The 72,089-nt window shown below is 45.7% G+C and overlaps 1 protein-coding gene across 1 annotated transcript; it reads right to left on the reverse strand.

The window, feature by feature from the left end:
* Positions 1–18,085: 18,085 nt before the first annotated feature.
* On the reverse strand, positions 18,086–56,434 carry LOC146075452 (uncharacterized). Its single transcript, XM_083184715.1, has 4 exons — positions 56,197–56,434; positions 32,991–33,132; positions 31,050–31,134; positions 18,086–18,520 (listed from the first exon to the last, which is right to left on the reverse strand). The coding sequence occupies exons 1-4, from the start codon at positions 56,239–56,241 to the stop codon at positions 18,463–18,465; spliced, it is 330 nt and encodes a 109-aa protein (XP_083040841.1). The 5' UTR covers positions 56,242–56,434; the 3' UTR covers positions 18,086–18,462.
* Positions 56,435–72,089: the final 15,655 nt, after the last annotated feature.

The raw sequence follows: 72,089 nt of genomic DNA on the forward strand, positions 1-72,089 counted from the left end.
GGTACAGTGGGTCACTGGTAAGTGCACTTTACCGGTATTTGGGTGACCTTTTAGTTCCAGGAGAGTCCACTTTTGTGACAATCAGATGTTAATCCTCACTATTGATCACGGTATTTTGTAAGCCGTTTGGAGGTAGAGGTAAAACGTAGGCTTCCGCTGTTCTACTGGTAATCTAACCCGGTGGGCTATGTTGGGGTATAGCCACCAGGGTGGTCCAGGATGCGGTGTCCACCAGGAGATGGAATGTCACTGGAAGAGGGCTTCTGCTCACAAGGTCCTTCACACTTGGTTGGCTAGATGGTGTTTGCCAAAGAGGGACCTGTAGAGCAGTGTCCGCCACACGGAGGAAGTAGGATGGCAAAAGTGGTACTTTGTATCCAAATGGGTCCACACTGGGCAATGAAGTATGCTTTTGAATCCTGGGCGTGAAATAATAGGGGTGTCCACTCAACGCGTTTCACTGCCAACTGCAGCTTTATCAAGAGTCCAAGGGTCGCACAGCTATAGTACTTACCTAGATTGTAAAGCTCCTCCCCAGGAGATGCATCTGGGGGCTCGTCTGGGACATGTCACGGCAAAATGGTGCAATTCATGGAGAAAGGGTGTCATTTGGCTCTGTCCCCTCTACTTGGACTGCGATTCTATGAATTATCTCATTATTCTAGATGGTGGTGATCTTGTGTATCCCTGCGCACCCCCTTGCTGCCTGGGTCTACCTTCCTGGTGTTTTCCCAAAAAACACAGAGATAAACTGGATATAGGAGGATGGGTGGAGGTGACCTTTGGCGCACTGGGTGTGGAAGTTTCTCTAATCAACAATGGAATAGGTTGATTTTAATCCAAAATTTATTTCATGAACATGATACAATAATAAAGACAAAAAGTGACAAATGCAATATCATAAATCCTTCCTCACCCAGCTAGAGGGGTGGAGCCAGGATGGTATGAACAGAGTGTTCCGAATTGGGTACACCCTGTCGGATCCACAAACTTTAGACTGGGTAGTACTCAGCACAAACGTGGTGTTAGAGGCACAAAAACATCAAATAGGTACAATGAATGGAATTTAAAAACCCTTCTCACCCAGCTGGAGAAGTGGAGCCAGGATGGTAAAAAAACAGTGTCCAGGAACAGGCTCACCCTGTCGGCTCCACAGACTTTTGGCTGGGCAGGGGTCCTCCGTGGTAGTCTGCAATCCTGTGGGGCCAACGCGTTTCAAGTCTTATAGACTCTTTTTCAAGGCTGTAGGATTGCTATACAGGTTTCCTATTTATGGGCAAAAAAGGCGGTAAAAGGTGGGGGCGGGGAGTGGGTGTATCTCCAAACATCCTCCCCGGAAATGAGATGTCCGTGTGTATTCTCGGCTCCCGGCGCCGACATCACTTCCGGTCCTGTTCCTGGAAGTGTGTGGCTCCGTACTCTAGTGATGATGTGATGACGGCGGCTTCCGCCGGAAGGGAGTGTTCCATCCATTCATGAAGGGAGTTCTTGAATAATAACCGCGGTCATCTTAGATGTAATGACGGTGGTTTCCGCCGGAAGTGGGGACTCCGTCCATTCATAGAGAAAGTTCATGGCTATGTCCGCGGCCATTTTTGAGGATGGATAGTTGCGGTATAAGGAATTCCCAAGGCGCCATCTTTAGACAAATTCCGGGCAAATGAACGGCCTGTTAGCTCACATTGCGGTGGCCATCTTTGATGTGGTCAGAATGTAGTATATCCAGAGTATTTATACCTCAAAGTAAACAAAAAGGACAAGGTTAAAAAGGCAATTGATTGATGATTAATATCCAATAAAATACTATTTCAGTGTCAAGAAATGTATATTAAGATAGATGGGATAAAAATGGTAGAAATGGTAAAAATTGATAGAAAGGTAAAAAGGTAAGTTTAGCAGCGATTCATAAGAACCATTTAAGTTCAAAGTCCTTATTACGGCCATGGGGGATCAATGTTTTCAACTTAAAGATCCACTCCATCTCTTTCTTAGCCAGCATGGTATCACAGTCCCTATGTTTCCATGTGGATTTAATGTTCTCTATCCCCATGAAATCTCGGATATGTTTGCTCGAGCAATCGTGTGTGCTGCTAAAATGTTCTGCCAAAGAGTGGATTTGCACCCCATTTTTTATATTTCGCAGACGTTCTGCCATTCTCGTTTTGAGAGCTCTGCTAGTCCGTCCAATGTATATCAAGCCACATGTGCATTCAATTAAATAAATGACGTTTGGTGTGTGGCAAGTTATAAATTGGGAAATCTTGTATTTTTTATTTTTGACTTCAAAGGAATCCCTTTTTGATTGTTTTGATTTTACAGCTTTGCACATTCCACATGCTCCACATCTGTGGAACCCTTGAGTGCGTATACGAGAAGTATCTGTCCCAGGTAGGACGCTCTGGACTAATTTCTTTTGGAGGTTATCAGATCTGCGGTAAATAAATTTGGGTTGGGGGGGGAGAAGACTGACTAATATGGGATCTTTCTTCAAAAGAGGCCAGTGTTTCTTAAAAATGGCTTCTAATTTCTTCTGATGAGGGCCATATTGAGTAATGAAGGCCAGATCCATAGTGCCATCTTTCTTCTTTTCTTCTTCCTCTCCTTCATTCGTTCCTCTTGAGATGAGAGCATCTCTGTTTATAGTGGAGACCTCTTGTCTGGCTTTATCTATTTGTTTGGTGTCATATCCCCGAGCTCTAAAATTTACTGACATTTCTTTAAACTGTTCCCTGCAGACCTCATCCTCAGTGCAATTTCTCTTTACGCGTAAGAATTGACTCTTAGGCACGCTGTTAAGCCATCTTGGAAGGTGCTTGCTTTCTTTGTGGATATATGAGTTGGTATCTGTTGGTTTTTTGAAAGTCTTTGTTTGAAGTTGATTGTCTTTTATGTAGATCATGAGATCAAGAAAATGGATCTCTTCTTGGCTCTTTGTGAAAGTGAAAAGAATGTTCAACTGGTTTGTATTAAGATGATTGCAAAAGGCATCAAGTTCTTCTTCGGACCCCCTCCAGAAGAAAAGCACATCATCTATGTACCGATGCCAGGATACCAGGTTTGCTCCCCCATCCATCACAAATGGATGGAACACTCCCTTCCGGCGGAAGCCGCCGTCATCACATCATCACTAGAGTACGGAGCCACACACTTCCGGGAACAGGACCGGAAGTGATGTCGGCGCCGGGAGCCGAGAATACACACGGACATCTCATTTCCGGGGAGGATGTTTGGAGATACACCCACTCCCCGCCCCCACCTTTTACCGCCTTTTTTGCCCATAAATAGGAAACCTGTATAGCAATCCTACAGCCTTGAAAAAGAGTCTATAAGACTTGAAACGCGTTGGCCCCACAGGATTGCAGACTACCACGGAGGACCCCTGCCCAGCCAAAAGTCTGTGGAGCCGACAGGGTGAGCCTGTTCCTGGACACTCTGTTTTTTTACCATCCTGGCTCCACTTCTCCAGCTGGGTGAGAAGGGTTTTTAAATTCCATTCATTGTACCCATTTGATGTTTTTGTGCCTCTAACACCACGTTTGTGCTGAGTACTACCCAGTCTAAAGTTTGTGGATCCGACAGGGTGTACCCAATTCGGAACACTCTGTTTATACCATCCTGGCTCCACCCCTCTAGCTGGGTGAGGAAGGATTTATGATATTGCATTTGTCACTTTTTGTCTTTATTATTGTATCATGTTCATGAAATAAATTTTGGATTAAAATCAACCTATTCCATTGTTGATTAGAGAAACTTCCACACCCAGTGCGCCAAAGGTCACCTCCACCCATCCTCCTATATCTCATTATTCTGCCTGCATCACTACACCAGTATGAAGAGTTGCATTCATATAGACTCATGCCCTGGGCCATCTTAACAGTATTGTAGGCACTGGGAAGAGCAATGCACCGGGGCCACTACCCACTGATTAATGGGAATTTTGTTTTAAAACAAATTATAACATGCCCCTTCTGCAGACATGCACCATCTCTCCACTTACTTCCATTCAATGAATGGCTGTCAGCACTCTGATTGGTAGATAGCTCCAGCCATCGACCAATCAGCTTGTTGACAGCCATTCACTGTTTGGCTTCAGGCTGGAAAGCAGGACGAGAATGTTACTGGCCACTCTGATATTCTCTACTGTCTACCAAGAAGCTCAGAAGGCAGATGCTCACAGCCCAATCTGCCCCTGCTCAAAGGCCCCTAGAATTGTGGTGGGGGGGGGGGGGGGGGGGCTTGGTCAGCTGCCCATTAAGACCTTACATTAAGAGGGCCCTGCTCCTGCCTGTATGATACTGGGGAGGCAAGGAGCAATCTATCATAGGCTGAGTACAGTAAGGGTGCACTTGTGTAACTGCGCACAGGTGAAGACAAGCACAGAAATAGAGCCGCATTGGTGCCTAAGGACTTAGATAAAATGCACTCATTATATAGGGCTGAATACACTATTTTCAGGGGTGGTAAATGAAGCATAGCATCGGATATAGTATTTAATTGGGTACTAGTGGACTACAATTAGGTAATGGAGCCACATGTATCTCTTAAGCTGCCCATACACAGTTCGTTTAATGGATCCGTTTGGGACTTAAACAGCACACATCGGATCAGATCGCATCCCTAGTGCATGCAGTGTGCATGCACTGCGATCCGATACGATGTGTACCTAGTACAAAAAGTATGTGCAGCACATACTTTTTGTACCGTACTATGTGATGCGCGGGAGCGCGCATCGCATAGTACAGAACGGATGCCGGCAAACGGCTCCGTGTATGGGCAGCTAAAGGGAGATATTCATCGATATGCTCCTTAAGTGGCCTGATATTTTGGCATCAAATACAATCATTACTGGAGCAATTGAAGACTGCTCTGGTGCGGAGGAAAGCCGCTATATAAAGATGTACTAAGGCTTGAAGAGTGATAAAGTGGAGAGAGATAAACAACCAACATACCAATCAATCAGCTCCTAACTTATTTTTCAGACACATCCTGTAATATGGCAGTTGGGAGCGGATTGGCTGGTACTTTATCTTTCCTTGGTCTCTTCATTGGTTTTATGCTAATAAATAATTGCACTCGCTCTGGTATTGAATATTTTGTGCTTTACTCACTTGTCCTATTTTGTGTGCCGGCAGCATTACTTTGCATGTGTTCATTTACTTAATATCTGCTCTTACTTCTCACGACTGTAGAGTTTCTCTCCTCTTTCTGGTAGTGTTCTGTATAATTCATAAATGACGATTTTTTTGTAGGTGACCGTTTATAATGAACCAAAGAACTTCATTATGGTCACAGTAGGTTGTGAAGTCTATGGTGCAGGGCATTATTTATAAATGTCTCCTCTCTGAGCGCAGTCCATGAAATCTGTTATAAGCTGTAGCCAATTTTCCCTAATACATGCATAAACAGAGTTTGTTTCACACACATAATAAAGGACCCCATACACTGCCTGCGATGTCTCGCAGCAGTGTACGGATACCTGACAGTGTGAGCCGCCGGGAAGGTCCCGGCGGCTCACACTCTGTCGGGTGTCCGTACACTGCTGGGAGACATTGCAGGCAGTGTATGGGCACCTTTATTATGTGTGTGATGGATCGCATGCGTCCCTGCTTCCCGCCCGCCTCACCGCCTGGAGGAACAGGTGGTCGGACGGCCTGCCGGTCCGACCACCTGGTCGGGTCCGATGCGCACGGGACCGCGCATCGGACCCGATGGCATGTTAGGGAGAGGCAATTTGGTCTGATTTAATGGACCGATTGGTAGCAATCGGCCGAAATCGAACCAAATCGCCTAGATGTATGGGGGCCTTAAGAGCTACTGTACAGTATTTCTCTCAATCAAGCCCTGCTGAACTTGGGGGAAATATACTGAGTCAAGGAAAAGTTCTGATGAACTTTGATCTCTTTAGCCTTTATGTAAGCGGTCAAGAGCAAAGCCCCAAAAAAGTAATCCATCCTTGGAAATGATCAGGGATTAACAAGGGTAAGTACCATGTTATGCTGCAGTGTTATCAAATATCCTACTGTAGGTCATTTGACCTGGGACCGGTTTACAGCAATAGGAGAACCCATATCTCCCAATGGCTGTGAACTGTGAGGTTGGGGGGAACAGGGCGCACACCCTCTCTGCTGCTGTCTGCCCTTCTATGCAGAGAAGGATGGTGCCGGGGTCCATTCAATGTACTGAGTTTGAGGCTGAGAGCCGCCCAGCAGCAGCTTTCCGGAGTGCTGGGTTTGCTCCCAGTCTTATGTAGGCGCTCAGAGGTCCCGATCAGTGAATTTCCAGGTGCTTGGAGATCATGTCACCTCCATGCACTGGCCTTGAAGACGCTGCACCCATTTGCAGTTTGAAAGGTGCCGACCTGGGAATATCCCCGGACAGCTTGCAGTGTAAATGGGATAATATCCCGGGTCGACACAGTGTTCCAAATACCAGGTTGGATCTGGGATTTGGTTGTAAAAAGGGGTATTATACCATCATCTACAATGGCACCAAATCATTGGGTTTGTTTGTCCTGCTGCTTATTTTGGTACTGTGAATACTAATGCAGTATTAGCTGAGTCCATGTCATGCAATGTTTTATATTGTACTTTTTTTACTATTTTTTTTGTTTATATTGTTTTTGCTTATGTAATTTATTAGGCACTGTGGACCCCTTGTGGCGCCATATAAATAAAAGATAATAATAAATCACTGACCTTTGCTTCAGCTCCGCAGCTAGTTTACGCAACTGTACATGCCTATCAACAACCTCACAGCTAGAATTGTTTCCCTCATTTACAATTTCCAGGCCCATATCATATCCCCAGTCTCGATAAAAAAAACAACAGTAATGTCAAATTGTGTCTATTCACTGTTCTCGTAGTGCACATTAACAAATATTTACCACAGTCAACCATGTGCTGCTACCCAAATACTTGTGTAATCTTCCTGGACTATGGAAACCATTTCTATCTGCTTCTAAACACAACGAGCATGGTTACATCACTGGATGTGTTCACCAAACCCCCCCCCCCCTTATATACAGACACATAGCTAAACAAAGAGATAGCAGCGGCTCAAACAGGAGGGGAGGGGGAAAGATGTATACTCCCCAAACACTATAAAGCACATCAATATTGTGATTCAATTGGATGTTGGTGGAACATGACAGCTTGATGGCACTTTATAAGTCTATTTTAAAAGATTACCAATACAATATGTGCTTCTACTTAAAATAAACAACACTATAAAAGCAGTACACAAAGACAAGACAATCACACCATGTCATAACACATATCCTTATACATGTTACACCACAGAGTAAGACTCTTTATACACATGATCAGGGGCGTAGCTAAGGGTTCATGGGCCCTGGTGCAAAAGGTCAGCTTGGGGCCCCCCTACATACAACAAAATCTACACGTCCCAGCATGCCCTGCCACAGATTTTAGATAATGGATTTCTAAAACTGTGACAGGGCATGCTGGGACATGTAGTTCCACTGTAACTGTGATTTTCCCCAAGCATCTTCAGCAAGGGGAATTGTATTTTGCCATATATTTGAGCGATAAACATCTTGCCTTCAGACATCTGCATCTGCCTGCAACCTGGATCTACCAGAGAAGCTCCAAATGCTAATTTATTTTCCAGAAATCTTAGAATCTGCGTGCACGACCACAGTGGCTGTCACTGATCCTCTCATAATAGACTCCTGGAGTAATTTTATGGTTGTGCAAAATGGCAGCAGGAACAGGGATGTGATCTAATGTTTTCTGCATATGAGATGCGCATTTACTGACACTCACCATTACCTCCTTAAAATGAACCTCAACTGTCAGTCCAATTGAGAATAAATTTATACTGCAAGTAGCATAAGTTAGGTACCTTGGTGCTTTTGCAGTGTGGCCATAATGCATACGCAGTGGGCTGATAATCGTTCAAAGGCGTAACTTTACGCGCCTACACCCGACCTTAATAGGCGTCAATTGCGTAATGAAATTCACCATTTGAATATTGCCCCGTGATCTCCTGTCACGGGGCAAGCGGTGATCTCCTGAGGCGCGGAAGCGGTGGGAGAGGGAGGGGGAGGTTGGAGCCCGCGCTCGCCGCTGCAGCCAATCACAGCTCAGATACGGCCACCGTGTCCCGTCCACAGCCGCAGGCATCCAATAGGAAGGGGACCCCTTGCCGCGTGACGTCAGCGCGACGCACGCGGGCCCGCAAAGCAGCACTGGGAACGGGTGCGTTCTGTTCCCTTCCCTCTTCCAGGACAGTGGCGGGGGTTGGGCCCCCTGGCTCAGGGGCCCGGTCGCATCTGCGACCGCTGCGACCCCTGTAGCTATGCCACTGCACATGATACCACAGTACTTTTACTCCTTATACATGGGATGCGATACAGTAAAACCATTTATACTAATTAAACCACAGAGTAGTACTCCTTATACACGTGATACCTCACAATAGTAGTACATGTTATGCAATACAGTTAAACCCCTTACACAAGTTACACCTCGCAGTATGCTCCACCACATGTCCGACGTACATCAGGGAGAGTGGTGCTTGCACCCTCGAGTCTTTCAGAAGCTGGTCCATCGCTGGGGTTGTCCCCAAGTGGACCTGATGGCGTCCATCCACAACTTTCAACTCCCCCGGTTCTTCGCAAGAACGCGAGATCCTCAAGCAGAAGGGGTAGACGCACTGGTGGCTCCTTGGCCCTTCCAGTATGTGTACCTCTTTCCACCATTTTTGTTGATACCCCGAGTGCTTCAACGGATCCGGAGAGAGAGGTTCACAGCTCTGTTGGTGGCACCAGACTGGCCACGTCAGTCTTGGTACACCAGTCTGACAGCTCTGCTAATAGACGAGCCGTGGCCCCTGCCTCTTCAGGACGACCTTCTCAGCCAGGGACCCTTCATCTACCCAGATTTAGGTCGTCTTCATTTGACGGCGTGGTTGATGAAAAGTCCATCCTGAGGAGGGCCGGTATACCCCGTGCGGTTATACCCACAATGCTACGTGCCAGGAAAGAGGTCACTTCAGCCCACTACCACCGTATATGGCGTTCATATGTGGTTTGGTGCGAGAGGCGCGGGGTTTCCACGTGCCTGTTCAAGAAGGCGAGACTCCTTTTTCTGCAGGAAGGTTTGACTGCGGGGCTGAGGCTGAATACCTTAAAGGTTCAGGTCTCAGCTCTCTCCATCATTTTTCAGAAGAAGTTAGCTTTTCTTCCAGAGGTGCAAACCTTTTTCCAGGGGTTGCTTCGTTTGCAGCCACCCATTCGCCCTCCAACGGCTCCCTGGGACCTGGACTTGGTGCTGCAGTACCTTCAGTCCTCGGTATTTGAGCCCTTGGAGGAGGTGGACCTTTGCTACCTCACGTGGAAGGTCGTACTGTTGCTGGCTCTGGCATCTGCCAGACGTGTATCGGAACTGGGGGCTCTTTCTTGTCGCTTCCCTTTTCTTCAATTTCATTCTGACAGAGCGGAGCTCCGTACTAGTCTGGCCTTCCTTCCTAAGGTAGTATCGGCTTTTCACTTGAACCAGCCCATTGTGGTTCCTGCTTTTCCAGAGGACTCACCTGAAGCGAGATCCTTGGATGTGGTTAGGGCTCTGCAGATTTATGTAGCTCGCACAGCCTCTATCAGAAAGTCTGATTCGCTTTTTGTTACCTACGACCCTTTGCGTTGTGGATGGCCAGCTTCAAAACAAATGCTGTCCAGGTGGATTCGGTTGACTATCCGTCAGGCCTATGTCACCTTTTTTCGGACTCCTCCTGTTTGCATAACGGCGCATTCAACCAAGTCGGTGGGATCCTCTTGGGCGGCTGCCCGAGGGTTTCTCTCCAGCAGCTCTGCCGAGCGGCTACCTGGTCTGGCTGTAGAACCTTTGTTAAGTTCTACAGGTTTGATACCTTTGCGGCTCCTGCTTCAGTGTTTGGCCGCAGGGTGTTAAGGGGTTCTCAGCGCTCACCCACCCGGGATTGAAGGCTCTGGGACGTCCCCAGTGTAACTCCAGTGACACCTAGTGGATGAAGGAGAAAGAGGGATTTTGTACTTACCGTAAATCCTTTTCTCCGAGTCCACAGGTGTCACTGGACGCCCACCACAGCGCTGTTCTCTTTTGCTGCCTTCGGGCTTATATCCTACAAGGACCATTACCTTGGAGTTTCCCTGCTAAAGTTACCTTGGTTATGTTAGTATGTTACGTTGTCTGTTGACTATGTATGTTTGAACTTTCAGTGTTTTTCTCACTGTTTTTCTTCTTTACTTCTTGTATTGAATGATGTATGTGGTATTAACATACCCTTCTGAAGTGTGTTTTATCTTCCTGCTCCCTTCCGGGCACAACCTTTATGACTGACCTGGAGGGGAAGTAGAAGGGGAGGAGTTAGCCACTCTAATCTTTTATTTAAAGTGCCCATGCCCCTGTGGTCGCCTTCTATTCCCCAGTGTAACTCCAGTGACACCTGTGGACTCGGAGAAAAGGATTTACGGTAAGTACAAAATCCCTCTATTTCACAGCCACTGATAAAGTGTTTCTAATTTTTCTGGGCTGACTGCCAAAAATTTGAAACACTGGATCAGTGACTGTGAAATATAAAAATGAAAGGAATTGATACAATTTACACAAATTTCAAACACTATAGATTTAAACAGCCACATTAAAAAAAAGTCACCCAACAAGTAGCCTATTTTTTAAAACCTACAGTATATACACACACTCTTTTTTCTTCCTATAAGTGCAAAAGCACTTCACAATATATGTATTTATGTAAATGTGTGTCTAAATAATTTTTAACCTCTGTAAACATTTCACTAGAAGGAGGAATATTCTTGTGAAATTATAAATTAAAAGGTACACAGAACACCTATTCCGCTCTCCTTTTTAAGGATTAATAAAGTAAAAATTTTAAATATACAGTATAGAAAAGAACCTATTTTCGTCTTTTCCTTGGAGTGCGTCCACAGTGCAAACCCCTTTCCTCTCTTTACAACTACGACAAGTCAGACTCGTCTGTTGGGACCTTTAAGATTCATCTACTGAATCTTGTGATCACCAAAATTGAGTGAAATGCTATTTTGTTCTCCAACTGTTGAGCCCAATGTTTCCACGCTCTGACCCTCTGCTAGCTGCTCAGTGCAGACTGGCCCAGTGTAAAGCTGGGTACACATCTATACAATCCCTATTTCTGGCAACCGTTCGGCCGACTGTACTCCCGTCGGACCATCCACAAACAACAGCCGACACACGCGTACACACCTGTACAATTTTACTTGAGACGTCTGATGTACTCCCGTCCAAACAGTCGCAAGAAAAAGATTGGACCGGACCCTGGGACCTACCTATGGGATCAAGATAGGTAAGTATCAGTGTGTTTGTGTAATGTATGTATTAAACTTTTATTTTTCTAAAGTGTCAGTGTGTATTTATTTAACTATTTTTTTTTACTGTGGAACTACAAGACCCAGCGGGCCCTTTAATGCCCCGCAGGCTGGGACTTGTGGTTCTCCAAGTCCCAGCTTGCGGGGAAGGCTTGCTGGGACTCAGTTCCCTGCTGGCTGGTTTGGCCTGGGGCTGGTTCTTAAAATACGGGGGATCCCTGGTCATTTTGTCCTCCATATTTTGGGAACCAGCCCCGGACCTGGAGCCTGGGGCTGGTTTTAAAAAAATCAGCGAAGCCCTATTTGTCGGGTTTCCTGATTTAATACCAGCCCGGCGCTTTCAGCCTGGTGCTGGTTACGGCTGTGGGGGGGACCCCACGCCGTTTTGTTTTTTTTGTCACCCTGCCAGAGATGCTGCAGCTATGGAACGCCCACATGGGCGTTCCAGCTTTGGCAGTATAGTCGCAAGGACCGCAGCATATCGGTCGGACGTGCGTACACACTGCACTTTTGTACCGATATGAGGCCGTCCTGTCGGATGAAAATTAAACAGCAAAGAACCGTCGACCGACCGAGTATGGACGGACAAGACAGTTTTTTGCCATTTATCGCTCGTACGGGACAGCGTACACACATATACAATTGAACGGCTGTCCGACCCAGACCGAAAGAACGGCTCGACAATTGTATATATGTGTACTCAGCTTTAGGCACCAGTGGGAATGGAACTATGGAATGTGTGGTCTGCACGATCCAAGAGGCCACCACTCTAGAATCCATCACAGAGACTTAAAGCCCCATACACACTAGGCGATATTGTGATGTGTAATATCACTCAGAAATGGCTTTCTGCACAATTGTTCACAATATTGCCTAGTGTATCATTAACAACGCATGCTCACGCGCATTGTTAATAACCCTCTCCCTCGTCCTGCATGTTCAGACAAGGTATGTCCTCGTTAACACAGATTTTGTTCAGAGCAAACGCTGCTGCTTTAATTAGCCTGCAGTTAATTACCATGGCTAATTTAATTAAAAGTGTAAGTGTATGTGTGTCCATACAAGGTCATATGTATTCTCTAGACTGACTAACCGGAGTTCTAACCCATCATTAAAACCCATTGGGCTCAGTATATTTCATCTGTGGATTCAATAGCAGGGGTGGCCAATCTGTGGCTCCCAACACTGACAGCCTACGAGTATCCTGCCTTGTGAGCAATGTACCGGGTAGTGGGGGTTATTCAGACTTGATCACACTTCTGCGAATTTGCAGGCCAGAGGATTACCAATGCACTGCACATGCGTACAGCGGGTTGGGATCATTTGGTCTACAGCATTATGGTCGACAGTCATTAGGTCGACACCATTAGGTCAACATGTGAAAAGATCAACATGGGTCTAGGTCAACATGGTTCTAGGTCGAAAGGTCATTAGTTCGATAGGTCGTTAGTTCGACATTGTCTAGGTCGACAGTCAAAAGGTCAACATGGGGTTTTTCACTGTTTTTTTGACCTGAATGTCAACACAGTGGACATGGACACAGTTCAAAGTGCACCACATCCCCTCGCATTACTCGCAATGCATGGGGCAAGGGGCACGGTGCCTCGCTACGCTCGACACACTATTTTATTCTCCCACCATGCCCTAGTGGATGGTAGGGCATGAAATACTGCCTGTCGGCACATGTTGGCTGGGAAAACAGTGAAAAACTCCATGTCGACCTTTTGACTGTCGACCTAGACAATGTCGAACTAACGACCTTTAGACCTAGAACCATGTCGACATTTTCCCATGTCGACCTAATGACTGTCGACCATAATGCTGTAGACCAAATGACCGCATCCTGCGTACAGCTTGCATGCGCGAGGCCATCCTGCGTTAAAATCCAGCATCTTTTATCTCTGGAAAGCAAACACTCTAGCGCTACGCTGATAACGTAGCTTACATATGGAAAGCAGCCATGCGCTACGTTGAGAACAGCTAGAGCGGCACGCGCACAGTTAAACAGAGCATCTGGCAAGCTGCCAAGTTTCTGAGACAGACAGGCGGCATCGTGAAACTACACAAGTACCAAAAATATTTTTTGGCTCTGACTGGTTGGCCACCCCTTCAGTACAGTATGTGAGCCTATAATTTTCAAGAAAGTAATTAGTTTTATTGTAAAAATACATAGGCATATCCGGATGTATACAAGGGTCATTTACAAAACTGTGAAGCAAGAACATCACTATATATATATATATATATATATATATATATATATATATATATATACACAGGACGAGGAGGCCGGCACTCAGGACTGGGTAGATGCCAAATATAACTTGCTCCGGTGCCCTCTAGCCAGAGGGTGAGCGTCCTCCAGAGGTATATAGCAGGAGTAAGCGGCACTCGGAGACAGTAGTAAATGGTGAAAGCCAGGTAGGAATGTTTATTCCATGTGCAGGAAACAAAACGTTTCGGAGCTCGCAGGCTCCGTCGTCAGTTGAGAGTAAGCACAAACATAATACAAAAAACAGTGTGATATATAGGAGACTTACCCGCCCCCTGTGCGTCCCGTCCATGTTCTCCATCAGCGGCTTCCGGGTTGGCGCCGTCTCCGTGACGTCACTGGCGCAGGTTCGATGGTCGCGATGGTCGCGATGTTGACCTGCGCATCGTCACTGATGCGCGCTCCCGGCGGCCGGCAGTGGAGTCACGTGGGGCGGCTGTGCCCTGCAAAATAGGAGCAAAGTGCAATGAATATAAGGTCATGGTGCATGGTAACATGAAGCATTGTACAACCAATGCTATATATACAGACTAAGTTTCCTGATAAACACAAAACCAAAAACTTAAGGGAAACTTAAAAAACGTGCAAAGCAAATGATAACTGTATATGAAGAACTGGGTACGTGAGACATAAGTGTAGTGAAGTGCTGCCACCTACTGGGCAGATAATGTATAAACCATATAGATCCAACATGACAAAACGAACATAATTAAAATAATGCGGACAGCATTAGGGGACTGTCCCTACCACCTGGATACACAGGTGGACATGTGCCCTAGCAGAGGGCTAACCTGTTGGCCCATATAGATCTGCCAAACAACAGTGGGGAATATACTAAAAGGTATATGCAATCCCCCGGTGTGGAGAGGGCACCATGTGTGGGTGCATACGAAGATGTCAATGTGTCAAAGGACATAAAGGAAAAATTTATATAAAACTACAGCATTATACCCACCATAAAGGTGGGATCCCCTGGAAAGGGCAGGGTGACAATACAGCGGGTGGGTATGGGCCACCTGTTAAGGGGAGAAGCCTGGGTCAGTTCTGGAGGGTGCCAGCAAAAAGCTACCCGTCAGGGCTGGGCCAAACTAGTGCGGCTGGGAGGAGAATTATAGAAAGTTATGGAGGCCATGATGCTCATTGAGCCCTCTAGGCTGTAAGGAGTCTAACTTAAAAATCCATTGGGATTCAAGCTGTAACAGCTTTCTGGATCTGTTACCCCCTCTAACAGAAAATGGTACATGGTCCACTATCTTGTATCGCAGGGTCGCCATGCCATGTTTAAAAGTGGCAAAGTGGCGAGCCACTGGCTGCTCACTTTTGCCTGAAATTAGGGCTGCGCGTATGGCACAACGGTGTTGGGCCATTCTGACCTTGAACGTACAGTCGGTTTTCCCCACGTAATACAGGCCACAAGGGCAGATGATAACATATACAATAAACTTAGATGTGCATGTCAAGGGCCAGCGTATCCCCACACTGGGCAAAAATTTAAAATACGCTGGCCCTTGACATGCACATCTAAGTTTATTGTATATGTTATCATCTGCCCTTGTGGCCTGTATTACGTGGGGAAAACCGACTGTACGTTCAAGGTCAGAATGGCCCAACACCGTTGTGCCATACGCGCAGCCCTAATTTCAGGCAAAAGTGAGCAGCCAGTGGCCTGCCACTTTGCCACTTTTAAACATGGCATGGCGACCCTGCGATACAAGATAGTGGACCATGTACCATTTTCTGTTAGAGGGGGTAACAGATCCAGAAAGCTGTTACAGCTTGAATCCCAATGGATTTTTAAGTTAGACTCCTTACAGCCTAGAGGGCTCAATGAGCATCATGGCCTCCATAACTTTCTATAATTCTCCTCCCAGCCGCACTAGTTTGGCCCAGCCCTGACGGGTAGCTTTTTGCTGGCACCCTCCAGAACTGACCCAGGCTTCTCCCCTTAACAGGTGGCCCATACCCACCCGCTGTATTGTCACCCTGCCCTTTCCAGGGGATCCCACCTTTATGGTGGGTATAATGCTGTAGTTTTATATAAATTTTTCCTTTATGTCCTTTGACACATTGACATCTTCGTATGCACCCACACATGGTGCCCTCTCCACACCGGGGGATTGCATATACCTTTTAGTATATTCCCCACTGTTGTTTGGCAGATCTATATGGGCCAACAGGTTAGCCCTCTGCTAGGGCACATGTCCACCTGTGTATCCAGGTGGTAGGGACAGTCCCCTAATGCTGTCCGCATTATTTTAATTATGTTCGTTTTGTCATGTTGGATCTATATGGTTTATACATTATCTGCCCAGTAGGTGGCAGCACTTCACTACACTTATGTCTCACGTACCCAGTTCTTCATATACAGTTATCATTTGCTTTGCACGTTTTTTAAGTTTCCCTTAAGTTTTTGGTTTTGTGTTTATCAGGAAACTTAGTCTGTATATATAGCATTGGTTGTACAATGCTTCATGTTACCATGCACCATGACCTTATATTCATTGCACTTTGCTCCTATTTTGCAGGGCACAGCCGCCCCACGTGACTCCACTGCCGGCCGCCGGGAGCGCGCATCAGTGACGATGCGCAGGTCAACATCGCGACCATCGAACCTGCGCCAGTGACGTCACGGAGACGGCGCCAACCCGGAAGCCGCTGATGGAGAACATGGACGGGACGCACAGGGGGCGGGTAAGTCTCCTATATATCACACTGTTTTTTGTATTATGTTTGTGCTTACTCTCAACTGACGACGGAGCCTGCGAGCTCCGAAACGTTTTGTTTTCTGCACATGGAATAAACATTCCTACCTGGCTTTCACCATTTACTACTGTCTCCGAGTGCCGCTTACTCCTGCTATATATATATATATATATATATATATATATATATATATATTATAAAGTGCCGTTTCGGAAGAAATCCTCCATCTAGGTACAAAATACAATAATTGAGTGGCAATCATTAGGACTGAGATTATGGGGGAAATTTACTAAAGGAAATTTGTAAAAAATAGGTGTATTTGTATTTAGAAATACATTTATTTTTGACATTTACTATCCCGAAAATACGGCAATTCGTATTCATATTGATAGCACATCAATACGAATACGAATTGCCGTATTTTTGGGATAGTAAATGTCAAAAAGAAGTATATTTCTTGATACAAATACACCTATTTTATACAAATTTCCCCCTATGGGTGTACAGTGTTACACAAAGGTCAGACTGACATTGTTGGGGGTCAGCAAAGATTCAAGTCCTATAGTTTCTCCGGTTGGGAGGGGCAGAGGAGAGAAATAAAGTTAAAAACAGATTACAAGAATGCAGAATGTAAGAATAGAGCATACAAAGCACCTGAAAAGAAAAATGATGGTTAAAAGTAATGTTTAGACTCTTAATAGAGTGGTTGTACTGTCCCGTGAGCTTGCACTTACCCTACCTCTGGTGATAGACACCGGGGTCAGGTGGGAGATGTTATGCGGCACAGCGTAGAGGAATAGCCGCTTCTTCCAGCGCCTCCAACCCGCCGGCGCCCGCTGTGATGTAGCGTCACTTGCAAGACGTATGCAGCGGTTTGCAGAGCGGGAGGTGGCCGGGATGGCAGGATCTCACGGTGGGCAGCTGGTAACAACGCGTTTCGTGCATAAAGCACTTTTTCAAGTTTAAAAAAATGGTGATGGTCTTTTTTCTTTTATTGCAGAAAAAAAAACTTTATTAAAAAAACTTTATTTATAAAAAGCAAATATGGTCACCAGAATTTTGGTGGGAAGCACATGCTCCATTCCAACTGTGGTTTGGGAAAAGGATTCTTTCATTGGGAGTTTGAGATAAAAATTGTACATTCCATAAAGATTTAGAAAGGGTCGGAGGCGCTAGAAGAAGAAGAAGCGGGTATTCATCCAGGCTGTGCCGCATAACATCTCCCGCCTGACCCCGGCGCCTATCACCAGAGGTAGGGAAAGTGCAGGCTCACGGGACAGTACAACCACTCTATTAACATTGTAAACATTACTTTTAACCGTAATTTTTCTTATCAGGTGCTTTGTATGCTCTGTATTCTTACATTCTGCATTCTTGTAATCTGTTTTTAACTTTATTTCTCTCCTCTGCCTCTCTCAACCAGCGCTCATTCATTACATTATTAACGGTTTATTTTTATTTGAGCTGCTATTCTATACAAATTAGCGCAGTGCCGCAATAATTATATCCTATAGTTTCTCCCCCATATCTCCTTGTGGTTCACACTGGCGGCGGTAACACTGGGCTTCGCAGTTTGAAAGCCGGAACCCTGCACCTCATTAGCCTACAGTGTGTAACTAGGACGGTGCCTCCTGCTATTAATGGTCACTGACGTAGGTCCCTGCAATCAGTAGTAGAGCAGCCACGTTCCTCATCCCCGGCAGGGGTGTTTCCTTGCCACATCTCCTCCAAAAGGAACCTTCAGCTCACAGTCTATGGCACAACTTAAGTCTTTATTTACAATAACCTAAGAAATGCTCCGCACAGAGCCATCCGCTCACAGCAGCACGGAACTAAGAAATAAATAATTACTAGGGCTAAAGAAATATATACAGAAATAGTCAGTCCTGCTCTGCAGGTAATACTACACAAATGTGCTGCAGAACTCAGGTTAGAGGAATGTTCAAGTGATTGCGATGGTCTGTAGACTTTTGCAAACCAGGGAGGAGCTAACAAATATCGGTCTTCAGTATTCTGCAATATACAGAGAAAAGGAAGTTATGGTCTGCAGCAAAGTCAAAGGCACTGTGAGTAATGGGTGTAAAGATCGGCAGGCATCTAAACGGCAGTCCAGTGGTGGCATTCCAGATTACACAACAAGCAGCTTCTGAGGGGCCAGCCTTCTGGGGTCAGATTTCCTTCGCTTCCTGGGGATGAAAGAAAGAAATTGTATTAAAAAAGGCATGAAATCATCATCATAATAATAATACATTACATTTAGAGTTGATTCAGTGCCAAGCACGGTAAGTACTTCCTAAATAAAGATGAACCCCACATGTATTTTTTATCTAACCTTGCTCAGTTATTTATACTGGGGTAACAATCATTGAAAGTTAAATCACCATAATGGTTTGTCTACTGTTTAGGCCTAATTAGCCACTATGGCAGCAGAAGTTCCCATCATGGTCCTTAAGGCTACCTAAAGGTCCAGGTTTTAAGTATATCCATGCTTGGGCGCAGGTTTACTTATATAGTTCCTCAGTCAATTTAATTTAACCATCTGTGCTGAGCCATGGATATACTTAAAACATGGACGGTTGGGGTACAAAAAAGTGGTAAGTGATCCCGCACAGGATATTAACCAGTGATACATTTATAAACCACAAAATGGTATTTTAGTGTGCATTGGTGGTGCCCCCACAAATTGATTAATCATTGCCATTCATTGGCAGGGGGTGGACTGCAGTCACCAAAAGGGGATTTCCTTGATGTATGGCACCATTGGGGTGCCTTGAGAACCGCATTTGGGAACCTCTGCACTATGGTATATGCCAGTGGCCCACAAAATGGGTTGGGATCATTTGGTCTACAGCATGATGGTCGACAGTCATTAGGTCGACATGGGAAGAGGTCATTAGTTCAACAATGTCTAGGTCGACATGGGGTTTTTCACTGTTTTTTACCTGAATGTCAACACAGTCGACATGGACACAGTTTAAAGTGCACCGCGATGCATCGGGCACGGTGCCTCGCTATGCTCGGCACACTATTTTATTCTCCCACCACGCCCGCCCTAGTGGATGGTAGGACATGAAATACTGCCTGTCGGCACAAAAAAACTGTGAAAAAGCCCATGTCAACCTTTTTACTGTTAACCTAGACAATGTCGAACTAACAACCTTTCAATCTAGAACCATCTCGACCTAATGACTGTCTACCATCATGCTGTAGACCAAATGACCGCATCCCCACAAAAGGTCTTAAATTATGGCACCCTAGTGTATGTTGGCATTTGTTTCAGGCACCTTGTAGTGAAAAAGCCAATTTCTTATCGTAATGAGCATATTAACAAATTGTATTGTAGGTTATATCATGTATATTCGGTGTGAAAATATGCTCTCATGCCAAATGAATAGCCTGTAATGAGCTACATTTGGTTACATGGAAGTGAATGTCTGCACTTCACAGCACAAGGTCCAGTGTAGGGGACTCATTTCTAAATGTGCTCTTCAGAGACAATTTTAAAGACACGCTAGGTGATCCTGCCCATTACCAATATAGTCAATATCATCTGTGAATGGACAATATTGGAGGGTACAATACATTATTTGGTTCAGTGACGTCACCGGAACCCATGGGTTGTTGGCTATATAGCCAAATTGACCGGAATGTTCAGCAGTCATCAATGGTCATTAACAACGTGCGGGAGCGTGCAATGTTAATGATATAAAGCGTATACATTAGAAGATATAGTAAAAGATATTGCTCAGAAACCGCTTTATGGGCAATTTCTTTTACTATATCCTCTAGTGTGTATGGGGCTTAAGGCTGTGCAGGGACTGTTCCAGACAAAAAAAAAAAAAAAATGCTGATAAGGGGTTCCTGCTATGGCTGGGATAAGCTTGTCATACATCACAGGCACTAATTGGTAAATCATAAATCTTAAAGTGCATACACATCTAACACCTGCAACTGCCAATCTCAGTGGCCAAAGTGCTGGTAAACACTTGCCAATGCTTGCGGGTGACAAAAAATGGTGGTGGTGGGGGGGGGGGGGGGGGGGGAAGCAGCATGGCCCTTGTTAACATTAACTACGATAGGGAAGGTGGCCCCTCTCAGCTCAGGGCCCCAAAGTGGATACACACACACACGTACGCAACTGACAGGGAAGGTGGCACCTCTCAGCTCTGGGCCCCATAGCAACTTCACTCCCTTCATCTATGGGAGTTTGTGGTTACAGAAATGTAAAGACTTCAGTCACTCCTTGGCACTATAAGCCATTGAAAGAAAAAAAAAAAAAAACACCAAAATAATTAATGACTCCATGCCAATGTGGAGGGCTATTTCATATGTAAATATTATTTAATGTAGGGGCTGTTCGGCGGGAAATAGGTTTTATTAATTATGCCAAAACAGATTAATGAATACATATCTGGTCTATTTTTAAGCTTTCTATATTTTGTGTACTGTCACAGCAACCTGCGCTGAAATATATGCCCATCTGACACACATGGGCGGTCATGACGTGGAATTTGCAGGAACTGCCACCATGAAGAGTAGTAGAATGGTGCGCTTGCATTGGCCAGATACTTAAATCACACTTGAAAATGTCAGTTATTACATATATGAAGCCTCTCAGACACAGGATATGGGCCTCTCAGACACAGGAATCCTTACAGCCAAAGAAAATGCGGAGAAAGGTTTTGATTTATTGAGAAAATACCTCCAGGGTTACTCCAAGTTACAGAGAAAAACAGGTAAACAAGACATACAATTATGATATGCACAAGTCAACTTCAAATAAATATAAAAGGATTAAAGCCATAAAACCTAAATAATCTTACTGTGAGCTTTAAGGCCTCATGGATTTCACTCACTTCTAGCATCATGCTTCTACCTTTGACAATGAATCCAGCAGAATAGGGATGGCAATCGATGATTTAAAATTAAATTGATGGTTTATGGCCAGTGTAGAATAGTTTTGCCATCAATTGGGGGAGAACCAGATGGTTTGCCTCCATCGATGTCAAAACACAACAGCATAGCTCAGGCCCTGACACCTGTAAAGCCCCGCCCCCAAGTTTTGATTGGCCCATGGTCCAGTCAGTCGAATAAAAGGGATAGCCATCAATAGTTAAAACGAGCACATAGTATGCTATCATCAATGGTCATTTGCACTATTGCCATCAATGGCAGCCATTGATGGCAATAGCATTGATGACCATCCCTACAGCAGCATCTCTTGCAGGGAGATACATAGTTTCTCCTTGCTGAGTAGCCCCCCTCCCTCCAGGCTGAGCAAATAATTCCTTTGTTTACCTAATGACACCCATACACTTGTGCAATTGGACAAGAAGCGATTTCCCATCGCATCTGAAGTGTTTTTTTCCCCCCAGCACCCGATGTCGGGTGCTGGCGGTGTAGCAAAGCTGGTGGCAGAATAAAAAAAAAAAAAAAAAAAAAAAACATTTCAAAGGACTTGGCGGCCCTCTAATTGGCTGAGAGAGCCCGGTCTTTTTAAATGTTTTTTTTTCTTCAAATTCTGCCGCCTGCCACCAACTCTGCTACACCCAGTCTGCTGACTACTGCCACTACAGATCGCATTGCGCACAGATGCAATGCGATCGATATTATGTGCAGCACATACTATCTGGAGGCGCAAGATTCACATCGGGTGACAGATGAGAAATAGCATGGATCTCATGCAAAATCTCACATGTGTATGGGCACCATAAGACTTGCTTAGCTAAAAATTAGGTGTCTCCATGGACCATGTCAGAAATCTTTTGGAAGAACTCTTGATCCCCTCAACCCAAATAGGTTTTATGGTATCCCGATATCTCCATAACTGTTGATAACGCGACAATCTACCCTACCCCACAAGCTCATTGCCTAGGGGTAATCCTCAACTCTGAACTGTCCTTTGTTTCCCACATTCAATCGGTCTTCAAATCATGTTACATACATCTAAAATACGACCCTATCTTACACAAGACACTAATAAATCTCTTATCCATTCACTCATTATATCCCGCATTGATTACTGCAATAGTCTCCTAACTGGTCTCCCCAAGAACAGACTCTCGCCACTACAATCCATTTTAAATGCTGCTGCTAGGCTGATCTTCCTATCAAGATGCTCATCGTCTGCTGATCTGCTCTGCCAGTCCCTCCATTGGTTGCCTGTATCTTACCGTATTCAATATAAAATACTTCTACCCGCATATAAAGCTATTAACCATACTGCACCAGCATGTATCTCTTTACTATCACAAAATCTCTCCCAACTTGACCACTCCCATTCACTTTTACAGGCTGCTCCTACCCTATGGAATCTATACTAGCCTCCAAACGTTCCCTGAAAACTCACCTCTTTAGGCAAGCCTATCATATTTAAAGTACCACACGCATAACCCTCTGAGGCACTTCTGTATTATATAGCTTCCCTTCTGCACTTGTAACTTGGTGGGACTGCTATGCTATTAATGGTGCCTGTCCTTGTGTTTCCCTATAGATTGTAAGCTTGCAGCAGGGCCCTCCTACCTCCAAGTCTGTCTGTTACCCAGTTTGTTTTATCACGGTCTACAATTGTAAAGCGCAATGGAATCTGCTGCCCTATATAAGACACTATAAATAAATAAATAAATAAATAAATAGCAGAACAGCAATCTGATAGTCTGTCTCTGGCCAGAGCAAGGGTCTTGTCCCATTGTGATAGCAAGGTCACATCTTACACAATGCAGACAGCTTTGAAAGTAGTAAAACCAACATGAATAAAATACAGTCTTATAATTCCCATAAGACAATGATTATAGTTACCTAGGACCTGCACATGCATGACCAGTGACTTTGGGGAGACGATGTAACCCTTGGCAATGGAACATGGAGGTGTTACGATTTTATTAGTCTAGGCAGCTGGAACATTTAAATCATTAGCAATTACCAAAATATAAGTTCCTAACGGATGATTGGAGTAAAAAAAAAAGCATGCGAAGGTTAGAGTTATAGTAGTGGAGCTTCCTAAGGATTTATTAACAGTTTCTTATATAGGGCACACATATTCCGCAGCGCTTTACAGCGAATAGTTGAACATTCACATCAGTCCCTGCCCCAGTGGAGCTTACAATCTATATTCCCTTCCAAATGTACACGCACACAGACATTCTAGGATTTATTTCATTGGAAGACAAATAACCTACCAGTATAGTTTTGGTTTGTGGGAGGAAACCGGAGTACCCGGAGGAAACACACGCAAGTTACCTGGAGAATATACAAACTCCGCACAGTTAGGGCCATGGTGGGGATCGAACCCATGACCTCAGGCAGTACAGGGGCAAACGCAGGATTTTCAGAAGGGGGTTTCCAGAGGGGCGGAGCAAGGCACGGAGATGGACACTTAGGTGACCCAGTATATGCCAGGTCAGTTAAAGTACTATAAATAGACCAAATGTATATAAATAAAAAAAAATATATATGTATACATATACACACACACACACACACACACACACACACACTTTCGCTGTTTGTTCGGCACTCTGGAGAAGAGAACAACTTGCCGGGGTGCCTTCCAAAGGTTAATAATACATCACGGTACCTCCTGGCCTGGCTGGGTCCAGGCAGGAAGAAGCGGCACTCCACGGACTCCAATAGAGTATAAACAAGTGTTTTAATCCATAAAAGGTATTAGGTACAGTACATCATGGTCGACGTTTCAAGACCTACAGATCTTTTCCTCAAGACTAGTACCATAAAGTGCAATTAGTGCTGGTCACCAGCACAGCACTAATTGCACTTTATGGTACTAGTCTTGAGGAAAAGACCTGTAGGTCTTGAAACGTCGACCATGATGTACTGTACCTAATACCTTTATGGATTAAAACACTTGTTTATACTCTATTGGAGTCCGTGGAGTGCCGCTTCTTCCTACCTGGACCCAGCCAGGCCAGGAGGTACAGTGAGGTATGTATGTATGTATGTATGTATGTATGTATATATATTTATTTTATACACACATACAGGGGCGTCCACAGCAGGGTAGACCCCTGGGCATAGCAACCTATTGGGGCCCCTACCGATCCCCCAGCGGTAGGGTGGGGGAAGCTTTGAAGTCCCGCGGGTGGTAGGGGGTATTATATCAACCGCTCCGCATGTAGGGCCTGGATCAGTAATTTCCACTAATTACCCCTTTACTGCACAGATTGTGGGAGATGGGGTGGGAGAAGGGGGCATTGGGCTGAATGAAGGGGCCCTGATACATAACTTCCAGGGTGGTAGAGGATGTTTAATACGCAGAGGAGGGGTGTATAGTGGAGTGGGCTTATTATTCATAGTTTTCTGGTGGAAGGACAGCTTGCTTGACTGCAGATATCTCCAGTTCCTGTAAATAGATTTCTTAGATTTTAATGGAATAAAAACTAGAGAATCCCACCTACCAAAATGGGGATTGGGGACTAGGGGATCAGACTTCAGGAGGCAGAGCAATCTGCCAACAAGAATATAAAACTACATACCAGGTGTGTAGAGCTGGAGCAGTAACCAGCTGCTAGAAGGCCGATATTTCTGGTTCTGGGAAAAGTAGAGACAAGCTACTAGTGTCCATCAAAGTGGGAGAGTCCCAGATTTTGGAATATACCCTCAGAAAAACTCTATGTCAGACAGAACCTGAAATATCAGACTGGGAATGGCAATTAATAGGCTTGGATGGGGACCACTGCTTTGAAGTCAGATATCTCTGATTCCCAAGGGCCGATTTTTTTAATTCTTATACCCATGAAAAGAGGGGACCCTCAGCTTTCAGCCTAGGGCCCTTAGACTCCTGGGGGGGGGGGGTTCTGGGTAATCAGAAACCCCCCCTGCGTGCGCTACATTTAGGAAATGTACAGGTTTGGTCTAGGAGCAGCGATACAGTATGATGGCAAGATGCAAAGATTCCCCTTGTGGGATAGATATACAGTAGGTTGAATAATCAGGAATCATGTGAGTTCGTACATACAGTAAAATGTGTGCCAGCCAATTGAGTCATTCCAACAGCAATGGCACAATATAAATGAACTATATTAGTTCCAATGCAGCCAGCATTCAATATATTCCAATCAACTTGCTCCGGGTGGCAGAATGAATATGATAAATAATAGTCCAAATCCCCACAGGGGAAGAAACGTCACTCAGGAGACTGTATACAAGTGAAAAATTGTATTAAGAGGTCATGCGGGAAACGTTTCGGGAGGTTAATCCCGTCTTCAGCCCAAACCGGTACTTGTGAATTATCCCGGCTGCCGATTTTTTAATCGCGCCCGAAAAATCGTGGGCATCGCGTCGGTCGCGGCCATTATAAGGGGCCGCGACCGACGCGATGCCCACGATTTCCCATAGACAGTAATGTTAAAAGACGCGATGGACCCGATTTCCCATAGACAGTAATGTTAAAAGACGCGATGGACCCGATTTCCCATAGACAGCAATGTTAAAATAAAATGACAATGTGAAATGGGCCAATATGGCCATTTCACATTGGATATGTTTTTAAAAAAAATGTTTCATGGCCCCGTTAACGCCACCCCGCTATTGACGCCAACCCGAAGCGTGGCGAGCGGCGGCGGTACGCGTCCTCCGACCTTTTCATACCCCTACTATCCACGTCGGCGTGGAGTTGAGAATAGAAAGTGTGGCGAGCGCAGCGAGCCCCGCGAGGGGACGCGGACACCTGTGAAGCCCGCGAGGGGACGCGGACACCTGTGAAGCCCGCGAGGGGACGCGGATACCTGTGAAGGTATCCGCGTGCGCTCGCCACGCTTCGGGCTCGGTGGCTCGCTGCGCTCGCCACACTTTCTATTCTCAACTCCACGCCGACGTGGATAGTAGGGGTATGAAAAGGTTGGAGGACGCGTACCGCCGCCCCTCGCGGGCTCGCTGCGCTTCGGGTTGGCGTCAATAGCGGGGTGGCGTTAACGGTGGTGGGGGCCATGAAACATTTTTTTTTTTTTAAACATATCCAATGTGAAATGGCCATATTGCCCAATTTCACATGGTCATTTTATTTTAACATTGCTGTCTATGGGAAATCGGGTCCATCACGTCTTTTAACATTACTGTCTATGGGAAATCGGGTCCATCGTGTCTTTTAACATTACTGTCTATGGGAAATCGCGGGCGTCGCAGCCCCTTATAACGGCCACGACCGACGCGATGCCCGCTATTTGGGGGTAAATCGCGGGCATCGCGTCGGTCGGGTGTCCTTAAGTTAACTAAACTTAAGGACAAAATCAGCAGCCCGGATAATTCACAAGTACCCCCCAACCTACGTATACATATAGACATATACACACACACACACACACACACAATTTTTTTTGTGGTGAAATAATCCAAATTAGCCACCAGAGGGAGTCAACGCTGTATTTATGGGTTGGTATCATTGGGTAGACAGCAAGTTGGTCGACAATCATTAGGTTGACATGCAGGAAGGCTGACACAAGCATTAGGTCAACAGACAGACAAAAGGTCGACATGGGGTTTTTCACATTTTTTGTCTGGAATTTCAACACAGTCGACATGGACACTGAAATGTAATCCTGTGGTCCCCTTGCAGGGCTCACTATTTTATTCTCCCACCATGCCTTAGTGCAGGGCTGGGCAACACCGGCCCTCCAGATGTTGATGAACTACACATCCCAGCATGCCTTGCATCAGTTTCAGCATGGCCACATAGCAAGTCTAATGCAAAGCATCCTGGGATGTGTAGTTCACTAACATCTGGAGGGCCGGTGCTGCCCAGCCCTGCCTTAGTGGATGGTAGGGCATGAAATACCGCCTGTCGGCACAAAAAAAAAAAAAAAATTGTGAAAAACCCCATGTTGACCTAATGGTGTTGACCCAATGCTTGTAGACCTAGTGACCATATCCCCTATGCATATATAATATATTTTCTGCTTATTAGCTCTGTATTAATAAGGCAAACAGCTGTACATAGTAATTGAGGGAAGATGAAGGAATTGTGTGAGAGACCTCTCTCTCTCTCCCTCAGTTCTAGGGAGTAATTAGCTCAGTGGGAACTAAAGCACTACTCTGTCACATGACACTCCTCCGGAAAAGAGATCCGCCAAGTCTGCTTTTTGTTAAAACCAATGTAATCCAGCCAAATGTTAATGAGAGGAGTTGGAGATGCACAGTATCTCCCATGTTATAGGTGGGGACAGAAGTCATACTGCACATATTGCTGTGACAGCACGGAACATAATGGTAGACTGCTAATTACAGATGTCTTACCAGATAAAGCTTCTATATTTTACAATTATAGGGTGAAATTTAATAGTATGAGAGAATCAGAAAGTGAGAGATTTGGTAAGAAATCTATAGTTTTTTTTAAAGCGGCTATCATTTATACTGCAAAATCAAACTGGAGATTTCTTACCAAATCTCTCACCTTCTGATTCTCTTATCCTATTAAAATTCCCCCATTGTGTTTACTTTGCAAAGCATATGATAAAGAAAACATTTTTTCTAGGAGGCGCAATATGAGGTTTTAGCAGCCCATACACGCTGCTATGAGGGTGTGCTTTCAGTGCTGTACTAGCACGGATCACATTGCATTGCATTGCCTGTGCATGCGTTGTGCATGCAATGTAATGCAATGTGATGAAACCTAACAGTGACGTGCGGTGAGGTAAGTGACAGGTGAGGCAGGAGCTTTTGCGAAATGAGAACAAGTCCCGCCAGTGCCGTAACTAGACATTTTGGTGCCCCCCTATACTGAAAAACAAGAATTCATTTGGCTTCATGGAAAAGGGGCATGGTCACATAATAGTACCAATAACACCATAATGCCCCTCATACATTATGCCGTACACTTTAATGCTCATATTACATTATGCCGCACACTGTAATGCCCATATCACATTATAATCGCACACCGTAATGCCCATGTCACATTTTACCACACACCGTAATGTCCATGTCACATTATACCGCACACCGTAATGCCCTGGTCACATTATACCGCACACCGTAATGCCCATGTCACATTATATTGCACACCGTAATGCCCATGTCACATTATACCGCACACCATAATGCCCATGTCACATTATATTGCACACCGTAATGTCCATGTCACATTATATTGCACACCGTAATGTCCATGTCACATTATATTGCACACCGTAATGTCCATGTCACATTATACCGCACACCGTAATGTCCATGTCACATTATACCGCACACCGTAATGCCCATGTCACATTATACCGCACACCGTAATGTCCATGTCACATTATAACGCACACCGTAATTTCCATGTCACATTATACCGCACACCGTAATGCCCATGTCACATTATACCGCACACCGTAATTTCCATGTCACATTATACCGCACACCGTAATGTCCATGTCACATTATATTGCACACTGTAATGCCCATATCACATTATAATCGCACACCGTAATGTCCATGTCACATTATAACGCACACCGTAATGTCCATGTCACATTATAATGCACATCGTAATGTCCATGTCACATTATACCGCACACCGTAATGTCCATGTCACATTATACCGCACACCGTAATGACATTATACCGCACACCGTAATGTCCATGTCACATTATATTGCACACCGTAATGTCCAGGTCACATTATATTGCACACCGTAATGTCCATGTCACATTATAACGCACACCGTAATGTCCATGTCACATTATATTGCACACCGTGATGTCCATGTCACATTATATTGCACACCGTAATGTCCATGTCACATTATACCGCACACCGTAATGCCCAGGTCACATTATATTGCACACCGTAATGCCCATGTCACATTATATTGCACACCGTAATGTCCATGTCACATTATACCGCACACCGTTATGCCCATGTCACATTATATTGCACACCGTAATGCCCATGTCACATTTTATTGCACACCGTAATTCCCATGTCACATTATGCAGAGGTGCTGTGGCTGGTGGATATTTCAAATATGGGAGCGCCAGGTCATGAGCAAATCGGAGCTCAGAGTCTGGCGGACAATCACTAACTGTGGCTACTGGTCTGCGAGCTCTGATAGGCTGCCTGCCTGCACCACATTTAAAATATATGCCACTTTCAGCATTGGAGCAAAGATTGGGGGTGGTGAGGCTGGCAGAGCAAGACATCCCATATGATGATATATACAGTATATATACTGTACACCCCAAAACACATACATTGTATTACAATTTTGTGCGCACCCCCCCCCCCATACATAAAAAAAACCTCACACACCTGATGCCTATCATTTATCATCCCCCCCCCCCCCAAAAAAAAAATCTTACAGTATATACATCACCCTACCCATGCCTATATATCTTTACCGTTTTTAGGTGTAGTGTAGAGAGGCAGGAGGCGGAGCTGGCCGTGGTTAGGCAGTCAGCGTGGGACAGCTGTGCGGGTCAGCTTCCTCACCTCCCTGCTAACATCCATGACAGGGGCTGCAGGCGTACGGAGGCCCGTCACCCTGGCTGCCGGTACTTGAAGATAGTGGGAGGAGCCAAAGCTCCGTAAGAGCAAAGTAATAGTCTGCATATAACTGGGAAGGAGGGCGAGGGTGGGCGCTGCAGGGTTCCCTGGCGCCGCTGTCTGACAGAGCTTGACCAGAGCAGCGGCGGCCGGCAGCACAGCATGCGGGGACAAATGGGGAAGGGTTGGCGCTGCTGGGATACCCAGCGCCGCTGTCTGACATAGAGCTTGATCAGAGCAGCGGCGGCCGCCAGCAGAGTATGAGGGGACACAAGGGGAAGGGTTGGCGCTGCATAGTTCACGGACAGCGCTGTCTGTAATATAGCAGATGCCAGCACGGTTGCACCACTTGTCCGTGCACTGCAGACTCAGTGACAGCGGATACAGGCTTTCAGTGTGTGACAGCCTGATCTGCTGTCCTATCACATCTGCCTCAGTGACAGGGGCGTGCTTTGATGTTGGCTGAAGGCACGTCCCTGTCACTGAAGCAAATGTGTAGGTGCCGCTTCCTCATTGCTTTTCAATGAGCTTCTCTGCCTCTTTTTGTCCCTGCAATTTAGCCCCGCCCCCCGCTGCTGACAGTTTGTAATTGTCAGCGGGAGGCACGGCTCCCACTGCCTCACCACATAGATTATAAAAAAAATGTCAAGAAGATATTTATTTCACAGTATATGTGATATAAATATCTTTGTATTTCTTTTTTATATAATCTATGACAGGGGAGGCTCTGCCTCCCCTGACTGCACGTCCCTGAAACCTAAGTACAAAAAGTATACTTTTTGTACTTAGGTTTCATCACATTGCATGCACAACGCATGCACAGGCAATGCAATGCAATGCAATTCGTGCTAGTACAGCATGGAAAGCACACCCTCATAGCAGCGTGTATGGGCTTACTTTTGAGCAATGAAGAACTGAATTATTTTTTGGTCTGGAGCCAATTTGGCATTACGTTTGCTGCACATACTTTATACAGTATATATAATTGTATATTCTATAGATACACACACTTTTACATTAGTGTATTATTTAAATAATGAATAAGGGACTTTTTTTTTGCTATTTTTGAGATTATACAGGTATATATTTAAGAAAAAAAATAAATAAAAGGACAGAATTTTAAGGAAAGCAGGGCACATAAGTGACCAATGGGTTCTCATTTTGCCATCACATTCTACCTATGCAGCAGTGTTAGGTTGTTAATGGCTGTCTAACAAGATTAGGGTGACACTCACTTGCGTGGTGGGGATACCATAAACTTCCAGAGAATAGCATACAGGCAGAGCAGGAACAATATGAAGATACCAGCAGCAATGAGGCCTGAAAAAAAAGAGCAATAATAAATCAGTGGGAAGAGAAGATACGGAACCGGGTATATAGAGGAAGTGTTGGGGATCCAGTCTTAATGTACTAAGACTTTTTCTAGGATACTGTACAAAGAAAACATAATGTCGCTATCCGTACTGCCACCAGCAACACTGATCTGTTACAGGGACGTCTACTCCATGACTGCAATCAGATATTTATAAATAGAGTGAGAATTAGCTCAGCCGGAGGCCCAGGTCTCCCAATCACACAGAAAACTGTACAAAATAAAAATAAAATCAGGATCATTCATAAAGAAGAAGCACAGGGATCTTTTCTATTATCAGATAGATCATCATACTTGGTGTCTGATTATGGTCTGCAGAATTAAAACACATAATATGGATGCCCATAGATAAGCAGAAAATCCACATCTTTTCCCCCTTTAAATATAAGTTAAGCACCTGAGCTAAGAACGGAAAGTCCTGGTTCTCTAGCTGCTCTCCTGCAGATCATTAACTCCTTCGCAATGCCTCTCTGGAGGAAAAACCATTATGGCTTCCGAAGGGTCACACAAGGGTATGAACACATGGTAGAGGAGGGGAAAGGGGTGGTGACATTTAGGGTCGTTAGATCCACACTATTAAAGGTAGACATACATGGAGTCTATCACTGAATGTCAACACATAAAAAGGGTAGACATGCCTAAGGCCGACAGCGTCAGAAGGTAGGCAAAAGCATTCGGTCGACAGTCAAAAGGTAGACATTGGGGTTCTCAGTTTTTTTGTTATATTTCATGCCCTATCATCAACAAGGGCGTGGAGGGAGAATATAATAGTGTGCTGAGTGTAGCACTCTTTTGGTGTCCATGTCGACATTCGGGACAAAAACGTGAAAAACCCATGTCTACCACTTCGACCTTCCCAATGTTGACCTAATGCTTATGTCGACCCAAGCCCAGTCGGCCTTCAGTGGTTGAGCCAAAGTAGGTCAACCAAATGACCCATAATAACCAGGTAATGGTCAAATAAATGTAATACACACAAACCCACTCATTGTTTAATGCAGGGGTCAGCGAACCTTGTTTTACCTTTTACACCAAAATATATTTAGATACGCCGACGTTACCACCTTAATTTGAAAGGAAGGAAATCATATAATTGCGATACACTCTGTACCCTCAGAAATTGATGATGTATCCTGCTAGTACAGTACACAGCATGGCATGCTGTGTGTGGTATAGCCATTGATAATGTGACGTCCTGGTAGCGGCAGTACAGACGCGCGTTGCCGTGATGGTGCAGCAACTAGTCAACTCTACTGAAGTGGGCGGACTTAGAGGCGGGGCCCAGGGCATCACGCAGGGAAGCGTGTTATACAGAATGGCCTGATGCACTGCATTGTGTCAGGTCCTTATACACTACAGTACTGTAACACACAGCCCAGCATGCATATAGATTCTATATGCAATGAAATGAAATTCCTGTGGGTAATGGACGGTCGTGCTGCCAAGATACAGCCCGGCATGCATATAGATTCATATGCATGCCCGGCTTCGGCAACACGACCGTCCATTACCCACAGGAATTTCATTTTTACCCCATTTGGGGTAAAATAGAGATGTGCAGGTTCTGATTTACTCTGATTTCAAAGTAGGATCTTATTGGCTATCCCAAATCACATGACAGTTGTTGACAGTTGATAGCCAATAAGATCCTGCTTTGAAATCAGAGTAAATCAGAGCCTGCACATCTCTAGTTTAAAAGGGATACAGCTTTACCAAAGATTCAATTGTGTGAGGTCTTTTTCACAAGAGGACAAATTCATCCCCCATCATTGTTAGCAATCTAAGATGGCCAGGCTGTTATTACCAGGTACTAGACCACTTGGGGGTTCAGGCTCAATATTGCTGCTGTTGGTGAAGTGAGGGGACGATCTCCAGGTCCAATTTGATGAAGTTGAAACCACATGGGAAGATCCAACATCTTGGTTCGTACCGTTTAGGACACCCACCTGTGGAACAAGACAGATACAAGATTTACGCAGACTACTAAAACAATCCGAGAAACAGCTCATGTAATCGCTCAGAAAGTGGCTGACTGTGTGTGTGTAGCCCACACAACGATACGAATGTTCAGCCCCATGATCCAGAACCATCCTGCTAGTTATGATCGCTCAGAAGGCCCACACATCTCGGCATGTGTGGTGGCCCTTGAGCGATCACTGCAGCCACCGTGATGTTGCTCAGGAGCCGCCGGATCTGCTTGCGGGAGAACTGGCTTCTCCTTCCCGTTCTCTGGCTGGCGGGACCTTATATAATAAGTGTCCCCCGGCTGTGGCATTACCCTGATGGCTGTTTGAGCCCGGTGCTGGTTTCCAAAATACAGGGGGAACCCTACTCCTTTTGGGAACCAGGAACAGTCCAAGAAAAAATTCTGTGTGGGATTTTATATCTCTCATGCTGAATCTCTGGCACAAATCTCTATTTGTGTGAGGACCTTAAGACCTGCCTACTGTATCCTGTCCACTCCGGCAGTTAAGAGAACAGGACATTGATAATGGGATTCTCTCACTCCCTGCCCCATTGTGTGACAGCACAGATCACATCAAGTCAAAGTGACAAGTTTCAGGTCATTGTGACCCCACAAGTGTAGATTATGATGAACAAAGTTTATGATCTAACCAAAGGGATTTGATGCATGAAACAAAAGTTAATTCTTTACTAATATGGAAGATTTTGCCCTGAGTAATGATGCACACACACAACACCACGATGTGCCAGTGATGTGTGCTGAGCGATCTGTCAGGGCCAGTGTTCTCCGGTGACTCCTGTCCCTGACCGATTACTATCCAGCGTGCTGGTTATTAATCACCGGGAGATAGCAACGCGCAGGGCCACGCATCACTATGGCCCCTACACACACAGATGTAGGGGCATTTTCTGAGGGATAACGGAGCATGCAAGATTGTGGACACACATCAGAAAGATTTGATGAATGACTGAACAATCACTGTGCTATAGTTCATTAATATGCACAATGACGCAATATCTTCCAGTTGGCGGAGCAGAGTGGCTGTATATAAGTACAGGTTGAATATCCCTTATCCAGAGCGCATTTTTTTTTCTTTTAGATAAAAAAAAAAAAAAAACACCCACAACACTACCGAGGACATAGAAACATAGAATTTGACGGCAGATCAGAACCATTTGGCCCATCTAGTCTGCCCCTTTTTTTACCCTTCAGGTAAACTCAACCCTTTTTAATCCTTATTTCTTTGTAAGGATATTCATATGCCTATCCCAAGCATGTTTAAATTGTTCTACTGTCTTAGCCTCTACCACCTCTGATGGGAGGCTATTCCACTTATCCACTACCCTTTCTGTGAAGTAATTCTTTCTAATATTTCCCCTGAACCTACCTCCCTCCAGTTTCAGTGCATGTCCTCGTGTTTTATTACTTGTTTTCCTTTGAAGAAAATTTCCCACCTGTACTATGTTAAAACCCTTGATAGATTTGAAGATTTCTATCATGTCCCCCCTTTCCCTTCTCTGCTCCAAACTATACATGTTAAGATCTTTTAGTCTATCCAGGTAAGTTTTGTGATGAAGGCCATGAACCATTTTAGTTGCCCTTCTTTGATATGTAACTGGCACTAAATATGTGAAGGAAATGATTACTTGGCATTCAAATTCAGTGCCTGTGATAGGACATAAACTTTGATTCATGCACTAATAAAATTTGCGTATTTCATGTGTATATACACAACATAAATGCAAGATACCTCAAAATACCTCTTTAAAATCTTCTGAAATACGGAATATTCCATTATCCAAAATTCTTCTTGTCACAAGCATTTTGGAAAGGGATACGCAACCTGTATATATAAATTAGTAAAATTTCTAAGTATTTTTTCCCGTTTCCTGTTCTTGGTTTAATTTTGTTGTCTTGGCTAATGTATAGGAGTCGATTCAAACAGGTGAGTGCCGGGCTATGTTAACTTAACGCAGTGTCATTTTTACAAACCGACAAAAAGTTTTTATACATGATAAAGTGAAGAAATCAAAAAAGAGTGACAGAGATACCAGGACAGTAAAAAAAAAAAAAAAAAAAAAAGGCTACGGTCCGCAAGCATTAGGTCGAACACTGAAGGTCGTCATGGAATTTTTCACTTTTGAGACAGGCGGAATTTCATGCTCTACCACCCAATAGGGTGTGGTGGTAAACTAGAATAGTGTGCCCGAAGCATGGCGAGTGTAGTGAGCCATGCGAAGGGACACTGCACTTTTTTAGTGTCCATGTCTACTGTGTCAACATTCAAAAAAAAATAAAAAACAAGCGAAAAATACCCCATGTCGACCGAATGCTGGTGTCGACATAATGACCTGTCGACCTTTATGCATGTCAATTCAATGATCCCATTCCTTAAAAAATGGGACAAGAGTATTTTCAGCTATTTTAAGTTGTTAAATGGTTTTTTATTTTATTTTTTTACATGTTTATTATTATTTTGGGATACATTCAAATGCCTGTAATGTTATTTCTTAAGTGTTTTTATGTAATTGTAAAAAATATTGGGGGAAAAAAAACACTCAGAAATTTCATTTGCGAGTTTAAAAACCATTTTCCCCAATAACACAATTTCACATGCATATCCTCCGAATCCATCACCTGAAATATGAATGTGCATGGTGGTTGGTTGGGAGGGGTGTACCAGAGGTATTGCACTATGGGCCAGATTCTGGTTTGCAAGTAAAGCAAAAAGTACCTAGGAAAAACCATGCTGCACTGCAGGTGGGGCAGATGTAACACGTGCAGAGAGATTAGATTTGGGTGGAGTGTGTTCAAGCAGAAATGTAAATTGCAGTAATTACACATGCAAACTATATAGTTATATAGAAAACCTGTCGGTACGGTTTCCTAGCACGGCCACAATCGCGGGCATCGTGTGCCTTAGGCACACGATGCCCGCGATTTCCCCATAGGCTTCAATGTTAAAATATTTTAACATTGAAGCCTATGCGCGTCCGACGCGATGCCCCCGATTTCTCCATAGGCTTCAATGTTAAAATATTTTAACATTGAAAATGAGTGCATTTAACATAGGTAAAAATGGGAAATGGCCCAATATGGGCCATTTCTCATTGGGTATGGCCCCGGCATGTGTGTAAAAAATAATGGCCCCCCATTGTGACCGCGCACCCCCACGATTGATGCGAACCCGTAGCGTGGCGAGCACAGCGAGCCCGCGAGGGGCGGCGGTGCGCGTCCTCCGACCTTTTCATTCCCCTACTATCCACGTCGGCGTGGAGTTGAGAATATATAGTGTGGCGAGCGTAGCGAGCCACCGAGCCCAAAGCGTGGCGAGCGAAGCGAGCCCCGCGGATACCTGTCAAGCCCACGAGGGGCGTCCCTCGCGGGCTTCACAGGTATCCGCGTCCCCTCGCCACGCTTCGAGCTCGGTGGCTCGCTACACTATATATTCTCAACTCCACGCCGACGTGGATAGTAGGGGAATGAAAAGGTCGGAGGACGCGCACCGCCACCCCTCGCGAGCTCGCTGCGCTCGCCACGCTTCGGGTTCGTGTCAATCGTGGGGGTGGCGGCCACAATGGGGGGGCCATTATTTTTTTACACACATGCCGGGGCCATAGCCAATGAGAAATGGCCCATTTACCTTTTTTTTCTATGTTAAATGTACTCAGTTTCAATGTTAAAATAATTTAACATTGAAGCCTATGGAGACGCGATGGACCCGATTTCTCCATAGGCTTCAATGTTAAAGAATTTTAACATTGAAGCCTATGGAGAAATCGGGTACATCGCGTCGTGTGCGTTTTGGTATGCACCCGACGCGACCGACGCGATTTTTTCCGACACGACCACCACGATAGAAATCATGGTGGCCGTGCTAGGAAACAAGTACCAACCTGTCTAAAAGGGCCCTACACACAGGCCGACGAGCGTTCTGAGCAGAGCTACTTCCCTCAGAACGCTTGGTCTCTCACTGCACACAGTGCTGCAGAGCGCTGTGTGCTAAGCGAGGTGTCAGGGTCAGTGTTATCCGTTGAGAACACTGGCCCCAAACCGATTAATAACCAGCGTGCAGGTTATTAATCGCTGCAGGATTCAGAGCAGCGGGACCACACATTTAAATAGCTGTGTGGTCCACACACACACACACACACACACACACACACACACACACACACACACACACACACACACACACACACACACACACACACACACACACACACACACACATAAAAATTAAAAACATTTTTGCTCTCCCTGGACGCAGTTTGGTGGCAGCACACATGTCTCTTGCAGTAGACTATTGGGGGTATGCAATCCTCCACTGCTATGTCCGAAGTGGGAAATAGTGGCGGGCCCTATTCAATGCTGTCTTTACCGACAGCATTGACAGTCTAAAAGGTAGACAGGTTTTTTTTTTGCAATTTTGTCCCGAATGTCGACATGGACACCGTATTGTTACACCGCTGCGCCCGCCATGCATCGGCCACGGTGCCTTGCTATTGTGCCTGCTTGGCACAATATTTTATTCTCCCTCCACGCCCTAGTGGATGGTAAGGCATGAAATATCGCCTGTCGGCACATGTCGGCTCCAAAAAAAAAAAAAAGTGAAAAATCCATGTCGACCTTATGCTTGTATCAACCTTCAGTGGTCAACCTAATGCGTGTCAAACTTTCATATGTCGACCTAGTGACCGTATCCCTATTGTTTATAGGCAAAACTCAATTTAGCAGAAGTGACAGACATTGCATTCACTGTGTATCTCAGTCTGCGATATCTACGCGCGGGACCGCACCGGTGCCATACACCCTGAGGGATCAGTGCTCCATTTCTAAGTGATACAGGGCCAGATGTACTAAGCTTCAAAAGTGATAAAATGGAGAGTGATAAGCAGCCAGCCAATCAGCTCCTACCTGTCATGTCACAGGCTGTGTTTGAAAAATGTCAGGCAGGAACTGATTGGATGGTTGTTTATCACTCTCCATTTTATCACTTTTGAAGCTTAGTACATCTGGCCCCTAGTTCCATCGCTTAGAAAATTGGGTAAAATACGGCATATATACTTTGGAATGCCAGGGTGAGAAAAGAGCCTATAAAACATTATCGCTCAGCCGATTGTTGCTGACATTTTCAGGTGTTTGTTAGCCTGTAGAAAGTGCACGATCAGCAGATAGGACTGAACCAGCCCCAGGGATCAACGTGCAGAAGTTCAGACTTGTTATTTCACAGAGCAGAGTCTGAGGTTTGATTACAACATGAAAGGAAAGTATGTCCTGGAGTCTGCATATTTCCATACCCGTCATACTGGACAAGCTGCATTGTCTTTTATTGGACAAAAACAGAAATAAACCCTGGGAATGTTACATATGAAACACACTAAACTCGGCATCACCAAAATAGCTACAGCGGCGGAAGACAGAACGTATACTGCAGGAAGGGGCTCAGCCCCAATAAATACACAGCGCTGCCAAACAATACATTCACATTATTCCTTGCCACATTGGGAAGTGGCCGACCGGGAGTCACATGACGCAATTCAAAGTGGGTCCTACCATTTCACTCGGGCAGCACCAGAAGACTTCCCGCTCTACTCACAGGTGCTCGGGAGCAGGGTTTCCATCGGAAATCGTTGGGCACAGGATTGACACTAATAGACATCGACATGAACATTCACATCAGTCTCTGCCCCAGTGGAGCTTACAATCTATATTCCCTGCCACATGTATACGCACACACAGACATTCTAGGGTTAATTTGTTAGGAGACAATTAACCTACCAGTATATTTATGGATTGTGGGAGGAAACCAGAAAGGCTCCAATTATACTTACGATAATTGCTTTTCTTCCTAGAGATCCCATGGCAGCCAGGACCTTGGGATTTCATCCCTCTCCCTTCAGATAGACAGGTTGTTTTTTTTCCAGGACCTCCCCCTTCCTGTATAAAGCCTCTCTCCTCCCCTTCCTCCTTGTCTTTTTGAGTGTCTCTTCAACTTCGGTCCTAAGAAAAAAACACACAAGGGGAGGGCAACTAATGGCTGCCATGGGATCTCTAGGAAGAAAAGCAATTATCGTAAGTATAATTGGAGCCTTTCTTCTACGATCCCCATGGCAGCCAGGACCTTGGGATTATACCAAAGCAGAAAGAGGGAGGGACACCATAATGTCAAGTAAAGTAATTTAATCAGTAAGGACACTGTGGAGGACTTGTTCCCCAAAACATGGCTTTGAGACGTTAAGGGCGTAATGTCTTGAGAAAGTATGCACGGACTTCCAGGTAGCTGCGCCGCAGATGTCTTTGATCAACGCTTGAGCCTTCCTTGCCCATGACGTCGCCATGGCCCTAGTGGAGTGTGCCTTTATGATGCTTGGGACTTCTTGACCCTCTTGCTTGTAGCTGAATGTGAGGAGATCACGAATCCATCTTGCCATAGTCTGTCTAGATGGGGACAATCCTCTTCTTGCCCCTTCCATGACTATAAATAGATTCTTTGAAATCCTGCTCTCTTTCACTCTGTCCAGGTAAATAGTGATACCTCTCACTAGATCCAATGTGTGCCAGATTTTTTCAGCCTCATCCTTGGGTTCAGGAAAAAAGGCTGGGAGCGTGATCTCTTGGTTTATGTGAAAGGAGCTCACGACTTTTGGAAGGAAGTCGGGATGCGTTCTCAGGACTACTTTGTCTGGGAACAGTATTAGATAGGGTTCCTCTATATGCAGGGCCTGCAGCTCGCTGATCCTCCTCGCCGACGTGACTGCGACCAGAAACAGGATCTTCCAGTTCAGGTATTTCCAGGCTGCCTCCTGCAGTGGCTCAAAGGGCTCCCTTGTGAGAGCATTCAGGACTAGGTTCAGGTCCCAGGGCGCCACCAGTGATCTGAACGGTGGTCGGGTTCTTTTAACCGCATTACTGAACCTCTTGATGAGGTCTTCTTCTGCCAGCTTCCTTCCCAGTAACACGCTAAGGGCTTAAACCTGGACTTTCAGGGTTGATCCGGCCAACCCCCCTTCATACCCCAAGTACAGAAACTGTAAGACTTGCGAAATAGTGGTCTGGTGTATATCTTCCGCTGAACCCCGCCAGCGGATGAAGGCTTTCCATACTCGATAGTACACTAGGGAAGAGACTTCTTTCCTCGCTTTAAGCAGCAAGTTGACCACTTGATCCGATAGGCCACGATTTTTCAAGATCTTCCTCTCAATTTCCATGCCCTCAATGATAGTGTCTCTAGATTTTGATGAGCCACTGGGCCCTGGTGTAGCAGACCGGGAACTAGAGGTAGAGTCATGGGGCTCTGGACTGCCAGCTTCAGGACCGTGGAGAACCATGATCTCCTCGGCCAGAAAGGGAGAATTATGATCACTGTGACCTCGTCCTCTATGATTTTCTTTAATACTCTGTGTATCAGAGGGAATGGGGGAAACACGTACCCCAGTTGGAAACTCCATTTTATCGAAAAAGCATCTACTGCCGCTGTCTGGTAAAGATAGAACCTGGAGAAGAATTTTCCGACCTTCCTGTTCGCCGTCGTCGCCATAAGGTCCACCTCCGGCCTTCCGAACCTTCGGACTATCTGATTGAATACATCTGAGTCCAGCTCCCATTCCCCCGGAAGGATCTTGCTTCTGCTCAGGAAGTCTGCCAGGATATTTTCTTCTCCTGGGACAAACACGGCTGTCAGTGAAATGATGTTCTCTGTTGCCCAGCTCATAATCTTTGAGACAACCAACATTAGATCTTTGCTTCTTGTCCCGCCCTGATGATTCAGGTGTGAGACCACTGTCGTGTTGTCCGAAAAGACTCAGGTGCCTTCCGATCAGTCTTTCCGCAAAATAATTTATCGCCCGCCAGACTGCCTCTGCTTCTCTCCAGTTGGACGATTTTCGGCTCTCTTCTGCCGACCATTCTCCTTGGATTGACAGGTCCTCTAGATGGGCCCCCCATCCAGTCGAGCTGGCGTCCGTCGTGACTACCTGAAAAGAAGGGAGAGCCAATGATGTTGCCCTTTCTTCCATCTCCATGCTTTTCCACCAGGTCAGAGATTCTATCACATGTGGTGACATTCTGATGCTGGTCTCTAGAGCTACCCCTCCTTTTATATACGGCAGAATTGACCATTGGAGCCTCCTCAGCTTCCAGTGAGCCCATGGGACTGTTCCAATAGTTGACATCATCATGCCTAGCAGTTTTACCAGCTCCTTTAGTTGGATCGATTTTGGCTTTACTATGGCCTTGATTGCTGATCTTATTCTCTGGCACCTTTCTTTTGAAAGACTTACTTCGAAACTTTCGGAGTTTATCACAACGCCCAGAAACTGTACTTTTCTTGACGGCTTCAGCTGACTTTTTTGGAAGTTTATTATCCAGCCGTGGGCCTGAAGAAATTCTATCACCGTCTCCACGTCCCTTTGGACCCTTCTCTCCGACGAGGCCGCAACCAGCAGATCGTCTAGGTACGGCCAGATCCGAATGTGCCTTAGCCTCAGTACCGCTATTAAAGTAACCAGGAGTTTTGTGAATACTCGGGGGGATGTGGCCAAGCCGAAGGGAAGACATCTGAATTGGTAGTGCTTGCCCAGCACACAGAACCTCAGGAACTTTCTGTCCTGGACCTTGATTGGGACATGGTAATATGCGTCCTTGAGGTCGAGAGAGACCATAAAGTCGCCTACTTCTATGCCCGCCAATATTGACTTTTGGGTTTCCATCCTGAATTTTCTCGTGTTCACGTATCTGTTCAGCTTCTTTAGATTTAGTATCATGCGGTAGCTCCCTGAACTCTTCTTTACTAGAAAGATGTCTGAGTAGAAACCCTTTCTCTGCTCTTGGTTTGGTACTAATTCTATTGCTTTTATAACTTGCAATTGGGTTACAATATTTTTCATCTCCGTACGCTCCACCCCTTTCTTGGGAGTTCTTGATACCCAGAATCGGTCTCTTCTTGGTATCTCTGTAAATTCTATAGAATATCCTTCTCTTATGATTCTTATTGCCCATCTGTCCTGGACCGTGTTTTCCCAGATTTTTGAAAACTGCAACAGACGGGCTCCCACACATGGGCTGTAGTTGTCATTGTCTGGGCCCTCTTCTAAAGTTCTGGCGAAAGGACTGTTTCGACGCCTGAAACATTCCTCTCTGGTAATAGGGCCTTCCAGGTCTATATCCCCTTGCCGCTCTGTATTGCTGCCTCGCTGAGGATGTAAACGGAAATTTAGGCTTTTTGTCTTGTGGCAGCTTGAGGGATTTTCCTCCCGTAATTCTGTGGATCAGTGCATCCAATTTTGAGCCGAAAAGCTGCTCACCTTCGAATGGAAGGGACACCAGTCTATTCTTTGAGTGGGAGTCTGCTGCCCAGGCTCTGAGCCAGAGTGCTCTCCTCGTCGATACACCTGCCGCCATGGATCTTGCCGAGAAGGATACCATGTCTATTGAGGCCTCACAGACAAACTCAATTGCCTTCTGCATCATTTCCAGGTTCTTTAGGAGATATTGTCTGGATATCTTTTCGTTGATATCCGTGTGTAATGACGTGCTCCAGAGTCTCAGCGCCCTGACCACTGAAGCAATAGATACCCCAGATTTTAGTGCTACAGCTGACGAAAAATGCAGTTTCCGCAAAGACCCCTCCATTTTTCTGTCCATGGGATCTTTAAAGGATGCCCCGTCTTCTAGGGGGATCGTGGTCTTGGAGGTTAGCTCCGCCACTGCGGCGTCCACTTTTGGCAATGTGCACCACTTTAAAAACAGTTCGTCTTTAACTGGGTACATGTGGTCTATCCTTGACAGTTTCCCCTGCCTCTTGTCCAGGTTCGACCACTCTTTTAGGATTATATCCTTCATGACTTTATGGACTGGGAAGTGTCTACCCTTCTTTGACCTATCTTCGTACAGTATATCCTCCCCTTCGGTAGGAGTGACTGTCTCCTTGATATTCATGGTCTTGTAGATGGCCTTCAGTATGCTTTCTACATCATCAAAATTAAACACTCTGAGGTCTTCCTTGATTTCTCCTTCCTCAGAAGAAGTGTCATCCTTGTCCTCTATCTGACCCTCTGAGGAGGCGTCTCCATCACTGAGGTCTGCCTGGTCCCTAGATCTCTTGTTCGCTTGGGAACTTTGGAACTCATGTTTTGATACAAACGAATTTTTCATCCAATCCATTAGATCAAGTAGAATTTTAGATTGGTCTGGGACTGGTATAGGGTTAACCTCGCATCTGTCACACAGAGATTTCTCCTGAGGCCCTGAAAATGCGGCGTCGCATTCCATACACTTCCTATCAATATTCTTCTTTTTTGCGGCTTTCTTTTTTGGGACTGTGTCTGCTTCTTTAGAAGGCACACTAGCAAAAAAGACAAAAAAATAAAAATAAAAAATAAAAATAAAAATAGAGGCCTGTCACTTATCTAAACTACTGAGAAAAAACTATTTCCTGGAAAAATTACTGTAGAGCTTACCTCACAAGGGCACTATCAGACCTATTGGGGGAGGGCAGATCCATTTTCTTTCCAGCGGTATAGATAGACCTGCACAACCAAATCATGCAGGTTTAGTATATCCCCACACAGGTACACTGTCTACCAGAGAAGGGTACAGAAAGAATAAACCACAGCTCTCTTACCTTACTCGGAAGCACAGCTATCTCTATGTCAGTGCATGAAAGAAGGAGGACGCCCAAAATGATCCACCTGTGCTGGGTTTAAATAGCCCGCAACCACGTGCATCCTGGGACTTCCCCCAGTGTTCTGTGGGACATGTAGTTCCCAGTACCAATAAACAGAAGGCTGGGAAAAAACGCTGCCTCCGCTGTCACAGACTTGCCGCCGCACTGCCTTGTGGGGGCTGTAGTCTGCCAGCGCCTTTGCCGCCCGCCGGAAGCCATCCGCCCACTGCCTTGTGGGACTTGTAGCCTCCCGGCGGCAGTTACTTGCGGCAGAACCTAGCCGCTCGCTGCCGCCCGCCGGAAGCTATCCGCCCACTGCCTTGTGGGACTTGTAGTCTCCCGGCGGCAGATACATGCGGCAGAACTTAGCCGCTCGCTGCCGCCCGCCGGAAGTCTCTTACCCTGGTGCATTCTGGCACCTGTAGTCTTCCGGCGGCTTCTCCTGCTACCACGAGCTCCGGACTCCTGCCTCCGAACGGGCGCCGCACGAGGACGGCCTTACCCCTCAGCAGAATTTCATCGGGCATGTAAGTGCAGGATAATTTACTTACAATCTTTCGCCTGGGTGCACAAAAAAAAACCGCCACGCAGTGACACCTCCAGGCTAGCCTGTACGGGCAGGAACCCTAATGGGTCACGCTCCCATATGCCCTTAACCCCCAGAGTGACCCTTGCTTTAGGGAGGTAGCTCTAGTAAGAAAAACAACAAAACCTATTCCCTAGTCTAACTGAACTAGGAGACAGGAAAAAAAGACAAGGAGGAAGGGGAGGAGAGAGGCTTTATACAGGAAGGGGGAGGTCCTGGAAAAAAAACAACCTGTCTATCTGAAGGGAGAGGGATGAAATCCCAAGGTCCTGGCTGCCATGGGGATCGTAGAAGAAACACACGCAAGTACGGGGACAATATACAAACTCCACACAGTTAGGGCCATGGTGGGAATTGAACCCATGACATCAGTGCCATGTGGCAGTAATTACACCATCCGTAGTGTATTACAGCCATCACTGCTTACGCAAGCCTACTGCTCTCTTATTTAACTTGACAAGATCAGGATGGATCAATGTTTTGCTATGGATGTAAAATAAAACACAGGAATATTGTTAGATCATTTTGAGTTTTAGAAAAAAAAAAAAAAAAAAAACCTGTGTAGCCAGAACATGGGTTTCACCCTCTCTGAGTTATTACATATCTTGCTGTGATTTAGGGGTAGATGTATGAAGCAGGGATAAGGGAAGAGAAGTGATAAAGTGCCTGGTACTTTATCACCAGCCAATCAGATCCTAAATGTGAAGTTAAAGGCTTGCTTTGAACAATGACAGGTATGAGCTGATTGGCCGGTGATAAAAACCAGACACTTTATCACTTCACCAAGCTTAATGAATATGCCCCTCAGTCACTACAAAGTCACAGTAAAGATGCCCAGAAAATGTCATTGGAGGATGTGACCACAGCGATATTCCCTTGTCATTTGCTGACACTTGCTACAACAGCAGTTTGGCCCAGCAGATAACACACTATTGAGAGGAGCTCTAGTGGAATCGGCACTGTCTGACAGTCACATGACACAGAGGTTATTCACTGCTAGGAAACCGGAATCTGTAGCTGCTTGCATGCATGGGAAACAGACACTACCAGAAAACACTCATGGGTAAATGTACTGTACTAAAGCTTCTAAAAATGAAAAGGGGTGATGTAGCCTATAGCAACCAATCATGAAAACAAATCTGGTGACTTAGGTCTTGTATAAATCACATCATTTTCTATTTAAAGTACAGCACCTTTCCAGCATGAACTGTTGCAAACCATCTACATTCTATTATCTCCATTTCAAAATCTGTCTGGAGGGCAGAGCAGTATGGCTTCCATTGACAGAACATATTAGACTGAGCATGTTATGTTAAAGCAGAGGAAGATTTTACAGTGCAGCCAGAACATAGAGGGGCATAGCAAAAGTCACTCAATGGTAGATGCACACCCCAAAAATATGGAGGATAATTGGTGTCAGCTCCAAAGGTGGGACTGCAGAACAGTTCAGACTTCAAATAGGACCACACCCACCACCACCAGCAACGGCCATTCTATACTGAGTGAGTGACTCACTGGCTACCCTATCTGAATGCTGAACTGTGCTGCAGCCCCTCCCCTGGGGCCACCACTGGTATGAGCGCATGCTATGTCCACTCTGGCAAACAAGATAGGAATACATCTTGTCAATAGGGCTTTCTGCTTCACCTCGGTATAGGAAGCAAAGCATGAAGTAAATACCAGCACGATCTACCCCTCTGGTCTCAAAGGGTGGTAGCCAATTCAACATAAAAACAATGCCATATATCGCAGGTCATTCTTTGCACCTACCATGCAAAAAGCGTCAGACATGTATTCTCAAATATGTCACACCCTATCCTATTCAAAAATTGTACAGATGGCATTTGTGCGATAATTCTTGCTATCAAAACCAGTAATAACTCTAGGTGAAAATATGCAATTTTACACTAAAAAATGTAAAGTAACCTAGTATTATAGGTTACTTTCAATTTTTCAGGGTAAAATTGCCTATTTTCACCTAGAGTTGTACATGATAGAGCAGTGATGGCTAACCTTGACACTCCAGATGTTGTTGAACTACACATCCCAGCATGCACTGCTATTTGGCCATGCTAAAACTGATGCAGGGCATGCTGGGATGTGTAGTTCAACAACAGCTGGAGTGTCAAGGTTAGCCATCGCTGCTATAAAAGTACAGCATATTAGAGGGCATGATAATAATAAAAAAACATTTAAACATTGTTTGAGTAGAGAGATTTGCACTAAACCCTATGGATAATTATTGCATGTGAGCAATTAGATAACTGCAATATTCGGTCACGGAAAAAGTATTTTGTGCCATGAAAACAGGTTATCTTGGCTAATGGGATTCCACCCATAGAATTTGCTAGCAGATACGAACCACTTGGCATACCTGTAGTCTGCAAATATACAAAAACACATACACATGTGAGGGTTACAGTGGCGGATTCAGGGGGGGGCACCTGGGCACGTGCCCCCCCTGTCATTTATTTTGTAGCTGAGGACCAGGGCTTTCCAACGAGTCTAGCCCTGTGTCTCTAGCCCCCCGGGAACCGGAGATATCACCTGGCAAACCTGTAACGTTTTTTCCCCATAGGATAATATGGGACCCGTCAATTCCGACCCCCACCCGGTTCCGACAGCTGCCAGTTCCCGCCCTAGCATCACAGAAGCTTTTGGTTGATTTCAATCTCACTCTGGAACCAAACGTTCCAGTTTCACTGGACCAAAATCATTCAAATCCCACTCAAAAGTTCTTCAATATAATACTTGTCTCATGTAAATGGGTCAGTTGGTTCCGATATAGCCGGTTAAATGAGATAACTGGTTAAAGGGGGGAGTGGTGGTTTTCTCTCCCCCTCACACCAGAAAATGCAGGGACTAGGCTGGTGTAAAAGGGGCCAACCTGGGAATGCATTTTCTGGTGTGAAAGGGGTATTATTTCAAATAGCCGGGACCTGCAGTGCTCTGAATACAGCCAGGCTCTGACACTGTCAGTGGCTATCACTTCTGCCTGGCGGCGGCTGTCCCCCATTTACCATGAGCATGTATTCCCCCTTGGCAATGAGCATGTAATCCCACATGGCAACGAGCATGGAACCTCTGGCAATGAGCATGGAACCCTTGGCAATGAGCATGTAGAGAAGCAGCACTTATGTAGCATAATTTTTAATAGGCATTATGGTGTTTGGCATAACACATAATGGACATAATGGCGTGTAACTTAACGTGTAATGGACATTATGGTGTAAATGTTTAATGCGCGCCTTTGGTGGACAATGTCCCTGTTTATGAAGTGTATTGTGAATTTTGGCTTAATCTGTGTGGCATTTTGTGAATTCTGGCTCAATCCATGTGGCATTATGTGAATTTTGTCTCAATCCGTGTGGCATTATGTGAATTTTGGCTCAATCCATGTGGCATTATGGGAATTTTGGCTTAATCCGTGTGGCATTATGTGAATTTTTTCCCAATCCGTGTGGCATTATGTGAATTTTGGCTCAATCCGTGTGGCATTATGTGAATTTTGGCTCAATCCGTGTGGCATTATGTGAATTTTGGCTCAATCAGTATGGCATTTTATGCATTTGGCTCAATCCGTGTGGCATTATGTGAATTTTGACACAATCCATTTGGCATTATGTGAATTTTGGCTCAATCCGTGTGTGTTATTATGTAAATTGTGGCTCAATCCATGTGGCATTATGTGAATTTTGACACAATCCATGTTTCATTATTTGAATTTTGGCTCAATTCATGTGGCATTATGTCAATTTTGGCTCATTCCATTTGGCATCATGTGTAAGGGGCAAGTATAATGGGGTCTAGTATTTTGTTGCATAATGTGTAGAAGTTGTATATGGTGTTGACACACCCCCTGTTGAGTGGCCACACACCCTTTTCTGGAGCACGCCTTTGGCGCGCGCACAACTACATCCTTCACTTTTGTCGCCATGGTGGGACTGCGTACTTTAAATGCCAGGGCCTATTTTTAATTCCATTCCCACCCTCTCCTGCCGCTCTCTTAGCATGTACACTGGCACCACTAACACCGCCCCTCCCCCACCCAAACCCTTTTTTATCATGGTGCCCCCCCTGTAATTTTATCCTGGATCCGCCCCTGGAGGGTTACATTGTGTTGGGAGACAATTGGCCTAGCAGATTTTGGGAGTAAGTCTTTGTACCTGGAGGAAACCCACGCAAACAAAGTAAGACTATACAAACTCCACACAGTTAGGGCAATGGTAGGAATCAAACCCATGACCTTAGTTCTATGAGGCAGTAATACTAATCATCTGTACTGCCCACTAGTGATCCTAATGGGCAAACACTTACCAGGCCCTGTTGGGATTCCCTCCTGCAGGATACCGACATCAGTATTCTCATTGCCGGCATCCCCACTGCTGGTCATCGGTATGTATTCCCGTGCAACAACATGTTTAAGTACTAGATAGTTTACATCACAGCCAAGACTGAACTTGCCCCTCAGTCTCAGTTTTAACCCCTTGAGTGACAAGTAAATTTGTCAAAAGAGGTGTAAAAATTGTCCAAGCAAATATTTTTATTATGACCTTTAATGTTTACCTTATATAGGAAATGGAATCTATATGATTTATTTTATTTATTTTTACACAACATATGCTATTTTAAGTTATATAACAAAATGTGAGCGACAATGGAATTTTTACCATCTCTCAGAGGTTGGCACTGAAAGGGTTAAGGGTTTATTAAAACAAGTATATACCTATGGTTGTTGACTTTTAGGCTGCCCTAAAAGGAATGTAGTTACAGTTTGATTGCACCTAACCTTCCATTACACTTCCCAAATGAACCATTCACTGACAAGACAGGGGTAGATGGAAAGGGCTGCAGTGTCTAGGTTGGCACTGTTTTTAAACTTTTTTTTTGTGTCAATGTCAACACCAATTAGTGCTTTGGGCACGCACGGTGTCTCGCTGGGCTTGACACACTTTACTGTTGCCCATCGGAATCCGCGTGAATGTTAAAGAATGAAAAAAAAAACTATATATCGACCTTTTGTCACTATCGACGCATTGACTGTAACCCTAGCCACTGTACACACCATTCAACAGGCCAACAGCTCAACAATGCACATTGGATATCTTAGCCCACCTGACAATTGAAGATAACCGGCACTCCATCAGGAACAGGAAATTAAAGTATAATGCCGACCATTCAAAAAAAGTAGTGCAAATTATATTATTTGTTTTTAAGAAAAAAGTTTTACCTTCATATTATTCATAAGTTTCAGATTCATGTCCCTTGCTATAGAGCTCCTCCTTAAAAAGGATACATTAAAAAGTGCTATTACTCCATTAAGACAAAATTGTCACAAGCTCACAATCTAACATCTGCTTATTTCATGACATATCCGGTTACTGCAGCACTATTTGGAAGCTGACCTACAGGAAGTAGATAGATAGATGAGGATATTATTAATCAGGCGTCACACCGCACTAGAAGCAGGAAGTTATTACAGTAGGGGGGGGGGGGATTGGCCAACTCCCGGGGCAGGTTGTGACCTTACATCTCAGAACATCAAGGTAACAATGTAACAGCAATATGGCTGCATCAATCAGATTCTCTTTCCAGAATCCTGACTGCTGGTATCTTACTTCCAAACTATGTGGTAATTCTGGTTTTCCTCAAACATTTGTTTGAGGCGAACAGGAATTTCAGAGGAGGTGGGACAGAGAATTTCCCCAGCTTGTCTCAACCGGTTCTCTCAATCCCAACTCTCACCTTAACCCTGTGTAAGTCTAGGAGCTGTACTGCGTGAAAATGGCTGCGTATGACAAAGAGAACCAAAACTGCTCTATTATAGATATACTGTACAGTAGGATGATATACACAACCATGATCACCAAGTACACTTGCGTGACTCGTCAGGATTCCCTCCTTTGGGATGCCGGCATTCTGACCACTGGTCATCTGTAGGTTCCCCCGATGTTGCATACCATTTCTACAGGATATGGTCATTCGGTTGACACGCATTGCGTTGACAGGCCTTCGATCTACACCTGAAATAAGTCAACATGGCTAAGATTGACAGGGTTGGAAAGTCAACACAAGTCGACAGTCAATAGATCAACATGAGTTTCACGGTTTTTATCTTGAGCCGACATGCGGTATTTCATGCCCTACCATCCACTAGGGCGTGGAGGGAGAATAAAATAGTGTCCTGAGCACAGAAAGGCACCATGCACACAGGGAGGGGATGCAGTACACTTTCACTTTCGACATTTGGGACAAAATAATAAAATACGTGATGTAAATGCTTGTGTCAACCTTCCAACACTGTTAACCTTAGCCATTCTGACCTATTTCTGGTGTCGACACAATGAATGTATACCCAATGACCCATAAATACCATATTGCCTATGTATGGATTTAAGAGGTTATGTAATATATATAACACCATAGACATATGCCTAGGGTAGGCATACGGAGTGTAATTCAGGGTCACAAAGCTTTTGGGGCATATTCAGACTAATGTGAGAATTCGCATGGACTGCGAGGAGAAAGCTGCAGCACAAACAGAGTAAGAAACCCACTGGTTAATTGCGTGACAATGGCGAAGGTACGCATGGGTAGTCGTTTGTAAATTGCTCAAATTACACATTCACTAATTAGTGGTCAATTAGGCCCTTAATGTGAATGGATTGTACATGGAAGTGTAATGTGACGATAGACGCTCTCCTCAGAAGACATAGCAAGCCAGAGATTTTACTGCAAGAGTTATGACCAAAACTGGCTTCTCCTTGGTATATGAATGACTGAGAATATGGTGCCAATCTGGCTACATGTCATACATTGACTATACACACACACGACTATGTACTTTTTGTACTATTATATATTCATGGAGATATTTGGGCTTATAGTGTATGGGTTCTACATGCCTACAAGGCATTGGAACACAACAATCAATCCTAAGCCACCAGCTCGCTCTACTCCTTTTCCATTTCCACTATTTTCTATTCGATTTGCTATTGGATCAACACTGGCTTCAGGCAGGAGATGGACATCGAATTGAATGCTGCAGAGAACACATTAGATTTGCACTATCTACATTAGATTTCCATTCTATAGTCTTGGCTGCAAAGACTATTTTTCTATTCAATTTACACTAGACGGGAGCATGCATTGGGATCGAATCTGCATCGAATATAGAAAAACCATTCGATTTGGTTTCTATAAGCAAAATCGAATAGAAAAATTTGTTAATATATGGGGATATAGTTAATCCCCATTTTTAAGATATCTGACCTAGATCACTTAGAAATGAAGCACAGATCCCTCCATGTGTGTGGCCCCAAGCGACAGCGATGCGCAGTCCCTCTGAGTGATCTGTGCTTAGCATGTCTCGCAGCATTGAGGCCATTGTCAATCTGTCAGAGTGTCTATGCTCTATAAGAAAAAGAAAAAAAAAAAAAGACTCTCCACACCAATCAATTTTGAATGCAGCTGCGAGGCTGATCTTCCTGGCTAGATGTTCAACATGTCTGCTGATCCGAATCTGCCAGTCCCTCCATTGGTTGCCTGTATTCTACCATATTCAATACAAAATACTTCTCACATTCAAGGCCATTAACCTGACTACACCAACATATACACCCTTTGCTTTGTCTCTCATCCACACTCATTACGAGATCCCATTCACAATTGCAGGACTTTCTTCGGGTAGCACCCACCTTATGGAATGCCCTCCCATGCACATTAAGACTCTCCTCTAGCCTCCAAACTTTCATGCATTCCCTGAAAACTCACCTCTTCAGGCAAGCGTATCATTTTCCTGTACCCCACATAACCTCCAGTAGCATTCATATTTAATTGCATCCCATCAGGATGGTCTTGTAATCTGGTGGGACTGCCATGCTATGGCGTCCTATCCTTATGTATCCCTCCTATTATCCCTATAGATTGTAAGCCCTCCTACCTCTATGTTGGGTTGTTATTACCCAGTTTGCTTTAGCACTGCTATTTCCCATTGTAAAGCACAATGGAATATGCTGTGCTATATAAGAAACTAAATGAATTAATAAACTTGGCCTCATCTCCTCTACTTCTTATAATAGGCTCTTGAACATTTTTAACTCCGAGCCCATGAGGCCCTTAATCCGGCCTTGGTTAAGCCCCATACAAATAGATTGACAATGGCCTCAATGCTGCGAGACATGCTAAGCACAGATCACTCAGAGGGACTGCGCAACGCTGTCGCTTGGGGCCATACACACAGAGGGATCTGTGCTTCATTTCTAAGTGATCTACGTCAGATATTTTAAAAATGGGGTAACTATTGCCCCATGTGTAAAACAACAACAATCCCCTCCTGGAGCCACACAAATGCCCTTATTCTGGCTCACTCGCAAAGGCAAATTCCTTCTCAAATGGACAAAACCATGGCTTCTATAGGGTATTGCCAGAAGAAGCTGGCGATTGCCTCCAAAGCAGTGCCCTGGCGGAGGGGCTTTAGTGCATAGAAAAATGCGTTAAAAAAACAAATAACAAGGTTTTGACCACATTTTCAATTTAGAACAGCCAACGCTCAGTGCCTGCAGTGGGAGCTCTCCTGTCCCCTATTACAGGTGTTAGCAGGGCTCCTTGAATAGAGCCAAATAACTGTACCGCAGAGTTCCGTTGGAATAGCAGGGATCACAGCTGGATCCCGCTGTGAACCACACAGGTGCTGCTGTACATGCAGGTGCCCCTTCAGGGCTTGGAGCCCGGAAGCAGGCGACTCCATTGCCTCTGGAAGTTACGCCCCTGGTTGGGAGGCCCTTAGAGCAGTGGTTCTCAAACTCAGTCAAAGATAAAAGGAGCCGAAGGTCACGTGGTGTGGGGGTGGAGGGAATGAGGAGTTATGGCATGTGTATGTTAGGGATTGCCATTGGAAGTAGAATGTGTAATAAGAATAGAGGATTGTGGGGCTTATGTGGGATGAACAGGGGGACTAGGGTGTATATTGGAGTATTATAAGGCGGAATAGGGTGTCTGTGGCTGGGATAGAGGGTTATGGGGTGTATGTTGGGGGACAGGAACTGTAGTGCAGGATGTGTTGGGGTAGCGGTATATAGCGTGTTTGTAGAAGATAGGGATAGCAGTAGTGGTAGTAGTGTGTTGGTCAACAGTGGGAGTAGTGTGTGTGGGTATAGGGGTATGGGGATAGCTGTTAGGGGGTGTATGTGGGCTGTACAGTGGTTACAAAGGGGGCAGAGAAGTGCAGGGGTAACGGGCATAGAGGTGCAGTGCAGTGGGATGCAGTGTGCCGTAATTGGCATTACAGTGTGCAACAATATGTAATAGGCATAATGGTGTGCAGCGTAATAGGTACTGCAGGGTCACAACGTGTAATGGGCATAATTCTGGCGCAGTGTGTCTAAGTGGATCTTTCAGATTGCTATCCCCGGTCGGACCCAGTAATTTGATCCCAGATCCGACCTTTTCACATTATATGTAGAACGACCCAGATCACCGGGGTTGAAATGCTGGAATGGTCGACCCTGGTTATTCAGTTTGGTCCCTTTACATCGGACCTCAACCTGGCAATAACCCCGGTTACGTAAAAGTATGAGGGGCTCTACCTGGCACGTTGTGTACAGGTGGGACTACTATGTGGTGTAATGTGAATAACGGACACTACTATGACACTATTATGTGGCCACGCCACTTTCCCACATATTTTTGCACCTGGGCCCACAGCTTGCTAGTTCCACCTCTGGTGCAGGTTACGCAGCATGGGTCGCCATGGATCCCAAGGCCTGCATGAATCACATACGCTGCACTCATAGTTAGACACACAAAAAGCGTTCATAAGTTTAAGATACATCTAAACAAACTATTGGAATCAATTGTGTTCAAAGGCTTCATTATTGGTTAAAGAGTGCAATTAAGGAGTTTGAAATTAATTTTAAAAAATTAAACCTGCCTATGAGTAATACCACAGCTACTGCACTTAGTGCTATTCTAAAATAAAGCTTCATCAGGAAGATCGGAACACAGTCAGAAAATGATTAATAAAGAATCCTAATCAGGAGGCTTTAGGAAATTTTCAAAACCTCATTATACCCCAGAGCACTGTCAAGTATCTCACAAAGAATCGGAAAGAATAAAACAGGCTATCCTCCAAAATGGAGGTTGTGTGAGAGATGGACACTTAAAAAGACCAAGAAGCCTTAAACAGCACTGCGTCTTTAAGAACAATAGCAGTTTGGACCTCACTATAGGATATAAATGTAATGGGCCAAGTTGTTGTGCAGATCATGACCCCCTTTAACTGAGGATTTAATGAAAGCTGGAATGGTCTGGACTTCAGAAAGCTTTCGCTGATAGGTCGAGAAAATGGGGAGCAGCAAGCCTGGAACGGCCCAGTCTTGGGAACATCGTACCGGTTCCCCCCAACAAGATTTTCCCTTACATGACATCTGTCGCACAGCAAACGGTGCTCCACGGTGGTCGAGAACACTGCAGTTAGCTGGTCCAGCCTGGGGTTCCCGGAGTCTGGACCATTCCTGCTTTCACCTAATCCCCTTTACCTGTCCAAGGTTTCTCACCATTCCTTGGCACTAGCACACGTACAGACCAGCACTCAGATACTGAAAAAGGTACAATGGTAATAGTTTAAATTGTCTACTGCAGTTTATTATCAAATTATGTATTATCCCATACCCAGACTATAAATTCCCAGACTTGCAGGGGTGCCTGGGTTCCTGGTCCAAGTGAAGATATTTATAGGGATTGAAATATGCAAAACCAGTGTTTGTGTAGCTTCCATACAAAATGTTGGCAAACAGAAGCAAGTGCTGTCCTCACCACATACCAGAGCCCAATAATGACAAATATAACAGAACATTTACTTCAATGTATGTTTTTTGGCATTTCACAATAAGAATCTCTAGGCCCAGGGGTATCCTGAGAACGTGATGCAAAACTTTGGGAAACCACTGACCGAGGAGGTGACTCCCAGCAGCTGATCGCTCCTGCTCTTCCCTGACAGAGCACCTTGTACACCCGGCGCAGCAGAGCACTTCACCCCGGGGAAGCAGCAGGTGACAGCCCTGCAGAGCATTATGTACACCAGGCGCAGAGTAACCTGCAGAGCAACAGCCCTGCAGAGCACTGTGTACACTAGGCGCAGAGTAACCTGCAGAGCGACAGCTCTGCAGAGCACTGTGTACACCAGGCGCAGAGTAACATGCAGAGCACTTCACCCCGGGGAAGCAGCAGGAGACAGCCCTGCAGAGCACTGTGTACACCAGGCGCAGAGTAACCTGTAGAGCACTTTACCCCGGGGAAGCAGCAGGAGACAACCCTGCAGAGCACTGTGTACACCAGGCGCAGAGTAACCTGCAGAGCACTTTACCCCGGGGAAGCAGCAGGAGACAGCCCTGCAGAGCACTGTGTACACCAGGCGCAGAGTAACCTGTAGAGCACTTTACCCCGGGGAAGCAGCAGGAGACAGCCCTGCAGAGCACTGTGTACACCAGGCGCAGAGTAACATGCAGAGCACTTCACCCCGGGGAAGCAGCAGGAGACAGCCCTGCAGAGCACTGTGTACACCAGGCGCAGAGTAACCTGTAGAGCACTTTACCCCGGGGAAGCAGCAGGAGACAGCCCTGCAGAGCACTGTGTACACCAGGCGCTCCTGCAGAGCACTTTATCCCTGACGAAGCAGCAGCTGGGTCTGCAGGAGTTGGGGAAGCGACGGGACATGAGCAGACAGACCGCTGTCAGCTCGCGGGTGAGGAAGGGGGCGTCCCGTCTCTCCCACCCTTCCCCGGTCTCCTCACCTGGTGGGATTCCGAACTCCGGCTCCATGCGCGACCCCCGGACATGGCGGCAGTCCCGTTATACCGCTGTCATAATACACCTGGGAAAGCCCTGGTAAGCCGATGTTCTTTTGGCCGGGAGCTGGGGTCTGTCACTCCGGGCGCTCTGCCTCTTCCCTAGTCTGAGGGGGTTCCCCTCTACCTGATTTTTTGGGGTAACAGCGCTCTACAAACTTGTAATGTCACTTGTGTCAGTCCCCTCCCTCCCCCGGGCTTATATTGGTGTCACACTCCCCCCTCCCCTGTGCTCTCCCACACACACCCTCTGGTAACACCCAACGCATTACCTCCTCCAAGGGAGTGACCCGGCTGCATAAGCAGATCATTAATAGCGACAGTATATACATCACTGTGCCTTATATATTACTCCCCAGCTACAGCCCCGATTACTACGGGTGAGCAGTACACTGTGTGCTGTACTCTTGTTTTTGTGGGGCGTGTGCTCCCGGGAAGCTGTTGCAATAGGGAGGGTATTTTTACCATTCGATGGCGGCATTCCGATGTTTGCCGCCATCGAATGATAAACATTTGATGTTCCGATGGAATAATTTGGTCTGTTGAGTGCTCTCTAGTGGTCAGCGGCGATACTTCACCTCATAGAGGTGAGGATTAGTTATTATTTATTATTATTTACAGTTTCTTATATAGTTAGCTTTTAATACGTGTGTATATATAGATATGCATTTTGCTGTATGTGCTTATTACAGATATATGGTTCACCTTGTATCCATGCTTGGGCATAGCCAGAACTTCGTGGGCTCAATAGCAACATTTTGAAGAGAACCCTGTTCCAATGCTTTCTAGAGAGACTGTAGTTGCAAAATCCTAGTAGTCTGATAACCATTCATTTGACTCGCGATGCCAGGGGTGGAGTAAGGTAAGTGGCCTGGCACTGTCACTATCCACATCAATATCTATTTCCTTTAGTAACCAGGTGGAGAGTGAAGCAACCGTGCCCAAAGTGTGGCAAGGGAAGCAAGGCCATAAGGGCACATTTAGGTTCCCATGTTCGGTCTAGGCTCCACCTACTATTGTGTTGTGTCACATGCTTATGACATCAGGGGTCCTTTAGCCCATAATAATATAGTTAGCCATTTAACTTGGATCGCATATACAAAATATGTGTGAAGTAGACCATAAGCTACAATGGGCTACCGCCATCCCAGAATGGCGGTAGCCCCGGGAACTGATGCAATGCTGTACATGGAGGCAGTACTTAATATTTGTGGCTAACCCCCTAAAACGGGTGTTTTTTGGAGAATTAGCTGAAAATATTCAATGGTAAATAGGCTCCTTAGACCTCAACAGCAGTTGTTAATTTTAAGCCCCACAGTAGTGCCCTGATTCATTTTAAGTCACAATGTAGGGCTGCCAATACACATTAGAGTACAGTATCCCCAGTTCATATCATGTCATACAGGGGCATTTTAACAGAGGAGGTGGGCCCCCTACTCTCCACGGTTCCGAGGGGATTATTTAGACCTGATCGCTTCTCTGCTAATTTGCAGAGCCCTGTGATAAGATAGCCACCGCCCGCCAGAGTAAAATTCCGTTCTGTGCACGGCTGCAAAAGGCTTGCAAAAATATTGTAGATGAGTGATTAGCTTCAAATCCATTCCCAGCTCACTCACCATCAAATGATTTTGCCAGTGTGTGCAGTCTGTGCGTAACCCAGGACCTACTCAGCAAGTGCTATAGAAACAGGCTGATGAGGGCCAGAGCTGACGTCACATAAAATGGAGAAGAGGCAAGGTTTGTCTCGGTCGTGGTATACCTTGGATAAATTACGAGACTTAAAATATACCTTTTATTGGGTCAAAGAAAGGCTGCGAAATATGACAAACTACATAAAACATGAAACAAGGACAAGTGAAAATAAGTGAAATTAAAAAATTTGGGCTCATGTGGCGTCCCTTAGCACAATCGGTCTTTATTAAACTTGTATTATTGTTAAAGAGTCTCTCCCTATGTGCTGGCTGTATTGCCTATAATACACTTGGGGGGACGTTTTTATTCATGTATCATAGTAAAGGTGGCTGCCTGTCAGTGTCTTGTTTGAGTGTATACACCAGTGGTTCCCAAACTGTGCCGTGGCTCCCTGGGGTGCCTCAGGACAATGCAGGGGTGCCCTGGGTTGGTGGTCCAGGACCAACTAAAATTATTAATGGATGATTATTTATGAGAAAATCAGTGCTGGTGGCTGCCAATCATAAAATGTGTACAAACAAAAGCAAATCCTGCCATTTACCACATAACTGAGCATAAGAATCGCATATAAACCCAATCTAATAAAAAAAAAATTGGGCCTAGGGGTGCAGTGAAAAAATTCTGATACTCTAGGGGTGCCTTGATTAAAAAAAGATTGGGAACCCCTGGTATACACAATATCTAATTGGCTCACGTACAGAAGAAAAACTGTATCAATATGAGTTTTTACTTATATAAGTAGAGAGTGAGCCAGGTGTCACAAAGTAACTGGGATGTGCTTATGACAAACTCTATGATTTGGCAATCCTCGTGGTGTATACTGTGCAGCGTATCGATCCTATTGCTGGACCAGCACAGTGGTGAGGTTGAATTCAGGGCAGCAGGCGAAATCGCCAGGTGTGTACTGCTCAACTGATCTTTATGTATAGAGACCTCGCTTGTCTATACGTATTGCATCCCAGTATACAAGAGATCATAAGTTGAACCATATGCCGGCCATCGGCGGGTAGTGGCAGTGGTATATAGGGTCAGGCGATTGGGTCCCGTCTCTATCAGATCATGGGGTCAGTAATATATATCTCCCAGTACTGATATGCGGAATGACCGTCAATCTGCTCCGGTCACCTATCACTGCAAACATTGACAGTTTGTAAATAAACATTAGAGTCCTTAAAAGGACTAGAAATAAGGCAATCAGACAGGAGTAAAGAGCTAAGGGAGCGACCGCACGGCTTGTGGAGGCCGGCGTACGCTTCGGCACTTTAATGGATGGAGGGAAATTTTATCTGGTTCTCCCCCATCGATGGCAAAAGTATTCGACATCGGCCATGAACCATCGATGATTTCGAATCATCGATGGTCGATGGCCATCCCTACCAGAAACATGGACCCTGCCATGTTCAGGAGACTAATTTCACTGCATATGAGTAGCGGACATTTTTGCCATGCATGCAGTGCCCTGCACAAAAAGGTGACTACTAAAATATGAGTGCAGTGTGGGCCCCCCTAAGCTCAGGGGCCCGTGTGCACCACACTCATTATAGAAAGCCTATGTCCCCAGTACATATTATCAAACACTATAGTGTCCTCTGCTCATATTAAATCACTCTACAGCGCCTCCACTTCATGCAGTTCCACATTATAGTGTCCCAGATAATATTTTGGTAAGGCTGTGCCAACCTCCTGTGGTACATCCCGCCACATATCGCACCTCTATTCATTGCATATGTACTTACACATGTGATTAGTATTGCAAGAACAGAGTATTGCAAGAACAGCCCTCCCAATAGAGCTGCCCTTGTAATGACCGCCAGTCCCTGGACTTCCAAGTTTCAGCCCGAGAGTACATCTGCGCATGCACTAAGTGACGCACGGCAGCAGGGAATGCAGGGAGGGATCTGATCGGATCCCTCTACAGCACGGATGTAGAAAGCAGCTCATAGGCTCATCCGATACCCAGCAGCCGGGGATAAGTACAGTACATGCGGGATATGTGGTAAAACCCAGAAAACTGAAGTTGTAATGTATTTTCACGTTAGTACATCCTGCCGTATGATACATTATAATTACATTACATTACAGTGAGCAGCTCCAGAGGTGAAACTAGATATTTGTGGACCCCAAGGCAAAACTTGTAATAGCCCCTAGTAAGAATGTAAATAACGCTTGACAGGACTTTGATAGGGAAGGTGCACCACCAACTTTTCCTTTACATGTCCCTCTGTCTGACAACTATTTTATACAGGAAGTATGGCTGCAGCTAGTAAATACACACTTCTCCAGAACTCTGTGGTGATTTACACACACTATACATTACAACTATAATAAGTTGCGCCCATAATTACTGCACCCATTTTGGTGTAAACAGCATTTGGCAGAAACCCAGGCAATGTATGGACAAATGCAAATTTTGTGCTGCACCTTGGTAATTTTCCACTTTCTCTTTCAGTTGGAGGTATGGTTCCTGCATCTTGTTATGCCCCTTTCAGACCGCACTTTAAAAACGGTATATTGCCGTTTTTTTACCGTTTCAAAACGGTAATGTGTGCGGTCTGAAAGGTGCAGGACCACTTAACCGGTTAGAAAAAAACGTTTTTTTCTAACCGGTTAAAATGCAGGGTCCTACCCGTTTCAGAACCGGTATTTTAGGCTCAAAATCTGTTCTGAAACGGTATTTAGGACCCAGCCAATGAGCTGGGTCCTAAATTCAGCACAGTGAATACTTAATGAGCGCTCATTAAGTATTCACAGCACTGGAGCCCCCCCCCCGCGCGCGCGTCGACACCCCCCGCGCGCGTGTCGACCCCCCCCCGCGTGTCGGCGCCCCCCCCCCCCCCGTGTCGACTTACCCCCTGCCGGTATCTCCGTTGTGGTTCCCGGCACTGCAGCTCAGTATGCTCGGAAAGCACTTATGAAAAAAGTGTCTTTCAGAAAATGGCTGCCCCCATACGAAAGACAGTTTTTTTAAACAGGGTTTCCTATGGGGCAGCCATTTTCTGGAAGACACTTTTTTCATAAGTGCTTTCCGAGCATACTGAGCTGCAGTGCCGGGATCCACAACGGAGGTACCGGCACGGGGTAAGTCGACACGGGGGGGGGGCGCCGACACGCGGGGGGGCGCGCGCGTCGACACGCGCGGGGGGCGTCGACACGCGCGGGGGCGTCGACATGCGCGGGGGGCGTCGACACGCTCTCGGTCGACACGCGCGAGGGGGGGGCTGCACGGAGGGGAGGGCTGAAGGCTGCACTGGCTTTGACCCTGTATTTGGAAAGTTTCCAAAAACGGGTCTGCCAGTGTCAAAAAATCGGCACTTAAACGGTAATATACCGTTTAAGTGCTGCGGTGTGAAAGGGGTTTTATCTGGCAGACCCGTTTTTGGAAACGTTTCCAAATACAGGGTCAAAGCCAGAGATGCGGTCTGAAAGCAGCATTAGAAACATTTATGGGCATTGGAACAAACAGTAGACTGATATTTCTGCACAACATCTGTATGTAGATAAAGACCCCATAGAAGAGGTGGGATTCAGCCAGTTCTCACCAGTTCTGCAGAACCGATACCTAATATACGATCGGTTCTGCAGAACCGTTTGCTAAGGAGCGCCGCAGATGCTCACAAGGTACTGTAAGCAGCTGTGACAGCCGGGCAGAGAGCTTGTGCTGCCCGGCTGTATACACAAAGCAGGTCCGCGGCTATTTTTGAATGCTACTGCTGGACCGTGAACCAATAGGAGCTTGCGGTCCGGCAGCCAATAAGGAGAGGCAGTGGTGGCTCATTATTTGCTGCGGGGCCACGAGCTTCTATTGGCTGGCGGTCCAGAGATCACCACTGCCCTGGAGGACCCTAGGCAAATACTGGGTAACCAAAATGTGGAGAAAGGCATTAAAGACGGAGACTAGAGTGCGGTATTTGCCTCGCTGATCGCTGGGACCAGTAAGGAGAAGCACCAGCAGCCGAGGACACTGACTGGAACCCAAGGACTAAATGCAGGACTGCTAGACCATAAGTATATAACTGCTTTCTATCACGTTTATTGTGGGACTGATTTTGAGGCCTGATTCACTGTTCTGTCAGGAGTGTGCACAAAAGTAACAGAAAACACTTATTATCTGATTGCTTCTAACTCCAGCTGGTTAAAAATAACCTAATTCAAATACTAACAAGGACGGTGTACCCACTAACAACTAAACGCAGTGGAATGCTTAGCTATAGATAGACCTACAATGGAAGTCTATTAAAAAGGTTATTATAATTTTTATGCTATTATTTTGTAAAATGATATCGACCAATGCTGTTGGAAGACCCCCGTCACCCATTGAATAGACGCTGTGCGCATACGGCTATTCCCACAAGTAGAGGGGCTGTGGAGGCTGGCCAGCAGCTTACAGAGCCACTAGTCATGCCCCCACAGCAGCTGAAATAGGGGCGTGGCCTCGCAGAATGACACAATTTTGTAGGTCACGTCCCCCTTGCCGCTAGAACACACCCCCTAATTTCAGGCGTGCACTGATGTCCCTCCTTACGTTGAACATTGGTTGGTACATCCAGCCCAGGAATAGATGGACACTGATTGACAGTATGTCCAAATGTCAAAGCAGATTTCAGTAGGATTGCCTATGACCCACATCTCGCTCCTAATCTGCCTGTTTCCTATTACTGGTCAGATAAAAAGTGCTTGGAATACAGTTTTGTTTAAAACTTTAAATCTCTGTAAGACATATGAGTAATAATTTCCCTTTTACCTATATGTGTGTGGATATACACAAGAGGAACCGGCTGCCAGATTTCATGCAGCGTTCTTTTTCCATTGCCCGAAACAGCTGCTGGAGAGGCAGAGAAGACAAAAAGGGAAGTGGGACAACACAAACAAAGTGAGAGAAAATCTAAATATTACAAAATACTGAATGTTCACTAACAAGACTAATTCATAAACAACCGCTAAACACATTAAAACCCTGCAGGATAGTATGAAAATAAAAACATATAAGGGGAGTTGGATTAAGTGTACCACCCAAACACAGTGAGATGCACAAATATACCTGCAGCTATATGGGGCATCAGCTACGAAAGCAGGTCCGACGTGTTATGACTGTAAGCAACATCATTCACATATGTACACATCCGCCCACCTGCTAGTTATATACTGTACAGTCTATTCAGTGGAATTGAAGATGTTTCGCCAAATGTGTACCCAGATTTAGATGGAGATTTATCAAAGCGTATGCTGGCCAAACACCAGAATATCAGTCCAACCATTCAACTTGTTGGTTGGAAGGGATATCTGTCAGTGTGTGGGAGCAAGCCATAATTGACCACACGGAAAAAGTCCAAAAAAGGTCCTTCCAACTATTTGGGAAAAATCAGACTTGTTTGATTTTGTCCCTGCTGCCGGCTCTGGCCTGCGCAGGAGATCTCGTGTGAATGGCGTCGGGCGAGATCTCGAGCATGCCCAGAAGAGCTGTCCAGACATGCAGAGACGCAATGTCCACTGCCACTGACTGTCTGCTTAAGGGGACATTGCCTCTGTAAATAATGAGGTGAACCAGGAGGTGTTATATACATGCTACATCTGCCCCCTTGCACCATGTGAGGCTGGCTGCGCACCTTACTATATTTCTCTGTTTAATTATACTGGTATCTGGTATTTAGAAGGCTGCCCGGACATCAAACATGGGAGGGGGGGTGCAGGAAGTGCAGAGCGGTGGGAGTCAGTGCAGAGCAGCGGGAGTCAGTGCAGGGCGGTGGGAGTCGCAAAAAGAAGCTCATAGGCTTCTATGGGGTATTGCCAGCTTTTGCTGGTAACCCAGCGTGTGAGTACTCTTGCATACGAAAATGAGGTTACAACTCCAATAACGGCGTTTTTACTGCATTTTGGTGTTAGAACCAGTGGCGTAACTATGGAGGGTGCAGGGGGTGCAATTGCTATGGGGCTTGGGGGGGCCCAAGGCAATCCCCTGCACCCTTTTGATTATTTTTCCCCCAGCTGTGCATTTAACATGCCTGCAGCCCTGGTGAGCAATGGAGGAGACACCGCACCGGGGAGAGGAAGTCCAGCGCAGTGAGCGACATCAGGAGACTGCACCATGGAGAGAGAGAGACACTGAGAGTGGGATGGTGCAGGAAGGGCAACGCGGGGGGAGATGAAGCCATGTATGGTGAGTGGCACCAGCGAGGGAGGTGTAGGAGGGGGACAGAGCAGGAGGAGAGGGACAGAGCAGGAAAGGCCGTGCTGGGTAGAGGAAGACCCGATGCAGTGAGTGACATCAGGGGACTGTGTCGTGGAGAGGGAGTCACTGGATAGAGCAGGAAAGGCCGTGCCGGGAGAGGAAGACCCGGCGTGGTGAGTGACGCAAGGGGACTGCACCATAGAGTGGGAGTCGCTGGAGGGAGCATGGATAGCCGTGGCAAGGAGAGGAAGACTCGCACGGTGACTGACCTAAAACAGGTAATACCGTGTGTGGGAGAGGATGGACGGGCATGTGAGCGGCACCAGGAAACACTGCACTAGAGAGAAGGAGGCATGTTGAGCAGGAGCAGGAAAGGCCATGCCAGAGAGAGGAAGAGCTGATTCCCTGCACTGCCTGCTTGGACTGAGAGGTACATGCAGCTACACACTCCCCCTGTACTTGGGGAAGGTGGGGTGGATTAGATGGGACAAAGTGAATATTTGTGGCTGTTACAAGCTTTCAATCCCCTGCTCTACCCTCCCCTCTCCCCTTTTGAATAGCCCCGGGAAAGCCCTCACATCATTATTCACAGCGTGCTGAATTACATAGACCACTTTGCTCATTTCCCTCACTCTCCTGCCCCCCTAAGGGGTATTGTAGTAACAATGGGGGAACGGGCCCTTTTCAAGACTTTGCTATGGGGCCTTCAAAGTACTAGTTACGCCCCTGGTTAGAACATCCCGCCCTCTGTGTCCATGTATCAGCATATGTGTGTCAGCATTTTTTAAATATTCAAAACATGCAGGAGTAGGCTGAACATGTCTGCCTACTTCTGTGACATCTGAGGAAAAAATACTCAGCTTGGTTGGTCTGAGGAAAAAGTTGGAAGGTTGGTCAGTTTTATATGGTTGGAGGAAAGTTGGTCTGATGTATGAACAGCATTAGAGATAGATAAGGGGAAATTTACTAAAGGAAATTTGTAAAAAAATAGGTGTATTTGTATCCAGAAATACACTTATTTTTGACATTTAGGGGGACATTTACCAAAATGGATTCGTAGAAAAAAGGTGTATTCGTAGGGAGAAATACACCTTTTTTTTACGAATTTGTATTTTCGGGATTTACAATCCCAAAAATACAACAATTCGTAGTCCTAAAGATGGAACATTCGTATTTGTAGTTACAAATACGAATGCCCTACACCATCGATAGGATACGACAGAAATCACCATTCAAAAGAATGGTGGTTTCTGATTTACTAAGCAGCCGTACTGACAATACGGCTGCTTAGTGGTGTGAAACACCCACGCAAATACGACAGGAAAATAGAACACCATTTTCCTGTTCTATTTGCGTTTTAGCCTGCACGGATCAGTCAGATCCGTGCAGGCTACAGTGTAAAAAAATAGAAAAATAAATTAAAAAAAAAACGGCGTGGGGTCCCCCCCACAGCCGAAACCAGCACCAGGCTGAAGGAGCCGGGGCCGGTAATTAAAAATCAGGGAACCCGACAAATAGGGGTTCCCCGATTTTTAACAACCAGCCCCAGGCTCCAGGTCCGGGGCTGGTTCCCAAAATACGGGGGACAAAATGAGTAGGGGTCCCCCGTATTTTAAGAACCAGCCCCAGGCACAACCAGCCGGCAGGGTAATGTCACAGCCGGGGGACACTTATAATATAAGGTCCCGCGGCCAAAACATTCTCCCTACCGACCAGTCAGCCTGGCCAGGGGCCCTGGGGGAGTGGGGACCCCCCCAATGAAGGGGTCACCCCCCTCCAGGACTTACCTGACCAGGCTGAAGCCTGGTGCTGTCCTCGATGCCCCTGGGCGGTGGGCATCGAGCTGATAAATGTTGTAAAAAAAAGATGAACCTATTGTTTTTTACTGTGGCACTACAAGTGCCAGCAAGCCTCCACAGCAAGCTGGGACTTGGAGAACCACAAGTCCCAGCCTGCTGGGCATTAAAGGGCCCGCTGGCACTTGTAGTTCTACAGTTAAAAAAATAGTGCACAAAACACACTGACACACTTTTAAAATAAAACTTTATTACACACAAAGCCCACACATACTAATACTTACCTATCTTCTTCCCATAGGTCGCCCTGGTCCTGTGTCGGCGTCTTCTGGTCCTGTGTCGTCTTCTTCCTCCATGTCGACGTCGCTGTCGGCGATGGTGTCCCCGTCCGGATCCGACGAAATCCATTTGGGAAGCTGTGGAAGGAAACCATACTCACCTGTCCCAGCGCGACGTAGTCCAGGTAAGGGTCTTTGCAAAAAAATAAACCGAACACCCCGAAACCAGACCGGACTGACGGAGACGCACGTGTGTTTGTTTACATCGTGCGGCTCCGCCTCCCGAATGCCGCTATTGGCCGCCTTGCGGCCTAGCGGCTCCTGATTGGCCGCTAGGCCGCAAGGCGGCCAATAGCGGCATTCGGGAGGCGGAGCCGCACGATGTAAACACCGTGCGTCTCCGTCAGTCCGGTCTGGTTTCGGGGTGTTCGGTTTATTTTTTTGCAAAGACCCTTACCTGGACTACGTCGCGCTGGGACAGGTGAGTATGGTTTCCTTCCACAGCTTCCCAAATGGATTTCGTCGGATCCGGACGGGGACACCATCGCCGACAGCGACGTCGACATGGAGGAAGAAGACGACACAGGACCAGAAGACGCCGACACAGGACCAGGGCGACCTATGGGAAGAAGATAGGTAAGTATTAGTATGTGTGGGCTTTGTGTGTAATAAAGTTTTATTTTAAAAGTGTGTCAGTGTGTTTTATGCACTATTTTTTTAACTGTAGAACTACAAGTGCCAGCGGGCCCTTTAATGCCCAGCAGGCTGGGACTTGTGGTTCTCCAAGTCCCAGCTTGCTGGGGAGGCTTGCTGGCACTTGTAGTGCCACAGTAAAAAACAATAGGTTCATCTTTTTTTTACAACATTTATCAGCTCGATGCCCACCGCCCAGGGGCATCGAGGACAGCACCAGGCTTCAGCCTGGTCAGGTAAGTCCTGGAGGGGGGGGACCCCTTCATTGGGGGGGTCCCCACTCCCCCAGGGCCCCTGGCCAGGCTGACTGGTCGGTAGGGAGAATGTTTTGGCCGCGGGACCTTATATTATAAGTGTCCCCCGGCTGTGACATTACCCTGCCGGCTGGTTGTGCCTGGGGCTGGTTCTTAAAATACGGGGGACCCCTACTCATTTTGTCCCCCGTATTTTGGGAACCAGCCCCGGACCTGGAGCCTGGGGCTGGTTGTTAAAAATCGGGGAACCCCTATTTGTCGGGTTCCCTGATTTTTAATTACCGGCCCCGGCTCCTTCAGCCTGGTGCTGGTTTCTTTTTTTATTTATTTATTTTTTCTATTTTTTTTTACACCTTGCAGCCTGCACGGATCTGACTGATCCGTGCAGACTGCTAGAAATAATTCGTATTAGCGGCCGTATATACGGCCGCTAATACGAATCATTACACCATCGGAGGGTTACAAAGCAGTCGTATATGACTGCTTTGTAACTGATCCTCCGGAACACGACTTTGCATACGACTTAAACAGTCGTATGCCGTCATAGGGAAACTACCAATACGAAAAACTAGGTTTTTCATATTGGTAAATTTCCCCCTTACTATCCCGAAAATATGGCAATTCGTATTCATATTGATGTGCTATCAATGCGAATACGAATTGCGGTATTTTCGGGATAGTAAATATCAAAAATAAGTGTATTTCTGGATACAAATACACCTATTTATTACAAATTTCCTTTAGTAAATTTCCCCATAATGTGGAGATAAATAGTGTACCGACCGATCAGATGTATCAAGCTTCAAAAAGTGATAAAAGTGATAAAATGGAGAGTGATAAACAGCCAGCCAATCAGCTCCTACCTGTGATGTTACAGGCTGGGTTCGAAAAATAACAGGTAGGAGCTGATTGTTCATCACTCTCCATGTTATAACTTTTTGAAGCTTCATACATCTGGCCGTAAATACCAATCCTCCCGATCTACCTTTGACAAATTGCCCCTCTGCACATTATGCCCCCTGGTGAAGAAGGCAGCACAGGGGGGGGTTGCTATAATTTTGTTACCTAGTCCCGTAGTTTCTGGAGCTGCATTTAAAAACTTCTCTTGAGTTGTTGATGTATAAATGTATTTGCATCTTTGATGAATTGCCAATATAGTCTGAGAAGTAAATGTGCTTTTTCTTTGCACTATAAATACACCAATCTAATTGCCTAAACATCCCAACCACAAGAGAAGATCAGTCTGGCAGATAGTGACTTGTACTACACCCAGACTGTCATAATAAATACAACTCCTCTCCCTACAAGGCATCTCCTGAACTCACTGCAGTAATTACAAACAATGCCAAATATATCCCCCCTCAGATTATTATGGCTATAAATCTCTTAACACTAGATACACCACAAACATAGCAACAAGCATCATGTGTAGTGCAGCTTACAAGTGGTGGCAGACTATCCAGGTTTGAGAGGTGTTGTTCACATTGGTGTATTTATAATTGGTGCAGTGATGTGGACCCAGGCCTCTGGGTCCTGGGGGGCCCACACTTCACCCATTTTGTTTTACTTACCCCTCCAGAGTCCCGCAGCCATTGGCACTGTAGACAAACATCAATGGGAAAATGGTGCAGCAGCAGTAGCCATTTTCCTGGTGATTTGCACATGTGCAGTAGAGAAGCCTCCCAGAAATAAGACACAGACTCCATGTTCTGGGAGACCTGTGCATGTGCAGTAGACTGAAATCCAGAGTATTTAGCACTCAGCCACTGCCAGAAGGGAGGGATATGCACGGAGCCTGCACAATTGGCTTTCCCCACTCTTAGGGGGTTATTCAGACCTAATCACTGTTGTGTGAATTCACATTCCTCTCTATCGGACGACTGCACATGTGCATGGGTATTAGGGCGCATTCACAAGGCCAAACAGTGACAAAAAAACAGCAAATTCAGTTTTTTCATCCAAACTTGATCCATTTACAAATCCTTCGCAGTTTGACGGACAGGAAGCCAGCGTTTTGGGGGTGGTAACCTGATGTTTCATGGGGATGCCAGAAGAAAACGCAGGCGTTTTCAGGGATGGCATGTGACTCAGCTCAGAAAGTCATTCCATGGTGAGCGAGTTGTGTATGGATATGCAGCTGGCCGGTCATCGGCGATATTTCACAAATCATTCACAGACATGGGGCAGGTTTTTACTCTGTCTGGCCCATCTGAGTTAGTATTTTCTCAGGTCTGCATGGATTTCTTGCCACACCCCAAATACATACTTGTTTCTCACAAATACAAAAAGGTTAAGCGCCCAACAGTTAGAAACAGAAGTAGAGTGAATATTTTAACTCTTACTTTTGAGTGGAAATTTCTCCAGCAAATTCACAGTTTTTTCACCCAAATTTCTCCGTAGCAGATATACATATAAAATACAAAAAATAAAACAAACAATGTGTAGTCCAATTTCGACACTCAAAGTTTTTTCAGGGGTCCCAGTAAATGAACCCTTGGTGTTCTTTCTCTCTTGAACCTCTTCCCTTAAGTGCCTGCCGGCGTAGCTGTTATTGGTTCACCACGTGACACCCAAGATCAAACAATGCGTACATGTATGCTTACATGTAGAGATACACGACTAAACACATCAAGGTTTCTTTCAAACTTGCCATGCTTACTTGTATGCTTACTTTCATAGGCATATGACACCTGATCAGATCACTGCTCCGACTCCGATGGCTGAAGTAAATTTCTGCTTCAGTAATGGGAATGCTTGAAGAGCTTCTGATGGCCAATTGGAAGGCTTGGAACCCTCCGAGTGAGGGCAGTAATTGGTGCCACAATGATAGAGAATCCCTTGATGAACTTTCGGTAGTAATTTGCGAAACCGAGGAATCGCTGGAACCCTCTGAGGGTATGAGGAATGGGCCATGACAGGATTGCTTGAACCTTTGCGGGATCCATCTCGAGACCCGGCCCGGACACGATGTAACCTAGGAAAGGAATGGAGGAGACTTTGAAGGTACACTTTTCTAGTTTACAGTAAAGGTGGTTATTTCTTAGACGAGAGGAGAACCTCTTTCACCATTTCACGACGTTTAGACAAGCAGTTGGCGTAGATCAGGATGTCGTCTAAGTACACTACTACATGCTGGTACAGTAGGTCTCGGAATAGCTAATTCATGTATGACTGGAACACCGCGGGAGCATTACTTAACCCGAATGGCATAACAAGGTATTCATAATGCCCATCTTTAGTGTTGAAGGCCGTTTTCCATTCATCACTTTTTTGGATACGGATTAAGTTATAAGCACCTTGTAACTCTAACTTGGTGAAGATGGTAGCTCCCGTCACTCAATCGAACAATTCGGTGATGAGTGGTAATGGATAACGATTTTTGATGGTAATTTCGTTAAGACCTCTGTAATCTATACAAGGTCGAAGTCCTCCGTCTTTCTTTTTGACAAAGAAGAAGCCGGCACCGGCGGGTGAAGAAGAGGGACGAATGAACCCTTTGGCTAAATTTTCTTGGATGTATTCTGACATGGCCTTAGTCTCTGGGAGAGATAATGGATATGTACGCCCTTTGGGTGGAGTTTTCCCGGGCATGAGATCAATGGGACAATCCCAAGGACGATGCGGAGGTAACACCTCCGTGGCTTGCTTGCAAAAGACGTCAGCAAATTCATGATACTGAGAGGGTAGACTCTCTGGATTTTGAAGAGTAAGTTGACACACTGGGGTGATGGTTCGGAGACACTTTTGGTTACAGGCTGGTCCCCAAGCCTGAATCTGCGAGGAACCCCAATCGATTCTGGGGTTTTGTAGCCTTAGCCAGGGAAGGCCTAAGACTATGGAATGCGAAGATTTGGGTATGATGAGAAACTGATTTTTTTCTTGAGGAAGAACTCCTATCTGCATGGTTAATGGTTGAGTCTGAAGTGTAACTGTACCGTCTGTAATTCTACTCCCATCAACAGCAGTAAGATACACTGGATGTTTCAGGGGTGATGTAGGAAGGCGCCAGCGTTTGACAATATCAGTGGTGATGAAACTCCCTGCTGCTCCTGAATCAAGGAGAGACGGTAAATGTCTGAGCTGATTTTTGACAACCAGCATCACTCGTAGCACACAGTCTATATTGCTGGGAGAGGTAGTTACCACCCCTAACGTGCCCCCTCCTTCACAGGTTAGGTTCTGGCGTTTCCCGGTATCTTTGGGCAAGTGTTAACACCATGGTTAGGGTCGGCACAATAAAGACATAGGTGTTCTGTTCGACAGCGTCGATACTCTTTGGGGGTTAATTTAGAACGGTTTATCTGCATTGGTTCTTCTGGAGGAAGAGAGGGTGGTGGTCGAGGAGGAGGTTGCAAATGACTAAGAGATGCACAACTTCTCTCATGAGCCCTTTCAGGTCGATTTTAGTGCAGAGCGAAATTAATTCTTCCAATCGAGTGGGTAAGTCTCTAGCTGCTAACTCATCTTTGATACGCTCTGAAAGACCATTCATGAACACTGCAAGAAGTGCCTCCTCATTCCAGGCTAGTTCTGCAGCTAGGATTTTGAATTGAACCAGATACTGGCCCACTGTTTTAGCCGAAGAGATCCGTCTGGGCTCGTCAAAGATGAGTTTGAATGCAGAAATGAAGCGTTGGTAGTCTGCTAATATGGGATCTGCTTTCTCCCATAAGGGTGACGCCCAGTTTAATGCAGATCCGGATAGGAGGGAAATCACATAGGCCACTTTGGTTCGTTCAGTTGGGAAATAGGAGGATTGGAGTTCAAAGTGGATTTCGCATTGATTAATGAACCCTCGGCAATTCTTGGGAGAGCCATCAAACTTAGCGGGCGTAGGAAGCTGAAGATGGGCTGTGGAAGTGGAGTTTGAAGTAGCTGGAGCAACTGGCGGGGCAGAAGCAACTGCCGCTCTTGGACTCCTCTGTAGAGTGGTCTGTATTGTATCCAACCGGGTCGATTG

Source organism: Crinia signifera, chromosome 4 (genome assembly GCF_055691185.1).
Source record: "Crinia signifera chromosome 4, ASM5569118v1, whole genome shotgun sequence".
NCBI classification, from domain to species: Eukaryota; Metazoa; Chordata; class Amphibia; order Anura; family Myobatrachidae; genus Crinia; species Crinia signifera.

Coding starts and splice junctions, on each gene's coding strand:
- LOC146075452 (XM_083184715.1), bottom strand. CDS start 56,241: ATGTCCGGGGGTCGCGCATGGAGCCGGAGTTCGGAATCCCACCAG. Junction 33,133..56,196: donor GGAGTTCGGAATCCCACCAG/GTGAGGAGACCG, acceptor CTTGTTCCACAG/GTGGGTGTCCTAAACGGTAC. Junction 18,521..31,049: donor ATGGTATCCCCACCACGCAA/GTGAGTGTCACC, acceptor TTTCATCCCCAG/GAAGCGAAGGAAATCTGACC.